Source organism: Hyla sarda, chromosome 2 (assembly GCF_029499605.1).
Source record: "Hyla sarda isolate aHylSar1 chromosome 2, aHylSar1.hap1, whole genome shotgun sequence".
Taxonomy (NCBI): Eukaryota; Metazoa; Chordata; class Amphibia; order Anura; family Hylidae; genus Hyla; species Hyla sarda.
The window spans coordinates 83,303,444-83,375,532 of NC_079190.1; the positions used below are offsets into that span (position 1 = coordinate 83,303,444).

Consider the following 72,089-nt stretch of genomic DNA (forward strand, 5'->3'; position numbering starts at 1 on the left):
ACCCTACCTTAAAGGTGCAGATAATTGTAAATCAGTCAGACTGAATGTTATTTGAGGTACAGTACTGGTTATACAAACACTACTTATTTCACTGACAGACACTGCAAGTTGCAGGATGAAAGACTCAAATGTAATTTCACATACAAAAAAAATCTTTCAAATGGCAATAAGATTACTGGCAGGGGGGTGATCCCGATTGTGTGTCAGTAATAACCAGAAACAAACACTGGAAGAATAGGTCTCTTATAAATGGCGGGAAATAATTATAGAATCTAGGGCTGTTCTAACAAACATAAAAATGATGCCTTAACACCACAGTTACATTTCCAAAGTAATTTATTATGGGGATGCATATCTGGTAAAGAATCAGGGAATAGGACTATCAATCATTTATCAATGCAAGGGCGTAAATTGAAATTGTAAATTGAATTGTGCGAACACAAAAAAAAATAATGAATGAAAAAAAAAAAAAAAAAAAACGAAAAAAAAAAACAGGCTTGTTGAAGACAGAGTAATTTTTCAGGATAATGATGCATCTTGCCAAAGACCAAAGCTTTTCTTCAGGAAAGACAAAAAATTCATACCTTAGATAAATTAAAAGTTTGTGGTAAAAGTTAAAAGCTGGTCTGTGACGAGGCTCCATCCTGCAAACCTGTTCTGTCATAACAATGATCACGTATCGGAAACATCATTTTTCCAACAACTTTTTATTAACCTTAGGGTGGTGGACATTGCTGTTGGGAACATATACGATTTGAAGCTACTGTGTTTTAAGAAGGTTAGAAACAGCTGAGAAAATAAGTTCACTATTAGGGAAATATATTGGGATTATTTTTGGTAATTATTCCATAATTTATCACCTAACTGATCTGGAAAAACATCTGGAAATCATGAAAACAATTTCCTTTCATGTTTTTGAGTAATGTTTTATGAAGCCAGACGTGTGTCATATCTGTGGGTATGGGTGACCATCGTCTAAGTGTGGTAAACTATTGGGCCATGTAATGCCTCCTCCCTGTGCTGAGCCCCTGCAGAGTGGAGCTCCCTTCTGCAGCAGGAGGCTTAGCACAGGGAAGGAGGCGTTACTATGAAGATTTTGGCCAGACGTAGCCATGCACGAGAGCTTGGGAAAGCCCCCTCCTGTGCACCAAGCAGGTTGTTTGCATGTACCAAAGAACCAGGCTTGTAGTAGAACAGAGGCACGATGCGGGGACTGGTAAGTAGCACTGCCATCCGCACTACAAGGCTGTACAACAGGTTAGTGTGGATGATACTGATGGCAGATTCCCTTTACAGGCTAATCTGTTAGAGCACATGTGACAGGGAGGTGAAGAAAAACGGTTTCAAAGAATAAACTTTTAATAAACACTAACTATATGAAAAGAGAAAGTGAAGTAAAATCAAAGAAAAAGGGGAAAAATATGTAAAATATTAGCACATTTTCTCAAATAGTTTTTTAGTAGAATAGTGAAATATTCTCTGGAAGTAGAATTCCACTTTAACTTTAAAGGGGTACTCCCGTGGAAAACTTTTTTTAAATCCAAAAAAGAAATGCATTTACTCTGATGTCATGACCACAGTGCTCTCTGCTGACCTCTGCTGTTCATTTTAGGAACTGTCCAGAGCAGCATATATTTGCTATGGGGATTTTCTTCTGCTCTGGACAGTTCCTAAAATGGACAGCAGAGGTCAGCAGAGAGCACTGTGGTCATGACATCAGAGGAAATGCATTTCTTTTTTGTAATTCTCTTTAGTATACAGCCCCTAAAAAGTACTGGAAGGTTTAAGATTTTTTAATAGAAGTGATTTACAAATCTGTTTAACTTTCTGGCACCAGTTGATTTAAAAAATAAATAAAATAAAATAAAGTTTTCCACGGGAGTACCCCTTTAAGCATACCTCACCATCCAGCTGCCTGTAGCCTCCTTTTTCTCTGCCAACAGGTTCTTTATCAACATTCTGGTACCTCCTCTGTCCCAAAATAATCTGCCAGCAAAAAGACTCTGGAGGCTCCGTAGCAGATTGCATTATATTTAATGGGAATACAGCAGCTTATAGTACTATTCTACCCATTAAAATGACAGGGACTGTGCAAAAGACCCACTATAGGTCAACTGGGTACGGTCTGTATACGATGCCTGATAAATCTGATATTTCTAGGGCAGTGAAGAGAAACAGAATTGACAAGGCAAATGTAAAGACTGAGGGCAAAGAAGTTGTAGGGGCCCCAGCTCCTCTTTGGAACTGCACGCTGTAAGAGGTGATGGTGGACAGAAGTGGCAAGACATACTATGGGATGTGTCCGCAGCATGAAACCAAAAACCACTGTACCAGAGAGTCCCCATTTACAAAGCAGGCAAGGAAAAGTAATACATATGTAGAAGCCATGCAAATTCGCAGGTAGGAAACATGTGATTTCTGGCAGTATTATACGCAATCCTAATGGCAATTGCCATAAACATTCTTCCCCATACAAATACTGGACATTTGGATTCAGAGCTCTGATGATATATTAAATCATAACTACAGAACAGAAGTAGAATACAAAATCAACTTACTTCCATTTACAGATCGATAAAAAGGATTATTCCAGAGGTGTTCTGTGTTGCTAGTTTTATTAAAAAGTTTAAAAACAACAGCCTTTGGTTTTAATTCTGGGACTAAACCCAATAAAAAGGAATAAATTGATCCTTGGGAGGGGATTTGTTGTTTGCACCATAGAGATCACTGCTGGAGAGTAGGAAACAGCATGTATCATCATAAAAGTATAAAACCCAAGATACAGGTTACAGATTACTAAAGACAAAACATGTTTAAAGAAAGCAATATGACAGACAATGGAAGGACACACTATACCAGTGGTCTTCAACCTGCGGACCTCCAGATGTAGCAAAACTACAGCTCCCAGCATGCCCGGACAGCCAACGGCTGTCCGGGCATGCTGGGAGTTGTAGTTTTGCAACATCTGGAGGTTCGCAGGTTGAAGACCACTGCACTATACAATGCGTTTAGAATCCTTTTCCTAGGCTGAACTGTGCCTGCCACATAAGCAGTACAGATCCTAGTGGAAACTACTACAGAAGATATTTCTTTAGAAGGGGAGAAAGGGTTAACAAAAAAAGATTTAAAAAAAAGTTTTACATTTCACTTTTTTACTTAAAGGGGCACTCCACCCCTAGACATCTTATCCCCTATCCAAAGGATAGGGGATAAGATGTCTGATCGCGGGGGTTCTGCCGCTGGGGACCCCCGCAATATAGAACGCAGCACGCGCAGAACGCGCTGGAGGTTCTGGCTCCCGACCACGGGAACGGAAGATCGTGACGTCACGCCTCCGCCCCCCTGTGACGTCACGCCCCGCCCCCTCAATGCAAGTCTATGGGATGGCTGTCACGCCCCCTCGAATAGACTTGAATTGAGGTGGCCGGGCGTGACGCCACAGGGGGGCGGAGGCGTGACGTCACGATCTTCCGTTCCCGTGGTCGGGAGCCAGAACCTCCAGTGCTGCCAGAAGCAGATACAGGTGGGTGCTGCATGCTATATTGCGGGGGTCCCCAGCGGCGGAACCCCCGCGATCAGACATCTTATCCCCTATGCTTTGGATAGGGGATAAGATGTCTAGGGGTGGAGTACCCCTTTAAGATTTAGAGTGGTCAATGTATAAAAACTTATGTCTGGTATGAAGGTCAAGTTTATCTGGGCACACTATAAAGCTATCAGGACACATACAAGGTGGCAAGATAAATAAAGTACCAACAAAAAAACTCTCACAAGTAAATGCAGTAGAAGAAAATCATACGATAGGAAGCGTCAGGGAAAAATGTAAAATAAGCAGGAAGTTCTTAAAATCTGTAGTGCAATTTTAATCTAAGGGCTTCACTTTTATTTCTTTTTCAGGCACCAGGCTTGATACTACTGCATTACACAAAAGAAAAATCACATATGTAAAATACATGTCAAGTAAAATCAGACATACACTTCAATACAAAAAGGAACATTAAACAGATATAAAATGAAGGGCAAAAAAACTTTAGAAATTAAAATGAATAAAATCTCCTCCACCATATACAGTACTGTCCCGTCTTGCTTTAGCGAGCTTCCTCATACAAAAAGGTAGCAACACTGTATAAAACTAACTGGCCAGTTCTCTAAATAGATTGCCAGAGTGCTGAAGGCACTTGTATCAGATTTTCACATAACTAAACTGACTGGTAACAGTAGGAGATTTAAAGCAGATACTGTTAAATACTAGAATTCTTGTCCTGCATTTCCACAATGTTTTTGCACGCCTGTTCATACCAGCTAACAAACACTTGTACAGCCAAGAAAGTACCCCAAGTCCACTATAAAAAAAAAAAAAAATAAGTTTTATCCCTGGAATACCCCTTTAACTCTGGCAAACTTTAATTTAGTAATTTACTCTTGGGGGGGGGGGGGGGGGGGGGGGGGGGGGAGTTCTGAGGTCCTGTGTACATAAATCCTAAAGATTTCATTAACTCATTATTCAAGACTGAGTCTATTCTTACAATAGGACATCAAAGTCAGAGCAGTGAGGGTCTGACTGTCACCCCCCCCATACCTTTCAGCTATTTAAAGGATTCGGAAAGCAGCACTCCATGTCTTCGTCACTGTGGACTTAGCAGTGTAGACCGCTACCACGTTCATTGTAGCGGTGCATGGTTTTACAGCTTCAACTCGTGCAAGTGTATTGGAAGAAGCTTTAGTCCCATGCATAGCCACAATAAATGACTGACCCAATGTACACGAAGAGACTGTACATTCCATAATGATAGGTCATCAATTAAAAATTAATTATAATAATACTTAGGCTGCACTGAGCTGCCGAGATACAGATCAACATGGAAGCTGTATATTTAGCAGCAAGAATGTGATCAGGTCAAACAAATCAGGGAAACTTCACCTCCTGGTTTTATTTGGGAAAGCTTTTCCTGCTTTATCCTGAACTGATCACCTTTTTGGCACTGAATATACAAGTCCCATATGAAACTGTAAAGCTGAAAACCGTGTTTTAGACAGATATGCCTTTAAAAATACAAAAATATTTTTGGGTCAGGATTTTTTATTTTTTTTAAAGGGGTACTCCGTTCCCTTGCTTTCGGAGCACCGCTCCACAGCGTCTGGAAGTTATTGTTCCGAACGATGTGTGTGCGGGCTTCCATGTTCAGGGCTGCCCCTCGTGACGTTACGCCCGCCCCCTCAACGAAAGTCTATGGGAAGGGGGCGTGACGGCCGTCGCTGGGGAGCGGAGCTCCGAAAGCAAGGGAACAGAGTACCCCTTTAAGGGCTTCTATTTATTTATTTATTATTTTTTTACTATTCGTGACTATTTTAATATATCCATTTAACATACATGTGAGTAAGAAGTGCAGGACACAAAAAAAAAGGAAAGGAAAGTGCATGACAATTACAGTTAGGCATATAAAAAATTACTAACAAACATGGTGGTCAAGAAAATAAACACAATAGGGGTCATATGAAACAGAGTTAAACCTTGCTCTGATAGACACAGTACTTCAGTCAGGCAGGAAAGGAACAAAATAAATACACCAGGGAACGTATACAGATAGATTAGCAATAAGAATAAGGTACAACTCAAATGGAAAAGATCTGATAACTTACACTTGATAGAATAATTTCTTTCCATCTGTTCAAAACCTTTTTTAAATAGCCAGTCAGTGCAAAGAATAGAAAAACAAAATCAAAATAAAAGAAGGTCATTCTGTAATGAGGTCTAGGGGCAAGTTCTACAGTTTTCAGTTACCAGTCTTAATAAGGTGCTACACTTGCCCACTGACATGAGAAGCATTGTGTCTACAAAGCCGTTCAGTTTACCAGGTTCTGAAATTAGAAGACCATAAAGTGATAAAAAGGTGACCTTTACTACAACTCTCAATACCTGTAACCGCTACCAAGAGTTTTAGATCACTCACAAATGGGGGACGCCAGGTTACAATATGCCACTAACTCCTATGTTGATCACTGGCAATGCTAAGTGTATCTCCCCAAAGGCAACAAGGCGCTTTAAGTACATTTGTCAAACAGTTCCTTGTGTTACCCAAACACTCCAGTAGTGCCTTTGTAACCATTCCTTCCCCTTACACACCTAATGCTTCACACAGTGACACATCCAGCATGATGTTTGCATTTGTAGGACAGATATTTTTTCATCACCTATAACAAATGACAGTAGTGCTAAATTAAATTATGAAATGAAGGGAAAAAAAGTACATTTAAAAAGTGCTTAAAATTTCCGTGTTCCACCCATTCTAATCACGGAAAAAGAAAAAAAAAAAAAAAAAAAAGACTTTGTAAAAGGAGTAGAATCTTGAAAAATCTGATGGTAAATATCCATCAGCCACATGGTCTGACTGCGTCTCTGAGCCATTTTTGGGGGAAAAAGGTGAGAGAGGGAGAGTTCAGTTCCCTCTACCCCTCTGTTAAACTTTGTGCTCTCCTCTCACAATATGGGATGAGAACTCGTACCGGTCCTGACTGTGGTAGCCACATATATTGCACTCGAAAGGGTCTCTGAAACCATGGCATCCCATGTGGATTGTGAACATTACATGGTCTAGGAAGAGTACACGGCAATGCTCACACTTGAATACCTTCACTTGCTCACCATCCTCTCCCAGTACCCGCAGGGTTTCCTTGGCAGTACCAGGCCCAGAACGGGAAGGGTTTACCACACCTGATTCAGGTTGCCTCTGGTCCTCTTTGGCATAAGCTGGACTCTGCCGGCTGCTGGTTGCTTGAGAGCCTCTCTCTTCATGGTTACTTTCAGTGTCTGTGGTTGAGTCCTGGCACCCATTAGTAGGAGAAGCTCCATGCTCAGTCCGTCCTCTGTAATGCATCTGTGTGCCATCTGGTAAGTCTTCATGGCCCTCTGCTGCTTCTCGGTTTCCTGGCATGTCTGGCCTTCCTGACATGGGCTGGAGCTGGGTGTACACGGAGCTAATCACTGGGGTTATCTCTGAGATGCAGTTTGTAGGTGGCAAACGCATTGGACCTCCAACAAAAGCTAGTGGATTTCCATATGAAGGGTCAAGAGGGTGATGAGGAACCATCTCGATGTCCTTCTCAAAACTAGAGTTCATGTCATATGGAAGATCAGCAAGGCTAAGTCGCATCTGTTTCTCCCCTGAAAAGACAAGAGAAAACAGTAGGATATGATCTCATTTCTACAACACACCAAGTTGAAAAGCCTTAAAATTAAAGACAAAAATTTAACTGCTGACTGACTTAAAGGGGTACTCCACCTCTAGACATCTTATCCCCTACACAAAGGTTAGGAGATAAGATGTCTGATCAAGGGGTCCCGCAGGTGGGACCCCCGCAATCTCTTTGCAGCACTCGGCGTTCATTTATAACACTGGATGCCAGCGGCGGGGGTCGTGACGTCATGGACACGCCCCTCTTGACGTCACACCACGCCCACTCAATGCAAGTCTATGGGAGGGGGTGTGACAGCTGCCACGCCCCCAACCATAGACTTGCATTGAGGGGGCATGGAATGACATCACAAGGGATGTGGCCATGACGTCACGACCCCAGCCGTTCACTCCAAGTATTCGGAACAAAATTTTCTGAATGCTGGGGCAGCAGAGTACCCCTTTAATAATTCAGAGACCCCCAACAAACGTCACACTTGAAGGGGTAATCTGATTTATTTAAAAACTAAACTGCTAGGACTGTGAAATAAATTACAGCATACTCACTTCACTTGAGGGAGGGGAGCGTGTTTTTAAGTAAAAAGTGGCACAGAGGGCAGAATGGAGCGCTGATGCTGGACTGGGTGGGTAAATATTGTAAACTGTTATTTTATGTCCCTAGCAGGAACTGCATTTGCTGCAGACCCATTGAAGTCAATAGGTAGCAACAAAATCTGCTGCAGATTTTCAGCAGCAGATTATGTACGTGGGAACACACCCTAACATTTCCTCATTGTATGTTATCACCAATAGAAAGAATATAAAATGCTAGTGCTCTAAACTGGCTAGTGACCCATTCAATTCAGCTCCCTGGGGTGTGTTTTGACATTCACATTCATTAATGCAGTTTTTTATGCTAAAGTCATGAATGGATTGAAAAAGAGGAGAAGTCTCAGTCTTTGGCTTCAATAAGTGCATCATGGGAGCTCCCCCTTATGCCACTGCATCTTATACTTCACGTTGCTATAATGACACATACAGTAAATCCAAAAACCTCTGAGTTTTCTATAGCATCTATTGGCTTAGCATCTGTTTCACAGTGCAGTTTTTGCCTTAATTTCAGAAAATCGGGGAAAAACTGCAATGGTGATCTAATGTAACCATAACATGTGAACACAATTTTTAAGCTGGGCCCACATGGCTCATCTTAAAGGGGTATATTAGTGTTAAAAACTTATCCCCTATACATAAAATATGGGAGAAGTGGCTGATTATGAGGTTGCAACCTCTGGGACCCCCACTCCCCAATCAGGAGAACAGGGTCCTCACTCCATGCTGAATTGAGTGACGGGTCACCATGTGCTCCATTCTCTCTCTGCTATCTATGGTGTCTCCATAAAGAATGAATGAAAACCACTGGGTGCGCATGCCAACCCTTATCTCAGTTCGAGGGGGAGTTGAGTCCCGGTTCTCACGATCTCGGGGATCTATGCGGTCAGACCCCTCTAGTAATCAGACACCTATCCTATGGATAGCTGATATGTTTTTATGGCTGGAATAGCCCTTTAAATTCCATTTTTAGCTGGACACAGGCACCTCTGTATATATGTTATCTAGTGACAAAAATACAAAAAACAAGTCTGAAATATTAGCTATGGTCAGTGATTAGGATTTGAGAAATACTGAACAAAAAGGAATTTATGGAGGAGCACGCAAGATAAAACTTCATACAGTGAATGGGAATGATCTGCTGCCTCAGGAGCTGAATAACTTGTCACTATTCAAGGAACCCCAAATTCTGCACTGTATCGGAAATTCCTATTGAGATGATGGATTATGGGTGCGTTTGGGAGATACAATTGAGAAGTTTTGGATTAGGTGGGTCAACATCTGGATCGGAAGTATTGTACAAAAAAAACATAAAAAACATATCGGCATGAATTTTACAAACTTAAAGATGTATTCCAGGCAAAAAATAAATATATATATATATATATATATATATATATATAAAAAATAATAATATAATATAATATTATACATATATATATATTATATATATCTCTCAACTGGCTCCAGAAAGTTAAACAGATTTGTAAATTACTTCTATTAAAAAATCTTAATCCTTTCAGTACTTATGAGCTTCTGAAGTTAAGGTTGTTCTTTTCTGTCTAAGTCCTTTCTGATGACACCTGTCTAGGGAAACGCCCAGTTTAGACGCAAATCCACATAGCAAACCTCTTCTTAACTGGGCGTTTCCCGACACAGTTGTCGTCAGAGAGCACAAATCTGTTTAACTTTCTGGAGCCAGTTGATATATATAAAAAAGTTTTTGCCTGGAATACCCCTTTAAATTTAATCAGAGATGTAGATGTCATGTATTATATATATATCATACTATAAAAGTGTTCAGCTGTATTTCCTGGTGCTGACATTATGAAGGAAAATACATTTTCAGATGGATCATGTAGAAAGAAGAAAAAACACATTGTAATGGGTTTACTCTTTTCCCTCTAGTCCTTTCCCTTAATGTCCTAGAGGGGCTCACTGGCTATGGTCCTCTTTTTAGGAGCTAGATCAAATAGTCACTCTATAAGATACATTATAGGGTACAAAACATACAAGTGACATTTACTACACAAAAGAAATCTTTGAGGATAGGTTATTATGTTCTTAATTTATGTCTGTTCTATGTTAAGGGTCTTCCTGAGATATACTGCAACTTGACTCATGGCTCACATTCGGTGATATGACCCATTTGTTTTCTTTGTAATATGTTCCAAAAAATTTCTTCAATAAAAAGGATTTAAAAAAATAAATAAATAAATAAAAGAGATCTTTGAAAATGTCGCAGCTCTCATAGAACTTAAACCACAATAGTATTCCGCTTCTCAGCGCATTTTATCGGTATCTAAATGACTTGCTACTAGATGGCAATACTGGGTGAGACACAGTCAGCATCACAAGCAGCGTCCTCTCCTGCACACATATACATGTGCTCTTACCCGGGAATTTCTGAGGTGTGGAGCGCTTACGCTTTGTTAGGTTGCTCGCCAGCCGATCCATAAAAGACGGCGGGTCAGAGGAGTGGTGCATCAGGGCATCTGGTCCCAGATCCAGGTCTCGTATCTCCTCACCTGAAGGGAAAGGAGAGAAGAGATTGGGCCAATTGTTTGTTCTATCTAGTTTGCTTTATCAATTGCCTCTGTACAGGCAATGATTTCAATAAGCCCTGGGACACCCGAGTGATAGAACATCAGTCCTCATAACACTATTAGATGCAAAGCACACTTGGCAAAACGACTAAACTAAAAGCTGTGGACTGTGCAGCTGAAAGACCCTTATTAGGGAACTTCACTAACAAACTTCTGCTACAAAAGTTAGGATTTCATTTGCTCCAATATGCAGAAAAAAAGGAAATGTCCAGCGCCAAACTCGTACAAAGAAATTTCTTTAAGAAACAAGGACTCAGGTGAAGTCACGCGTTTTGGCCCGCAGGGCCGAAACGCGTCACTTCACCTGAGTCCTTGTTGTTTCTTATGGCAACACAATAACGAAGTTCCTTTGTACGATTTTGGCGCTGGACATTTCCTTTTTTCTGCATGTTACACGGACTCTCCCCGGTCCAGTCCGAGCGCAGCAACAGAGAGTGAGCTGGATAACCATCTTTGCTTTGTTTCATTTGCTCCAATAGCATCTGAAATGTATACACGTTGTGCCTGCACGTTATGCCTGCAATATACAGTCTCTTTGTATGCTATTGGAATACCCGCCAGCAGCATATCCCAGTGCTCCTCATATTTCCTTGTATCTGAAACCTATAATCTGGGTTTTGTTCATAAAGTTCATTTTACGTCAAAGTATCTCCAACACATCAGCATAACTCTATATGGCATCTGCCTGCTTGTGTTGCAATGGTCTCAAAGAACATTCAGCCTCTGTATACAAAACATACAAGTGATTTCTGTGAAGCCTAGAATAGATAAACCTTGTCCGATCTTTTTCCATATCAGAAGTGTACCCCCAATTTAAAAAAAATATGCATAAAATCAACAGAATCTGTACAGCATCCAACAGATGACTTATCTTCACTGAGAGATCAGGTACCAATTGTTTATATAAAAGGTCTATGGAGAAACCCAGAAGGAGAAGAAAGTGCTGCAGGGACTAGAGATGAGCGAAGTTACAGTAAATTCGATTCGTCACAAACTTCTCGGCTCGGCAGTTGATGACTTCTCCTGCATAAATGAGTTCAGCTTTCAGGTGCTCCGGTGGGCTGGAGACTCTCCTAGGACTGTATCCATCTTTTCCAGCCACCGGAGCACCTGAAAGCTGAACTCATTTATGCAGGATAAGTCATCAACTGCCGAGCCGAGAAGTTTGTGACTAATCGAAACACTGTAACTTCGCTCATATCTAGCAGGGACACACACACATAAAAGATGCTGCTGAGAGCTGTAGTACGTGTTATACAGTCTCACCTCAGCTACACTGCTCATTGCTACTGTGAAACATCCTCCATGCTGGTGCTTGTTTGTGTGCGTGTGTCACCTTCTCTGTACCTGGTGTACCGAAGACATCAAGCAGCTAGTTTCCTACTTCTGCTTAATCCTCTGCTATCTATAGGCTTCTGTGGGAACTCTTAGTGCTCTTAAGAGAGACCGGTCATTTCCTTACGGAGCTTGAAGTTTAGATCCCCAGCAATAAGGTATATTACAGGGGTACACAGTTACCTTGCTGTCGGAGCTCCGCTTTCCAGCGTCCGGAAGTTATTGTTCCGAACGATGCGTGTTCGGTCTTCCGTGTTTAGGGCCTCCCCTTGTGACGTCACGCTCGCCCCCTCAACGAAAGTCTATGGGTAGGGGACGCGACGGCCGCTGCGCCCCGTTCCCATAGACTTTCGTTGAGGGGGCGGGCGTGACGTCATGAGGAGGCGGGCATGACGTCACGAGGAGCGGCCCTGAACACGGAAGCCCGCACACACATCGTTCGGAACAATACCTTCCGGACGCTGGAAAACGAAGCTCCGACAGCAAGGTAACGGAGTACCCCTTTAAGATGAAACTAACTATACCTTTGGTTTCTGTGATGGCAGTTTGTAAAACTTATATGGGGAGATTTATCAAAACCTGTGCAGAGGAAGAGGTGTCCAGTTGCCCATAGCAACCAGATTGCTTCTTTCATTTTTAGGAAGGCCTGTGATAAATGGAAGAAGCAATCTGATTGGTTGCTATGGGCAACTGGACAACTTTCCCCCTGCACAGGTTTTGATAAATCTCCCCCCATAAAGCCTGTGTTTTGTTTCCTTACTAAACAGTCAGAGAGGTGGGGCCAAGCTGCTGGAGCATGACTCCTTTCAGTCTGGGCTTGCATGCAGGCCGGGACAAATAGCTGCATTTCACAAGCTATACATACATCCAGTTGAGATCTTTAATGGTATTACTGATCAAGAATCACCTATAGGTAGTTACCATATAAGTCAATGACTAGCCTATAAAAAGGAGCTGTAAGACTTGACTAGTGATATCAGCCAAACCAGACACCCATCTGTAGACAGCTGCTTTAGGGTTCTTGCCCCATACCAATACACAGATTACGCAGTCTCTGTCTGTGGGCTTTCTTGCCCTTTTCTCTTACCTGTTCTGTTTTTCCACACTATCCCTGTCTGTCTCTCTTACTCCTTCTCCCCTTGTGTATTTCTGGGTATGTGAGTTTGAGGTTTCTTGTTTTCCTTAATATAGTTTTCTTTTTTCGCTGCATTTTTGCTACTTCGACTTAAGCATCTAGCGAATCTTTCTTACATACGCTCTCTTTACCTAGTGGTTCTCCGAGCTGGATCTAATTGCTCTATGTTTAGTATTTGATTATTATGTTCTGATTATTGTTTTGATGCACTTGCTTATCCATTGCATTTATACATTGATTTGATTCCCAGCCCCTTGTACTTTTGGCCTCCCAAGGCCGACGGGCTCGAATGCAGTTGATGTGTTTTCATGTTTATCCTTTATTCTTATGCTAATAAAACCCTTTTGAATTTGAAAAAAAACAAAAACAAATAATACGTAATTTAAAGAAGCTCCATGGCTTGTGAGCCACAACAGCTGGGATACATTTATTTCTGAAAGGATTTCAACAAATAGTAGGATATTTTTGTTTGCTATTCCCAATGGAATTTTTTTTTTTTAAATACTCTTATAGATCAGTGCTCATTTAAAGAGCATTTTACAAGGCTCTGCCACTATTCTGATTGCTGGCCCAATTGCTCAGAGCAATATTGGCCGATAATCTGTAATAGGACCTTAAATCACCGTGCACCCTTTAACCTGCAAGTATAAGCTCCATCAAACTGCAAGAAAATTGGGATCTCTATGGGTTCTAACTAGGTCAAGTCAAGGCTCATTTTCTTTTCTGAAGAAATGGCATTGTTAAGGTAAGGCATATCAGGCTTACTGGGAGCCCCCTAGTTACAGGTCCTATAGTCATGAACACAGTAGCAGCTACTAACCCTTCTTGCTAGACAAAATTTTCAAAACTGACCAAATTGGAAATGTGTGTATTTTGTGGCCACTTTAAAGCATAACATTGATGTTGCTTCAGTGCCAGGATACAAATTTAAATATTCCGGCATTTTCGCAGCCCGATACTAAAGTGATCGGGATACAGATTTGCCAGAAGCCCCATGGGACTTACGGCAAATCTGTATCCGGATTGCTTTAGCAGCAGGCAAGTTTTAGGCTACAAAGCTGCTGGGAGATTTAAACCGGTATCCTGCTGCCGAAGCAACATCTGAGTTACGCTTTGAAGATTTAGGATATTATTAAAATAAAATAACTAAAAAAAGACATCAAACCTGTACAGTTATACAGGTGGTCTCATTCACCTGAATGTGCAGAGAGGTGCTGGCCTTCATTGCCGAGGCTCTGTAAGTAGTTGTGGCAGCGCTCCTTGTGTTCCTCCAGTGTGTTCTGCTGCTTGTAGCTGCGGCCGCAGTAGTTGCACTTGTAGGGCTTGCCGACTGTGGGGGAGGAGACTGGAAAAAATGAAAAATAGAGCCTGCCCATAAAACAGAGATATGTGTCCTACAAGCTTGATAGAGAGTAAATCTGGGGAAATCTACTTTATGAAGAAGTTTATGACTGGTTGTGCATCCAGGTTTGGGTAAAATGTGTTGGTGGGAACTTTTTGATTGAGATCGTATCCTCAAGGTCATTAACGGCTGATTGGTGGGGGTCCACCACCCACCACCCCCACTATTCAGCTGTTTGCCAGAACTGCAGTATCTGCATACACTGAACAGAGCAAGAAGCTCTGTACACTGTAGTGGCTGTGCTGGGTTACTACTCACTGCAGTTCATCGAAGCGGAGATGCAGTATGGCCACTACACAATTTACAGAACTGTCTGCCTCTGTTCAATGTGTATGTGGGCACCACAGATCTGGCAAACAGCTGATTGGCATGGGGGCTCAGGGTCCTGGAACCTCTCCGGATATTAAAGACCTATCCTATCCTGAGGATAAGCCGTTAATCAAAAAAGACGCAGGCACATCCATTTAAAACATCTCTGACACCTTCTCCTCTGACACTAAACTATAGGCAAGAGCCCAGATAACATCTAGAATATTTCTTAAGATTACACTATTGAAAGAACTGTAGAGTCATGCAAGATCTTGAGGATCATTCAGTTGTGTCAAATCCTCAAGATCTTACGTGACTCTCTACAGTTCTATATATATATATATATAGATATATATATATATATCTCTCAACTGGCTCCAGAAAATTAAAACGATTTGTAAATTACTTCTATTAAAAAAAATCTTAATCCTTCCAATAATTATCAGCTTCTAAAGTGGAGTTCTTTTCTGTTTGGCAACAGTGCTCTCTGCTGACATCTCTGCCTGTCTCAGGAACTGCAAGAGGTTTACTATGGGGATTTGCTTCTACTCTGGACAGTTCCGGAGACAGGAGAGAGCACTTAGACAGAAAAGAACAACTCAACTTCAGCAGCTCATAAGTACTAAAAGGATTACGATTTTTTAAAAGTAGTAATTTACACATCTGTTTAAAACTTTCGGGAACCAGTTGAAAAAAAAAGTTTTATCCTGGATAGCCCCTTTAACATCCAACTCTCCCTTAATTTCTATAGAAGAAATTCCTGTGCAGTGTTATATTTCTATATTACATACAGTGAAAATAATTTAAAAAAAAATTAAATAAAAAAAAAGCCCTAAAAAAAATAAATAAAAATAAAAATAAAATAACAAACATTACAATGTGACAGATAATACATGCATCTGAATTCAGAAATCTACCAAACAAGGAAGCAGCAACAATTTCTAGTATACAGAGGTATCACAGTGCTGCAAGATAGATACAAATAAATGGACATAAAATCGTGCCATTACTTACGGGACAAAGGGAAGCTACACAAATGCATGTCTAATGTTCTGAAGCCATAAATATTAATACATTATAAAAATACATTTTAGTTACATAGTTATTTTCGATAGAACAAATTTAAAACCGTAAATAAACTGTTCTACACAAATGTAAAATTGTTCAGTGAAACCTGACAGCTTAAAAAGGGTACTACGTTGTTCGGAACGCTTGGAGCGGGCGGTTGTGACGTCACAGCCACGCCCCCTCGTGATGTCACATCACGCCCCCTTAATGCAAGCCTATGTGAGGGGGCGCTGCGGTCACGACCACCGTCGCCGGCACCGAGCGTTCTAAACGAGATGCTGCACAGAGATCGTGGGGATCCCAGCTGCGGGACCCCTGCGATCAGACATCTTATCCCCTATCCTTTGGCTAGGGGATAAGATGTCTAGGGGCGGAGTACCCCTTTAATACCTCCATAGGTATATAAGAATGCACTGTGAATACCCCTGGATACTAGAACTAATGTCATAGTGTAGGACAGTGTAGACAATAGGACAGTGTAGACAATACTTCAGGCACACTCACCAGCGTGTGTGCGCAGGTGACCTGTTAATGCATCCCGCCGACGGCAAGCGTAGTTACAGAAGGGGCACTTGAAAGGCTTCTCACCCGAGTGCAGTTTGATGTGACGCAAAAGGTTCCCCTTCTGGGTAAAGGAGGCACCACACTGGTTACAGTGAAATGGCCGCTCACCTGAAACAGCATCAAACATAAAGTCCCCGCTGAGTGCTGCAACACAACAGCAAGCTGGTTAGTAGCTTATTGACACATGGAGCTAAGGCCCATCAGTCCCTGCCTACTGCTCTAGAAGGCCTGCCTACATCTCAATGAAGAGCAACGAATTCTGCAAAGAAAGTAGAACAATGAAGTGCATAACACATGGCTCACGTGGATAGCTTGGTGAATTTATGTCTACGCTGTGTGTCACCATGGCAGGTTTTACCCTTAAAAATGTGCACTTTTGTATGCGAGCCTGCAAACTAATAGGTTTACACCATATATTCAGAGCAGATCACTGACCACTCTCTCAAGACAGGGTTTCTGCAATCATCTGTACATTGAGAAATTTAGAAAATAGATAAATGTGTATATTTTTTTCCTTTTTATATTTAGTAATTCATCTAGTGTCAACATAGCCAGGACTTGTGATTTCAATAAAGTGCTCATGAGCTACTGGCAGCTTCAGTGTTCCAGGTAATCAGGCTCACCCGTGTGGCTTCTTTTATGCACCATCAGAACATTAGGACCAATGCAGACCATCCCACAAATGTCACACTTCAGCTTGCCATTGGGTAGGCGGATGCCTCCTGGAGAATGAGGATCTTGTCCAGGGCCATCACAGTACCCAAGCGGCTCGACCAGCGAGTCATCAGCCATGGCCCCATCTTCCTTCTCACTTAACCGATCTTCATGGTTAAGAAGACGTCCAGATTCATCATCACTGTACATTTCCACCTTTATAGAATTTGCTGCGAAAAAAAAAAAAAAAAAAAATCATAAAATATACATATATAATAATTACAATTTCTATATTGTACAACAAATAATATAAATGTACGTCAGAGATTTAATCACTGTTTTACAACATGTGATGTCTAAATTCAGGTTTTCATTTTGGTACTGTTTATGAAATGTCAATTTTAACCCCTTCCTGCCCTAGGACGTGAGCATATGTCCAAGATGCTAGCTAGTTAGCACAACTGGATGTATGCATACGTCCTAGCGATCTCCTTCACAACGCGATGCGCTGCAGGAGATCCAGGGTCCCGCCGCAGCTGTCGAGACCGGGATCACGCCGGGCTCAGCAGCATTGACCCCACAGTTGCCGTGATCAGTCCTGATCACGGAAGCTATGGTGTTGACAAGGGGAGGGGGCTCCCCCTGTCCACCAACAGCAATCCCGCAATGCAATTGCGGAATTCTTTTGTTTGCCATGGCAGCAGTAGGCCAGCGGATGGCTTCCTGTCTGCCTAGTACAGCAGCCTGAGAGATCCAGCACAGGCTGTCAGTGTAGTACTGACTGTTATACTGTGCTGCAGTACAGATGTACTGAAGCTAAAACCCTATATTATTCCCCCCCCAAATAATAAATTAATACATGATGTTACTGGCGCTAGGATAGGGCCGAGGGAATATAAACTTTGTTTGTTCGCTAATGACTTGCTCCTCACCTTGACTAACCCGTTAGTGTCCCTTCCCAATCTGTTTCGTATTCTGACTTTTTGGCTGTGTCGGGTCTGAGAGAGTCAAGAATTCTAAATCTGAAACTCTTTTCTATGGTATCCCTTCTCGCACTCAAAAACTGATTAACCTCAACTTTGGTTTCCCTGACTAACTCTAAACTTTCCTATCTTGGTACATCTATCCTGGTTGTGAAGAGTCCATACTATAAAAATGCTGGTTTTAACCAGTCTCCTATACCTATTTCCTTCCCTCCCACTGACATGCGCGCTCTTCAACGAGATGTTTTCAACTTTATATGGCAACATGGAGCCCCCCGCATCCCTAGACGCATCATGTATTTTCATAAACGTCTAAGTGGCCTCTCGGTCCCTAACTTCTACGTATGACCAGGCGGCTAGGTTAGCCCAATTGATGTTATTTCACACCCCATCTGGTGCACCTCTGTGGGTCCAACTGGAATGTTCTTTGCTTCACCCTTACACCCCATCCGCCCTCTTTTTGGTCTCTCATCTGATTCCTTCCTCTGCTTACCCTCTATTCACTCTCGCTCTGGCAAATGGTTCGGTTCAAGTATTCTCTGCAATCTGGTGCTGCACCCCTCTTTCTCTTAACCCTTCTTTCCCTCTTGGTCTCCAGCCTTCTTCCTTTTCATGGTGGCTCTCCAATAACCTCTCACTAACAAGCGCCTTTTAACAGTGGAGACCTTTTAGTTATGCTCTTCCCCCCCCCCCCCCCCCCCGCTACTTCTGAAAACCTACGCATCTGTCAGGTCTTCTCTTTCCTCTCTACTCTGTCCCCCCCCCCACGCTAGAGAGGTCTCTAGGTCCTCTTTTGAGTCTATTGCTCTCTACTCTCCCTTTCGTCCTCGTTTGCTTTCTAATATCTATGCTAAATTCCCCCAAATTACCATTTACACTACAATGTGAAAATGATTTTTGAATCACCCTCTCCCCACACAAATGGAAAGAATGTTGTGAAACTGTCAGCAAAGGCAGCTGGCAGGTGTCCTTAACAGAGACCTCCTTGAAGGTGCTTCATAGGGCTTATTATGTACCCTCCCGCTTACATGCAATGTTTCCCTCTTCTCCTCTATATTTTCAGGGTTGCTCGCTACAGGGTACTATTTCTGGTGGGGCTGTCCCATTGTTAAACAATTTTGGGAGTCTGTCATGGCACTGCCGAGAGAGGTCTCCTCATTTCACTGTCCATATCAACCGACCTTTGCCTGTTGGGTGCCCGCCCCTCCAGGATGCCGAACAGGATTTTCCGTTTGGTGCAGTTTATCCTACTGGCCACTCGTATACACATTGCAGCTAGCTGGAAACAGCCTTATTTGTCTTTAGAGAGGGTAATTAACAGAGTCAAAGCGATTATGTTGTCTGAAAACGCTCAACGCTATGAGAGATGATGTTTTTGAGAGGTTCGAGAAAGTGTGGACCCCATGGTTGTCCTCTCCATATTGCCCCTATTCCTTTTTCATGTGCCTCCCCTTTGACCTCCTCATTTTGGCCTTATTCGTACATTTCTGTATGTATGCCAATGTTCTTATATTTTCTTTGTTACTTCCTACTTGACTCTGGGTTGCATTCCAGATTATTTGCATTGTTTGATGCCATCTGTGGTTTTAATAAACTTTGTTCTGTTTGAAAAAAAAAAAAAAAAAAAAAAAAAAACATTAATTTTGGTCCAAAATGTGGAATAAAAAAAAAGATCAAAAGTAGCATGAATTGCAAAAATCGTACCAATAAAAGTACAGCTTGTCCTGCAAAAAATAAGCCCTCACACAATGGTGTTGGACGAAAAATAAAAAAGTTATGGCTGTCAGAACGTGACAACACAAAAAAGGGGAAAAAATGATTTTGTTGACAAAAGGAAAAAAAAAAAGACAAAAAAAACTATATAAATTGGGTATTGCCAATTTTTACCTTGCAAACCCAGTGGATCAACTTACCCCGCCCCTCCTCACATGTAATCTATTTGTAATGTACTGTAAATCAATGCTTTTATAATTGAGGTGGGCCTCAGCATTAAGATGCCCCCTAGTTGTTGGTAAAGCACAGCTGGGAAGATGGTTGTTACAAATATCAGCTGCGCACTCTTTGGTTCAGCAATATTATTGACTCATTTTGTACCTATTTTTAAGGTTAATAGAGTTTATGAGACAAATGAAAGCTAGATTGGGCAATATGTTTTGTTTATGCATGGATTTCTAGGCATTCCTCTGGTCTGTTGGGCAAAGCCCCAGCATAGGGCCAGCCTGTCAAGTTCAATGAACTTTCATCAGCACAATGCAATGGCATAGCAGAGAGGAGTAGTTGCAGTCCTGTGGTTGGCCAGAGAAGTAAGGGAAAAGAAGTCTACGTGTAAGTACTGACAAACAAGCTGCACCCTGAAATGGAGAGAATAAATAGCTGTATATCATGGAGAGGAGACTCAGGAACCCAAATAAAACAGGAAAAGAAGCACTTTGTCAACACTCTTAAGGGTTAATCTAACAAAACCAATCAAAATATTTTCAAAGTACAGGTAAGTTTCAACTTCACCCCTGAATCTTTCTGGATCACAGAGACAGTATTTTGGCTAATAACATTTATTAAATGAATGTAAAAGAATCATGATATTATTGTAATAGTAATCAGCATGAACATACATAACTGTATCCACATGAATAATAAATGAAAAAAAAATGTCTAGAACCAAAAACAATAAAAATATGACACAATAACAGCCAGATACAATAGCAACTGATGAGTAGGTAATGGCAATAAGCTAGTGTTACTTTACTGACCTTATGGTCTACATGTCCTACAATATTTTCCCCAGAAAAGGAGTCCTTTGTTGGCTGCTAGAAGGGATGATACTGGGCACACAAATTCAGCATGTCTACAGGAGAGACTCACTAGCTGACCTCTATGGTGTCTCTGTTTTTCAGATTTACATGAAAAGCTACATTCCCATTCCATGGTGGTTATTTAATAAATAATAGCTCATAGGGGATCTAACTTTTTCCATGCCACTTACCATGGGAATGATTAATCCTCATCAATCCCTTCATCCTATGATGCATTATCCTCTTCTATTTGCTGAGGCTGTGTTTACACGCTGTGGTTTTACTACATTTTTGCTGCGATTTTTCCAAAATCACAAAAAAAATCTAAAAATAGTATTTAAAAATAAAATAAAATAAAAAGTAGTATTTACTAGTTTACACTTTTTGCTGTGCTTTCTGACAAATATAAAACACCGTAAAACCGCAATGTGTGAAGACAGCCTAACTAGACAATGGAATTAAAACTAGACTACAGAATAGAGGACTATTAAAGAGGAGCTCCCACCATACTTTATTTTTTTCTGTCCCTGCCTATTGCCCATCTATCCCTAACCCCCTCCCTGCCTTTAAAACTTTTTTTTTTTTACTATCTGAGAAATGCCTTCTTGTCTACCTGGTAGTGTGCTCACTTACCAGGCAGACTTCCCCAGCAGGTGCAACGTCAATGATGCCTGACAATGAAGGCTGACTTCTGCCCTGGCAGCCTGTGTTGAAAACAAAAACTTTATGGCCATGGCCGCGGCGCTACCCCGAACCCCGCTCTCAGTCCCCCCGAACCCAGATCCCAGTCCCCCCCAAACCCCGCTCTCATACTGACATGCAGGACAGCAGCAGCGGTGGTGTATATGCCGGGAGGTGGGGCCGGCGTGTGAGGCCAGGGAGCCAATGCACGCATCCTGTTCTCAGTGCTCGCTCTCACCTGTCTGATTGACAGGCAGGAAGCGAGCACAGGCTGATTGAATTAGGACCGATTGCCCGGCCGGCATTGGTCCTAATTCACTAGTGACGTCATGTCAGGCTGCAGCTGGCCACTTGGAGGGAGACCCCTAGTGGCCGTTTTTTAAAATGTAAATTAAACTATTTTAATGATAAAAAAAAATAATGAAAGTATATTAGAGATATGTTGTAGTACATAAGTTTGGTGACAGTGCCCATTTAAGAAGTTTTTCTATATGTTGCTATTCACTCTTAGGGTACGGCAGAATTTCCACTTTCGGAATTCCGCCTCAAATTAAAGCCCATAGACGTCTAGGAGAATCCTATTGATGTGATGAAACTGTAACTTATGGAATAACTTTTTCCCTATCCACTTACATTTTTAATGATTTTGTTTTAAAAAAGGGGTATTCCATCATCCAAGATTTTTTTTTTTTATAAATTGTTGGGGGTGCAGGGAAAAAAATTAGATGATACTCACTTACCCCTGCAACTCCCGTTCCAGCACCTTCCAGTCTTCCTTCACTGCTTGGTGCTGTATCTGAGATAAGTCTTCTCAGCAGGACCTGCCCTCTCAGCCAATCATTGAATGAGACAGGACGCCACTGGGGCCAGTGATTGGCTGAGCTGGCAGTATTTATTCAGGAAATGGACCAAACATTGTCACTTGCGGTCTATATGCCGTATCTATACATGGATGCTGACTGAATTATCAAAATAGTAAAATCAACAGTATAACCTTGTGAGAGACATTTCAGCCATGTACAATTAGAAGTAGTACAGAATGATCAAAAAATTACATTTCATTATATGTTACAGAAGCCAAATTATTCTCACCAGTGTCTGCAATGAGCACTAAACTTTTAGCTAAAAGACCAGATAGCTGCAAAAATATACTCACCACTAAGCGAGCGGCTTGGGGATGAGTGTCGGCTGTTTGGCGTGCTTACAGTGGGACCGATCAATGCTTCAGAGAAATCCTTTTCCAGGGATGAGTCTCCAGCTGCAGTGTCAAGGAGAACATTGGATTTAGACAGGTAATGGGAGGAGTGTGGCCTGGCACAGCACCCGCGACATCAAACAGACGCTGAGCACTAGAACGTCAGCCTTTACACAGGTTACCATGAGTTGCTCTACTTCAGAAACAGCACCACTCTTGTTCTCAGTTTGTGTGCGGTATTGTAGCTCAGTGGAGCAGATTTGTTATAACTAGAGATGAGCGAACTTACAGTAAATTAAATTTGTCATGAACTTCTCCGCTCGGCAGTTGATGACTTTCCCTGCATAAATTAGTTCAGCTTTCCGCTGCTCCGGTGGGCTGGAAAAGGTGGATACAGTCCTAGGAGACTCTTTCCTAGGACTGTATCCACCTTTTCCAGCCCACCGGAACACCTGAAGGCTGAACTGGTTTATGCAGGAAAAGTCATCAACTGCCGAGCGGAGAAGTTCGTGACGAATCGAATTTACTGTAAGTTCGCTCATCTCTAGTTATAACACACACAACCTGAAGACAGGTGTGGTGCTGTTTTTGTCAGTAAGCAGCTATGTCTTTGCAAATCTGGATCACCTCTTTGTAGACTTCGGAAATAGGCACAAGAAAATAACCTAGATATTTTATATACAGTGGTCCCTCAAGTTACAAGATTAATTGGTTCCAGGACGACCATTGCATGTTGAAACAATCATAAGTTGAAAGCATAACTCTATGGAAACCTGGTAATTGGTTCTGAAGCCACTAAAATGTCATCCAAAAATAGGAAAAAGTGAGGATAAAGCAAATCCTTACACATAAAAGTAAGAAAGATCTGCTGGGAGCTGTAAATCACTGTCTACTTCAGTGTTTCCCAACCAGGGTGCCTCCAGCTGTTGCAAAACTACAACACCCAACATGCCCGGACAGCCTTCGGCTGTCCGGGCATGCTGGGAGTTGTAGTTTTGCAACAGCTGGAGGCACCCTCTTTGGGAAACACTGGTTTATGTAGAGAAGCTTCTTCAGGGTCCTCTACAGAACACGCAATGTCCTTAAAAAAAAAAAAAAAAAAAAAAAAAAAGGAAAATGGAACCGCCCTCACCTGGTGTCCAAAGGAGCAGCTAACCCTGGCACAGGTAAAGAGTACAGAACATGTAATACCTCCCTGTACTGTAGGGAGGCGCTACCAGACTCCAGTCAGTGCATGCACTTTAGGAATACAGGGGTTTTACCAGTGAAATATCCATTCTGATTGGTCGGTTCTTCCAGCCATTGACATGTTTCACAGATTCCATAGCATTGTATGTTGAGTCTGGTTTCAAGTTACAATGGTCCAGAAAAGACCATTGTATGTTGAAACTATTGTATGTTGAGGCCACTGTAAGTTGAGGGATCACTGTATAATATATATATATATATATATATATATATATATATATATATATATATATATATATATATATATATATATATACACACACATACACATATACATACATACATACATACACACACACACACACACACGTCACATTCAGCAGTTTTGTGAAAATGGAAATCAGTTTCATTCATTAAACTGGGTGTTTTTTGCAGAACATGCATACATTTCTGCAGGCGAGGCGTCATGACTCTTCCTCATTCATATTCAGGGAAACAGGGATTGGTCAGTTAAATTTCTAGATGCCAAAACCTTTTGTTACTCACGGAGTACTCCAGAGGAAAACAAAACGTTTTCAAAATCAACTGGTGCCAGAAAATTATACAGATTTGTAAATTACTTCTATTTAAAAAAAAAAAAAAAAAAAAAAAAATAAAGAGACTACACAGCTTCCTCTGGAGCATACAGCAGCTGATGAGTACTGGAATACAATATAAATAATTAACAAAATCTGTAAAACTTTCTGGCACCAGTTGATTTAGTTTTTCCTCCGGAGTACCCCTTTAAGGCCAAAGAGGCACGTTATCTACCAATGTTTTAGTCCCTTATACTTACTAAGAGCACATGCATTCTTATCTGAGCTCTGCATTCAGTCTGTGTATGGGGGTGGAAAGTGGTTATGTAAGGCTGCGTTCACACGGCCGTCTAGACCCGTCCCGTTCTTCTCCCGTCAAAAATAAAAACGGACAATAACGCATGCAAACGGATGTTGTTATCTGTTTGTATCAGTTATTGTTCAGTTAATGAACCAAGCTAATTTTTTTGGTTATGAGCATCCTCAGAAGTAAAAACAGTTAAAAAAATAGATTGAAAAAAATAAAAATAAAAACGGATGCAAACGGATAACATAAAGGCTCATCCGTTTTCAATAGGCTTTAATGTTAAATTTACTGTATCCGTTTTTTCTTAGTTTTTTTTTTTTATGGGAGAAAAAATACTGCATGCACCGTCTTTTCTCCCGTAAAAAAACAAAAATGGAAATGAGCGCAGACTGGTGCATACGGATGTGAAAGGATTGTTAGAAAAAAAAAATATATATATATATCCCATTGACATCAATGGGATTGTTTTACAACCATTTGTAATCTGTTTACAAGCAGCAACAACTGAACCTAAACAGGGGGGGAAAAAAATGGGGACAGACGGCCGTGTGATCGCACCCTAAGGTGTATAGTCTCCTTCACTGTTACCTCTCCCCCTGCATAGCCTATAATGCCCACAAGGAGGGATATATCGACTTTTTGTTCATGATATCACTGATGTGTTCTCAGAATGTCCCATATAAAAAAATTAAAAAAATAAAAATAAACAAACAGCAAGGGCCTGTTTTTTCTTTTTCTTTCTATAGGAGTGAGAAGATGAATGGTTACACATCTAATCCCCCCCCTGCCCCTAAGTGACAAGTTTATTGACTCCATATTTCCTGGCATTCTGATCACTAAAAAATTTGGTATATATAGGCTGATACGACAAATGCTAAGAAGCTCATCAGGGATATGCCAAGAATTATATGAATAAAAGAAACTAAGACTTCTATTTCAAGTTCAGAATCAGTAGAAAAGTAACATTATAAATATTTTGTCGCTAATAGTTTAAGTTCTCATTAACAGAAAAAACTAAATACAGGAGAGGCACATAGGAAGAATATTGCAAAAGGAAAGGTCCGAGAAGGTTGTGTTTAGTCTACTGCAGTGGTCTCAAACTGTGGCCCTTGAGCTGTTGCAAAACTACCACAGTGCTCTTTGCTGACACCTCTGTTCATTTCAGGAACTGTCCAGAGCAGGATGAGAGGTTTGCTATGGGGATAAGCTCCTACTCTGGACAGTTCCTGACATGGACAGAGGTGTCAGCAGAGAGCACTGTGGTCAGACAGAAAGGAAATTCAAAAAGAATATAACTTTCTGTGGAGCATACAGCAGCTGATAAGTACTGGAAGGGCTAAAATTTTAAATAGAAGTAATTTACAAATCTGTTTACCTTTCTGGCACCAGTTGCTTAAAAATATAAAAATAAAATGTTTTCCAGTGGAGTATCCCTTTAAGGCTCACAGAAGAATGTCCACACAAAAAATGTATTTTGCAGACATTCCCCCGACAGCAGAGCGCCAGCAGGACATGGACTGCTCGGAAAATGCGCAGTCTCATAGACGGCAATGCATTTCTGTGTGTACTTCACAGAAAGAATAGGCATGTCTTCTTTCCACGGACTCTGGAATCAGGATTTCTGCAGCAGAAATTCCACCGTGTGCACAACGCAGCAGAATCCCATTGATAAATAGGACTCCTAATTCCACGCGGAAATTCCATCGTGTAAACATAGCCTAAGGGTTCAAGCACTGACTCGTAGGGATTCTCCCTCCAATAGGTGGCACCAGGGAGCAAGCTTTCTTAGTTCTAATTTGCTTATTTAACATCATCTTACACACAAATGTGCAACTATGATGAATTGATGGCAATTTTGTAGCCATAGTAAAAACTAAAAACGTATGGGTGTCTTAGCTTCTTTACCATATTTATGATTTTAAGGGATCAGTCTAGAGATGTACCTGTTCTTTAGGACGTAAGTACACATTGAACCCCATTGTATTGTTTAAAATTATTTGTTTTACATTTCTCTGTTAATAATACAAGTGAATGTTACTCAAAAACAGCAGAGAAGGATAATAAAGTTAGGTTGTTATTCAGTGTCCATCCCTATTAGCTCATATTTGTAGGTTATTCTTTTATCATTGTCTCTAAGCACTTAAATCCTCCATTAATGCTATTCACACAACATTCCAGGACAGATCTAGAAATTCTCTCTATACATACCGGACATATAAGAGCGGCCATTATAGTCTTCAATTTCCATTTTTGACTCGAATCTCTGAAAGAAAGAAAAAGGAAAAGTTGGTTGTGGATGATCTAAGGCAAGTAAGGATAAACGGATGAGCATTTGTATGACCAGTCATGGAATGACACCATATTCCAGGACCAGTGTAGAAGAATCGGCACAGGATAGTCAGCAGCGAGGTGCACGTTATCCACCCACTTGCCAAACACCGGGTTCAATCCATAATCCCCACTCCAGGATACAGCACCAGTCACAAGGCCCGGTTTAATTGCAGACTAAAATGTATTGCATCAGAGCATAAACAAATGCGATGTTTCGGCTAGTAAGCCTTTCTCAAGCATAGTACAAACATCAATGCAACACTCTTATATAAGTGGCAAATACACGTGATTAATGGTAACAAGTGCAAGTAACAAAAGTAGAAAATACTAGAAAATCAAGAAAAATACAAAATAAATGAATAAAAAAATAATGAAAAATAAAAAATGTAAAAAGGAAAAGGAAGAAAAAAGGGGGAGGAAAAAGAAAAAAATGAAACAAGTAAAGAGATCAGAAAACAGGTGAAACAAGAATAAAGTTACATGTACGAGGCTAAAATCCATATTCAATCCATGTATATGCAAAGTTTTTGTTTTATGACTTTTTCCCTATCGCCTCCCCTCCTAAGCGGAGGGACGTGATCAATCACCTGGAAACGTAGTTGACTGATATTGTGGCCCATCTCTATAAAATGTCTCGGGATGGGAAGATCTACCTTCCCCATCCTGATAGTTGATTTGTGCCTGACGGATTCGGCACTCATTTGTAGTTTCTCCTAGATAATATAACCCACAAGGGCATTGCAACAAATAAATGACAAATGATGACCTACAGGTGTACCTTTCCCTAAAGGTACATTTCTGGCCCGTTTGAGGATGGACAAATGAATCGCCTTTAATTATACTATTGCAGTGGCTGCACCCCAGGCATGGAAAAAAATTACTTTCTGGAGCCCAGCCATGTGCTCCTCTCTTTCTTGTTTTGTTTCAAACTCCCTATGTCGGATTTAAACCAGCAGATCTTTGAAGTTTTGTCCCCTACGGTATGCCATAACCGAAGGGCATGTCAAATCAGTTGTCTGTTATATTATGCTCCAATTCTGTCTGATGATGTTACCAATTTTATTACTGTAAGTGGTGTAAGTGGAAACGAAGGGAATTCTCTCAGTTTTGTCTCTTTGTCTAGTGTTTAATAGCTTATCCCTTGTCTTGTTATCCAAATTAGATCTATGTTGTTGCAACAGCCTTTGTGGGTATTGTGGGTAACCTTTTCCTAAATTTTCTCATCCAATCTGCCCTCCAAATCCTCTGAGGGTGAAACTATTCGCTTTACCCTCAGCATTTGGCTCCAGGGCAGGGATTTGATCATTGATTTGGGACGGAAACTGTCATAGAACAAATTGTTCCTATCGGTCACTTGGGTGTACAGATCTGTCGTTAATTTATTATTGAGCAAAAAGGCTGTTGTATCTAAAAAATTTAGGGACTCCGTTGAACTCACCATAGTTAACCGCAGTTCTGGATAGATATTCATTTCATCAAAAAAGCAATTCAATTCGTCCAGTATCCGTCCAGACCACAAACCTGTCATCGATATATCGAAGCCACAACTGCATGTGTCAAAACAGGGACGAGGGGTATATGTATGATGTTTCTACGTCCGTCATGTAAATATTTGCATAACTGGGTGCTGCGTTCGAGCCCATGGCCGTTCCCCTGTCCTGGACATAGAGATCAACCCCAAACAGAAAATAATTCTGTCTGAGGATGATCCCCAATAAGTCCAGAACAAGTGAACAGACACCGTCTGTCATGTCTGTGTCTCGAAGGCATTTTGCAACTGCCCTAATACCCCGTTCATGGTCGATCAAGGTATATAAATTTACAATGTCAAAAAGGACACCAGTATGGTGTTAGAAAGACAATCCAAATACATCATTTCATTTAAAAAACAAAAATCTGTAGTGTCTTGAACATAAGAAACTGCATTAATGGCAAAATTACGTAGGATTTTATTTACCGTACCTACAACGCAATAGGAGAAAATATGAAGTCCTGCCCGGAGACAATGGGCCTTCCGGGGGCACTCCGTAGATCCTTATGAATTTTCAGCAGTGTATAAAACACAGGTGTACATGGATGATCTTTAAGAATTAGTGTAAATCCTCATCTATTATGCCATTCTCCCTGGCTTGGGACAGAATATTCCCAATCATCTATTGGATCCTACCCAGGGAATCTGTGCTTACTTTTGTGTATACAGTATTATCCTCTAGTTAATCTCCGCAAGATATAGGGGGGTGTCCATCACAACAATGGTACCCCCCCTTATCCGCAGGCTTAATAGTGAATGAACCATCTTTTTCCAAGCCTTTTATGGCTGTAATCTCGGCCCTTGACACATTATGCCACCTTTCCTCATTTTTATGTGACAATTTCAATTCCTCAATTTGTGCGGAGACTGTCTGTCCGCTTCAAGATCAATGTGTAAAGAAAACCAAACATCATCAGTACTAGCGCAATACAAGAGACCCTTCTCTAAAGCCCTTATCTCTATATCGGATAATACAGTGGAGCTGATTTTTACCACCAACGTCCTCTCCTGTTCGCTCGTCCTCTCGAGGGTTTGTGGTCGATTCTCTGCCAAGTTTGAACGCCCCCTTGCGGTGTGGAGGGATTTTTCTTGTTCCTCCACTTTAAGGCACTTATTTTTTTTTTCCCATCTGCTGAGGTAAGGACCTATGGGGGTCCTGAAACGCGTCCAGCCTATGATATACTGATATCTGTGACCACCACCAGTACCCCATTGTGCCCTATTTGGCACTTAACTTTGTTACCTAAGGGATATTTACCTGTCAACCAAAGCAGCGGCAGGCGCACGTAACATACACAAGGATGCCGCCGAGCGTACCAGCTTCCTCTACTACTGTACCCAGCACTGCGATCATGCGAGACGGCCGAGTCTTCAGCAGCGCTCGCTCCTGCAAGGAGAGGCTGCACAGAGGATTAAAGGAGTACTCCAGAATAGGAAAATTGTACTCCATATTGCCAGCAGTAAAAAAATAAAGAGGTATATACACCTTCTTTCACTGCCCGGTGCCTCCAGTAACCCGCTCCGGTCTCTGCCGCGATCCTCTTCCTGGTTGCCAGTGGTCGGCGAGTCATACTGCGCTCAGCCAATCACCGGCCGCAGTGAAGTCCCGACTCGGCCGGCGATAGGCTGAGCGGCAGTGTGACGTTTTCCTCTCCGGCACCTGCTGCCGGGGCCGAAAACGTCACACTGCCGCTCAGCCTATCACCGGCCAAGTCGGGACTTCGCTGCGGCCGGTGATTGGCTGAGTGCAGTATGACTCACCGACCACCGGCAACCAGGAAGAGGATCGTGTCGGAGACCGAAGCGGGTTACCGGAGGAACGAAGGAAGGTATGTACATCTTTATTTTTTAATTTTTTTTACTGCTGGCAGTATGGAGTACAATTTTCCTATTCTGGAGTACTCCTTTAAAACCTGTGTTACAGGAAGATACATTTTCCTCACCTATATCCAACATCCTAGGATTGGTGAGCAACATTGCAATTCAACATACTGCATACATTGCATATAACCTCTGAGGATACTAACGGAGTACTGTAACAGAACAGAACAGTAACAGAACTTGCCATTTGGAATACTTTACTAGTTCTATTAGGTGTATGGTAACATGTTATATCAGTCTATTACCCAGACAGCTCACAAGGGCCCTGAAGTGGGACATTGCAGCAGCCAGAGATTAGCTGATCAGACATGTTGACCCCCGGCAACCAGGATGAACATGGTACTGGGAGGACTGGAGCACCATCGGAGTACTAAAATCACCTTGAGGGGGTTGCAGTAACAGCTTAGCATGTAGCTATGACATAATAGTAGGGGCTGGAAGCATGAAATACCCTGCATACATGTTTCTTCAATAGAGTTTTCTTGCCTAAGGCTTATGGGTGTCTGATCAACTTGAAGACAAACATATTGGTCCTGATATACTAAAAGTGGAGTTTTCTTTGTGGTTTTTTTCCCCACGGTATTTACTAAGGTTTCCCTACATTTATTTATTTATTTTTAAACACATGCTCTGATCTGTAGGGTTTTCCTCAGCTCAAATCCCCCACATTTTCTGTGGAAACTTTTGTAAATATGTTGGGTTTTTGTGAAAATGTTGGGGGACACGCCCCTGTTCGGTAGTCACTCCCCCTTTTTTCCGACGACAATGCTCCTTTTTGGGGTTCTCTCAGTAAAATGGAGAGTTGCAGAGTTCTGGCGCAAAACCCAACAAACCATGTCGGGTTTACAATAGTAAATCAGGGCCATTGTGCGGTAATTTCACCTACCTGAAGCGTCAACGAGTAACACACAAAAACCAGCATTGCTTCCAATTGTACATTGGCATTCAGTGAGTTTTTTGGCAGTGGGGTCTAGGGGGCTGCATATGCTGCCAGGGTACACAAATTAAAGAGACATGTACAAGTAGGTCATTATTACCGATCAGTGAACTGTTTAGCAGAAAAACAAAGATTTATTGTGTGAGAAATGCGGAGGAAGCAGGACACTGGTGGCCCACGGCAAACTGCAAAAAGTGAGGGGGCAGAGGACCACAAAGTCGAGCCACAATCTAATCACAACACTGACCGATACCTTTGGGAGGAACAATAGTCAAGCCAAGGGCACCATGTGGTATTTTATCTATTAAGTTCAGTGGGAGAAAAACAATGGTTCTGATTAGAGATGAGCGAAGTTACAGTGATTCGATTCATCACAAACTTCTCGGCCCGGTGGTTGCTGACTTTATCCTGCATAAATGAGTTCTGCTTTCAGGTGCTCCGGTGGGCGGAGAGTCTCCTAGGACTGTATCCACCTTTTCCAGCCCATCGGTCACCTGAAAGCTGAACTCATTTATGCAGGATAAAGTCAGCAACCGCCGAGCCGAGAAGTTCGTGACGAATCGAATCACTGTAACTTCGCTCATCTCTAGTTCTGATTTACTAAGAGTGTTGTGTCGTTTTCTTTGTGGGTTTTAATTCCCTACAATTTATTTTCCACAGTATTTACTAAGGTTTCCCTAAATTTTTAATTTAATTTATTTATAAATTTATTTATTTTTTTTTTTTTACACCTGCTCTGATCTGTAGGGATTTCCTCAGCTCAAATCCACCACATTTTCTGTGGAAACCTTAGTAAATATATTTTTGTGTGTGTAAAAATGTCGGGGACACGCCCCTTTTTCCAATGGCCACACCCCTTTTTGGGTTCTCTCAGTAAATTGGACAGTTGGTCAGGTTTTTTTTTTCAATTTTTGCACAAATTGTCGCAGACAGAATTACTGGCGCAATGCGCCAGAATCTGACTCGCTACCCCATAATACATGTCGGGTTTACAATAGTAAATCAGGGCCGATATGTCCTCCATATACCTATGTTTTTTTATTGGCATAGCAATAAAGTGATGGCCTTGCAAAAGCTGCAACTGCTGGGATCCACAACGACAAATCAGCAGCGATTCATTGTGTGGAAATGCACCCTAACAGAGTTTTGGATTTTATTCTTTTACAAAAATAAATAAAATCTTCGTAAAACATTGGGATGAATGTACTGGTTATGTGCACCCTAAAAATGCTGGGGTTGTGGTTTAAGTATTGTAGATTTCTGGATACATTTATTATATGTAAAACAGTCTTGACATTTTTGTGCAACTAAAAAGAAAGACGAGCGATATAGACAGAGCTGTAGATAGGAATCACAGGTTTTATCTATTACATTACAATCTTCTTTGGAGTGAATCATTTTTTTATTCTGTTAACATTTAATTACACCATGAACAGTATGGCCGAGCTGGACATCATCTGGTTGTCATGGCAACTCCAGGTCTTGCAGTCTGCCCTACAATAAATTGGCCAATCGGTCCTTCCACCCAAGTGAATGGGGCTGTATTATAATTGACAGTGCCCGGTTTGGTTTCTGCCACCAATGGAGGAGACACACAGCACCCCTACGTGCACCAATAATTTCAAGTAGAAGAGGTTACTGCAAGAGAGATATCAGGCTATATATAAATAAAGCGCGTTTCTGTATTTCTGGTGACTTTTCAGGAAAAACTCCTGTCTGTGTAAATGAGGAGCAGCACTATTTCTGGCCATCATATAACTTGTATATGGGATATTTAAAGGGGTATTCCAGGAATGTTTTTTATTTGACTATGCTACAGGGGCTGTAAAGTTAGTGTAGTTACTAATATAGTGTCTGTACCTGTATGTGATGGCTGGTCTCACAATTCTTATGTGATCTTTGCTCTGAATGTTCATTTTTAACAGTATACAAAATGACTCCAGTTATTCCCAGGATGCAGGAGACACTACCTTACTAGTCAGGTGATGATGCAACAGCTGGAGGCACCCTGATTAGAAAGCACTTGGCTTTTGCATGGAATACAGCTCGGGAATTATGGGATTTGCAGTAAAAGAGAAAACTCACAAAAAGATAGCCACAGCTTTATGGTAATCTCACAACATAGCCATTTAGCCCAAAGACAGGTGCAAATCATTCCTAAGCATGTCCATTACTGTCTGCCAGGTACGTACTAAAATCACCTTATGGTGGATAACCCCTTTAAGGCCAGGTTCACACCATGGAATTTCTGCACTAGGACTGCACAGACTGCATTGCCCTCCCCATAGACGGCAATGCATTTCTGAGCAGTTTCACCAAAAGAATGTCCATTTCTTAGGGGGCTCCACTGAGAAATGCATTGCCGTCTATACGACAGAAATGCAGTCTGCACAGTCCTAGTGCAGCACTCGGGATCTCCGGGCTGGAATTCTGTGGTGTGAACTTGGCCTAAAATTCCCCGGGAATTTCTATAGCCCAAGAGTAACATGTATAGGAGATGTACTGGAAGTCCCATAGACTTGAATGGGTCTTTAGACACGTTCAACTCTCTCCTTCGGCCTAAAGTACAGACCCCAATCACTGATCTCTGTGTTGAAGACCTGGCCAAATACTTCAAAACTAAAATCGATGACATTCGTGATTAAATCCTCTACCAGTCCCCTAAAAGTTCTGATCCAATTCCCAGCCATGTCTCCTCTTCATCACTCAGTTTATGAGCCTGTAACGGAGGATGAGGTTTCCAGGCTCCTCTCCTCCACCCGCCCCACTACCTGCTCTACTGACCCCATGCCTTCACACCTCATCCAGTCTCTCTCTCCTGCTATCAGCTGTCACCTAACTAAAATCTTTAACCTCTCCCTCTCTTCTGGGGTCTTCCCTCTTCTGTCAAACACTATCATAACCCCACTATTGAAAAAACCATCTCTGTACCCATCCTGTGCAGCCAACTATCGACCCGTGTCAAATCTCCCCTTTATCTCCAAACTCCTGGAACGCTTGGTCTACTCCCGCCTTATCCGCTATCTCTCCGAGAACTCTCTCCTTGACCCCTTACAGTCTGGTTTACGCTCCCTTCACTCCACAGAAACGGCCCTAAGCAAAGTCACTAACGATCTTCTGATGGCCAAATCAAATGGAAATTTCTCTTTACTGATTCTCTTGGACCTGTCTGTGGCTTTTGACACTGTGGATCACCAACTCCTCCTCAGTAGTCTCCGCTCCATCGGTCTCAACGATTTTGCTCTCGCCTGGTTTTCCTTCCATCTCTCTGGCCGCTCCTTTATAGTCTCGTTTTCTGGCTCTACTTCTTCTCCTCTTCCCCTTGCTGTCGGGGTTCCCCAGGGATCGGTCCTAGGTCCTCTACTCTTTTCACTCTACACATTCCCCATTGGAAAAACAATCAGTAGATTTGGTTTCCAGTTCCACCTCTACGCTGATGACACCCAACTCTATACCTCTTCCTCCAACATCACCCCTGCACTCCTACAGAATACCAGTGACTGTCTCTCTGCAGTCTCAGACATCATGTCCTCTTTATATCTGAAACTAAATCTTTCAAAAACAGAACTTTTCTCCATCAACTGATACTGTACCTAATCCTGACATTTCCATCTCGGTATGTGGTACTACCATAACGCCTGGGCAGCAGGCTCGCTGTCTTGGAGTTATACTTGACTCTGATCTGTCTTTCACTCTTTCACTCCCCATATTCAGTCCCTTTCACGTTCTTGTCACCTGCATCTCAAAAACATTTCCAGAATCCGCCCGTTTCTCACTACTGAAACTGCTAAAACTCTCATTATTGCTTTGATTCCCTCCCGCCTCAACTACTGTAACTCTTTACTAATAGGCCTTCCTTTCGCCATACTCTCTCCTCTTCAGTCCATCCTTAATGCCGCAGCCAGACTCATCTTCCTCTCCAGCCGCTACACCGACGCCTCCTCCCTGTGCCAGTCGCTACACTGGTTACCAATTCAGTCCAGAATACAGTCCAAAATCCTCAGTCTCACACACAAAGCTCTCCACAATGCTGCACCTCCCTACATCTCCTCTCTCATCTCTGTCTACCATCCTACACGTTCTCTCCGATCTGCTAATGACCTCACACTAACATCTTCTATAATCCGAACTTCTCACTCCCGTCTCCAAGACTTCACTCGTGCTGCATCGGTTCTCTGGAATGCTATCCCTCAATCCCTCAGACTCAACAACAACATCCATAGTTTCAAACTTGGCCTGAAAACACCTCTCTTCAGACAGGCCTATAACATTCATTAATTATCCTCACACCTCTTGTTTGAATAGTTATTGTGTAATATTATGTCTGATACTTGTCTTTGTTTGTATCCCGTAATTGTCAGCGCTGCGGAATCTGTAGGCGCTATATAAATAAAAAATAAAAAATAATAATTATTATTATTATTACTATTATTATTATTATTATTATAAACACACTTTTGCAAAAGAGGGTGTGTTGGGGTTAATTTAAAGGAGATCTGTAGTGTCCATTTTTTTTTTTTTTATAATCCCCTGTGTCCGGGCAGCAAAAAGTTATAAAACAAACTTTAACTCACCTTCCAACATTCCCCGTGGCGCCAATATTGGTGTCCTGGTGCCGGTCTTCTTCTTGCTTCCTGGGGACAATGGGGGACATTTCCTAATCTAGTCTATTCTGGGTATGCTTATAGACCAGCGTATGTGGTAGTCTCCTGTCTATTGTGCTACTAATTTATCAAAGGTCTCACGGCCCTTGATAAATTATGTGCTCAGACTTCAGGGTCTACAGCTTAAGCTGCATTTAGACCTGCTCCAACATGGTCTGACATTTCAGTGTATTTTGGGCAGATGCGACTTGTCGCACAAAAGTCGCACTTGATAAATTCAGCACCAATGCATTTTCCAATGTATTTCCGACTAAAATAGACTTGCATGCATCATGTTCTAAAAATCCTCTACAGCAAAAGTCGCAGAAAAGTCGCACATATTTAGACTGCGACTTTCTGTGCGACAAATTTAAACAGGAAAAACCAGTCTAAATCCTTTGATAAATCTCCCCCAATGAGTCCTACTGCACTCAGTTTATCGCCGGCCGCAGTGGAACCCAGGCTCCTTACATGACTGTGCGCTCAGCCTATTACCGGCTGAGGCAGGACACCGCTGCGCCCGGCACTACGCTGACCGCAGTGTGACTTATTGTCCCCAGGAAGCAAACTAGCACCGGGACACCGATATCGGCACAACAGGGGGAATGTCTGAATAGGAGATTGTTTTGTTACTTTTTGCAGCCTGGGCACAGGGGATTATAAAAAATTTACACTACAGATCTCCTTTATCTAGACTATATTTTTAGTTAACATATAAGTTACATGTGTACCAAGTAGGGCTGGGCGGTATGACCAAATGTGTGTATCACGGTATTTTTGTAACTTATGGCGGCTCCACGGTATATAACGGTATCTCCTCCCCCCCCCCCCCCCAAAATTAATTATCAGCCCAGCGCTGTCTTTCAGTTCCTGAAATGTCTTCTCTCCTAGATTTACCATCAGCTTTGAGTGATATTACTGAAAAGCAGAAGTGCTTAGATCCACAGGTAAATATACAGAGCAGGATTATCTAGTGCTGAGGCGTATCTATATATATTTATAAAACTCCGTGTGAAATCCCAGTACAGGACATGGACTACCCTTAGGCCCTGTCAGATTGAGTCCCTCAGTGACCTGGAGGCTCCCCTGCAGGGACTCCTCCTATTGGTTTTATAAAAGGTGTGTGTGTCACAGTATAGAGGACCTGTGGGAGGTTTCAAGGACTTGTGTGTAAGTCTGTCACATGTTAATTTATGCAGTCACATGGTTTGTTATCACATGTTCTCCCAGAGAGCACCAGCTTAACCTATGACCCGCAGCTTGACCAGAGCTGCGCTGTCCCCATCAGGGTACTACTCACGTCACCCGCAAGTGCTGCTCTCCTCGTCCTCCTGTTTGTTGCGGCCGCCGGCGCTGACACTATAGCTGTATCCCTATGCCCGGGCTGCAAAAGGTGAACAAAATTAAACTAACGCATGTTCCTACATCGGCCTTATGCTCTTCCTGGGGACGTGAATGTCGGAGAGCCGTCAGCCTATCACCGGCCGCAGCGATGTTCTGCCTCGGCCTGTGATAGGCTGAGCCCACTGTCATGTACGCTTCCTACATGACAGTGGGCTCAGCCTATCACCGGCCGAGGCGGAACATCGCTGCGGCCGGTGATAGGTTGACGGCTGTGCGACGTTCCATTCCCTAGGAAGTAGGTCCGGACCGATGCGATGAGGAAGGAGAGTTAAAGGGGTTCTCCCTTGTTTATACTGTTTTTTGTTATGTTATGTGTGTATAAGTATGTGTTTTTTTATGTGTGTTGTGATTATGTATATATGCATTTTCTTACCTTTTGTGAAGATCCGGAAGCTGGCCCCTTTTTCATCCAGTGGCTTGCTGTGTACCTCGGCCTCCGCCACGTTGTGTTTGGTAATTGGGATGTCGGGGGGTGTGTTCTTGCTTCTGTCCTTCCTATCTTCTGACGTCTGAGGCGAATCTTTTCTTCCTGTTTCTTCCATGGCTCAGCGACGAATCTGCAGCCTCTTTTGGTGCATGCGCAGTTAGTTTTTTTTTTTTTTTTTACCAATAAAGTTTTTTTGTCTAATTGTCAAACGGTCTGCGCATGCGCGAGTACGCAAGTGCTACGCTAACAGCGTAGGGTACATTAGGTCTACACTAATAGCGTAGCTTCACGCAAGCGCAGACAGTTTGTCAATTAGACAAAAAAACTTTATTGGTAAAAAATAAATAAAAAAAAAACTACCTACGCATGCGCCGGAAGAGGCCGCAGATTTGTCGCTGAGCCACGGAAGAAACAGGAAGAAAAGATTTGCCTCGGACGTCAGAAGATAGGAAGGACAGAAGCAGGAACACACCCCCCCGACATCCCACTTACCGAACACAACATGGCGGAGGCCGAGGTGCACAGCAAGCCCCTGGAAGAAAAAGGGGCCAGCTTCCGGATCTTCACAAAAGGTAAGAAAATACATAATCACAACACACACAAAAAAAACACATACTTATACACACATAACACACAAACATAATAACAACAGTATAAACAAGGGAGAATAGCCCGGGCATAGGAATACAGTATAGAGCAGTGGTCTTCAACCTGCAGACCTCCAGATGTTGCAAAACTACAACTCCCAGCATGCCCGGACAGCCCACGGCTGTCCGGGCATGCTGGGAGTTGTAGTTTTGCAACATCTGGAGATTGAAGACCACTGGTATAGAGTGTCAGCGCCGGCGGCCGCAAAAAACAGGAGGACGAGGAGGGCAGCGCTTGGGGGTGACATATGTGAGTAGTACCCTGATGGGAACAGCGCGGCGCTGGGCTAATAATTCATTGAGGGGGGGGGGCAGAACAGCGCTTGCGGGTCACATATGATTATTTCCCCGATGTGGGGACAGTGCAGTGCTGGGCTGACAATTCATTCATTAATTCATTCATTCATTCCCGAGGGGGAGGGGCAAAACCGGCCACCCGCACTAAATTGCACCCCCAGAATCCCCCCCCCCCTTCATACTCGCCCGCCGACCAGGAGCCCCACGGTTGCACGCAAACATGCCTGAACCAAAACTACAACTACCAGCATGTTGCACCGTAAGCTAAACTGTATAACTATAAAGTGTAACATGCTGGGAGTTGTAGTTTTGGTTTCAGTAGCCGGGGGCCGCTGCTCAGAGCCCCCCAGCCGGTGTGAGGGGATCTCAGGAGCGAGGGCAGAGCCAGAGCCATGCTGGTGGCGGGAAGGGTGGTTGTATATGTATGTAATGTATGATTAGGGGGGGGGGGGGGTGTATGTATGATGTGTGCATATGTATGGTGTATGTATGATGTGTGCATATGTATGGTGTATGTGTCATGTGTATATATGAAGTGCATGTGTGTATGGTGTATGTATAATTTGTGCATATGTATGGTGTATGTGTGCATGGTGTCTGTGTATGTAATGTATGATACAGGGGGCAGGTGTATGTATGATGTATGCATATGTATGGTGTGAGTGTATGTGTATATATGATGTATGTATGGTATATGTGTGATGTGTGTATGTAATGTTTGATGTGGGGGGGGGGGGCAGCGGCGGGTGTATGTATGATGTGTCTGTATGTATGTATGTAATGTATAATATAGGGGGCAGTGGCCAGTGTATGTATGATATGTGTATGCATGTATGTTTTGTACAGGGGCAGACTGACAAGTGCTGCTGCCAGTTGTGCTATATAATTTTATTTATTTTTAGTGGTTTCTGGCCCCCCGCACTAAATTGCACCCCCAGAATCCCACCCTTCATACTCACCCGCCGACCAGGAGCCCCACGGATGCACGCAAACACGCCTGAACCAAAACTACAACTCCCAGCATGTTTCACCGTAACCTAAATTGTAGAACTATAACGTGTAACATGCTGGGAGTTGTAGTTTTGGTTCGGGTCAGCTGCAGAGCCATAGGCTGTATCAGGGCATGCTGGGTGTTGTAGTTACTAACTGTAATTCCCAGTATTCCTTGACACATCCTATGGCTCTGCAGCTGACACGAACGAAAACTACAACTCCCAGCATGTTACACAATAACCTTAACTGTACTACTATACAGTGCATCATGCTGCAACACCCACACAACCATGGGCTGTATCAGGGCATGCTGGGAGTTGTAGTTATCTAGTAACTAAATGCAACTTCCAGCATTTTCTGACACATAAATTAGAGTAAATAAAAGGCACCATATAAACTGGAGAAGCAGAACACCACCCCCCCCCCAGTCCCCCAGTAACTCAGTGTTGTTCAGTGTTTTCCAAGCAAAAGACTCCATATATAAGTCCCTATGAAGACTGAAAAATAGTGATTCAAATATTTTAAGAAGTGTGTATATATGTGAATAAGCCCCTTTCCTAATAAAAGTTCCGATAAAAACTACAGATCATGTCACACAAGATTACCCTCATACATCCCTGTATATGGAAGAATTGTAATTATAGGGGTCAGATTGGGGGGGGGGGGGGGGGGGAGTTGCCTCGGGCGTAAAAGGAGCTAGCTACAGCTCTCCCGCCGCTAATAGCCTGGCATGCTGCGATCACCGTGGCCGTTATTAAACCATTAGATCACCTCTGTTAAAGTTGACAGCAGTGTCTAAAGGGATCTTATAACCATCCCTGGTGGTCTAGTGGGGTGGATCATACTACTTTGGTTGAAATTATTTTATCTACCAGAACAAGTGGATTTTCATGAGGGACAAGTAGATTGTGTTCCGCTTTAGTCCCTTGGACAAGTATTTTTTATTTCCACACCTCTGTAATTACACCTGTCTTCTACTCATTAAAGCCTCCGTTTGACCATAACTGGTTGTGGACTCTCATTTCACTACCAGCAATTGAGATAGTGGAGAATCCGGGCGTGTGGTGTTCCAGAACCCGAAAACCACACTGCCTCATGAACACTAGGGGTTAATACCATCCAGCCCCCAGGGTTAATACCATCTGATCCCACCAACCGCCACACGCGTGGTCCCGCCATTCACCCGGTGGTTCACCACATCAGCGCATATGTAAGTCTCTAGCATAACTTCCAAACGGCTGGAGATATTTTAATTAAAAAAAAAAAAAAAAAAAAAAAAAAAAAAAAAAACTTACAGATGTTACTTATGCATCAACTAAAAATAACTGGTGTTTGTTACCTTAAACTACAAATCCCATGATTTTGCGTTTGTGTGAGGTAATATTTCTCCCTCCGACACATCAGCCACCCAACCCATTGAAACACACCTGTTATCCCTTAAATGCAATAGACCAGTGTTTTCTGACCAGGGTGCCTCCAGCTGTTGCAAAAACAATGATCTTTCTCCTTCCCAGCGGGTCACTTCACCCATTAAAGCAAAGACAGGCTCCCTCTGATCACCTGACTAGTGATGTAATGTCTCGGACCGCATTGCAACCTGGGAAAACCTGAGACACCACTAATTTTGTATGATGTTAAAAATAAACCTTGGGGCAAAAAATAAAAATAAAAAAAAAAATCACAGAAGAATTGCGAGACCGGCAATTAACATAGGTACAGACACTAAGTTATGAACTACACTAACTTTACAGCTCCTGTAGCATAGTCAAAAAAAAAATAATTTTTAAATCTCAGAATACCCCTTTAACTGTCTAGCAGGCTGGTGCAGAAAATAGTTAGTGCTGGAGCAAGGAGAGAGGACGGGAGTTGTAGAGAGGATTTGTTGTGGGCTGAGAGAAAATTGAAGGGGGGAAGGAGAGAAGACATCGATGTGGGGGCAGGGAGAGGGCATGGCAGTGCTGCTGCAGTGATGAGTGCAGGGAGGTGTGCAGCCTATCACTGCTGAGGCTTCAGGAGAATGAGAAAGCTGGGTGGCAGGAATAGCTGGCAATGCTGGGTACTCAACTAGTAGTGCATATGCTCCAAAGCTCTTTTAGCTTTACAGTGTACTGTCCTTTTAATTAACTCTTGACCTGTCGCACAGACTATAATGGACCAAGCGCTTCACCCAGCTAAAACTAATGATAAGATTGGATCTCAGCAGAGAGATCCGGACCATCTTAACTTTGGCATTTCTGTGCGACATGTCATAAGTTTATTCAAATGACAGTAATGCTTTAAAATTGGCACAAATGGTGTTTCCCCTGACAGGAGCTTTATGGAAAGGGTTTCTATGGGAGGGCAGCTGCATGCAAACCTTACATTACCAAACATCAGAGTCACCAATGGGCTCTGGAGTGAGGAATCACACTTCTATCTGACCTCTGAGGTATGGGTCTGGGCAGGGGTTTAAAGGGGTACTCCGGTGAAAACCTTTTTTCTTTTAAATCAACTGGTGCCAGAAAGTTAAAACAGATTTGTAAATTACTTCTATTAAAAAATCTTAATCCTTCCTGTACTTATTAGCTGCTGAATACTACAGAGGAAATTCTTTTCTTTTTGGAATGCTCTCTGATGACATCACGAGCACAGTGCTCTTTGCTGACGTCATAATAATAATAACTCTTTATTTATTGTTGTCCTTAGTGGGATTTGAACCCAAGGCCCCTGCACTGCAAGGCAGCAGTGCTAACCACTGAGCCACCATGCTGCCCTTAGCATACATCTGCTATGCATCTGCTATGCATCTGCTATGCATCTGCTATGCATCTGCTATGCATCTGCTATGCATCTGCTATGCATCTGCTATGCATCTGCTGTGCATGGTTGCTAAAATGGACAGAGATGTCAGCAGAGAGCACTGTGTTCGTGATGTCATCAGTGTTCCAAAAAGAAAGGAATTTCCTCAGTAGCATTCAGCAGCTAATAAGGACTGGAAGGATTAAAAATTTTTAATAGAAGTAATTTACAAATGTGTTTAACTTTCTGGCACCAGTTGATTTAAAAGAAAAAAAGGTTTTTACCGAAGTACCCCTTTAACTCCTGGGGAAAAAAAGTGGGGGAACTCACCCAAGATTTCCACTCAAGGGCTGGTCCTGCAGGACTCCTGCTAATGGGAAAAGTGTTCCTGCTGTGAAAAAAGTGCAGGAACTCCTTTCCCATGCAATCCTGAAGGACTTGAGCCATGAGTCTGGGTATAACAAATGTCAGGAGAACAATACCTACCTGACTGCAGTGTGCCAGCTGTAACGTTTGGAGAAGGAATAATGCTATGGGGTTGTTTTCCCAAGCCCCTCATCTTCCTGTTCCAGCATGACTGCGCCCCCTAATGCACAAAGCAAGGACCATGACGGGGGATTGCAGTAAAGAAGAACTGGACTGATCACACAGAACCCTGACCTCAACCTCAGACACCATCTAGTTCATCCCGAACTAGAACAGATTGTGAGCCAGACCCTCTCCTACATCAGTGTCTGAGCTCACCAATGCTCCTCCAGATCAGTGCTTCCCAACCAGGGTGCCTCCAGCTGTTGCAAAACTACAACTCACAGCATGCCTGAGATCAGTGCTTCCCAACCAGGGTGCCTCCAGCTGTTGCAAAACTACAACTCACAGCATGCCCGGACAGCCGAAGGCTGTCCGGGCATGCTGGGAGTTGTAGTTTTGCAACAGCTGGAGGCACCCTGGTTGGGAAGCACTGATCTAGATGAAGGGACAAAAAGTCTCACAAAATCTTAGAGAAAATCTTACCAGGAGAGCTGTTATAAACTGCATAGGGTGCACAACTACATGTTAAAAGGGGGTACTCCAAATACTAGAATTTTTTTTAATATATGGGGCTGCAATAAAAAAAACAAAAAAAAAAAAAACATAAGCACATGCTCACTCCTCCGCCTCTGTCTCAGGAATAGCAACTAGAGTGCTCAGCAGGGGACCCGAAGACTAAGGGGTCCCGAGGAGCAAGATATAGGTCAGTATGCAGCTTTTTTTTTTTCTTTTCTTTTTTACATTGCGGCCCCAGCAAATCCTAAAAACATTTTAGTACCCTTTTATATGGCGGCGTTTCCCAGCTAGTGTGCTATTGCAGAACTACAACTCCCGAAGGCTGTTCAGGCATGTTGGGAGTTGAAGTTTTGCAACAGCTGGAGGCACACTGGTTGGGAAACACTGGTAAATGGATTTAGAATGGGATGTCCTAAAAAATATAAGCCCTGTAGGTGTAATGTGGAGGTGTCCCTATACTTTCGTCCATACAGTGTGCACCAGTATATGGGGGCACTCTGCCCTAAGCCCATCTATAGTAGCTCCACGTGTTCCCCAGTAAAGGAGGGGTGCAGGGTCACGTGAGGACAGGAGCACAGTATGTCACGTGAGCAGCCCCCCCCCATGTCACTAGTAGTCCTCACCGTGCCACAGGTTGCCCCCTTACCCCCCACCCAGTATACAGACAGACACATTTATACAGCCCGCAGGACTGACCCAACCCCGAAACCGATCACACATACCGTGCGCTGGGGCCCAAGCGACTCCCGCAGCGAAGGGGTTAATCAATACAGCTATCGATATGTCTCGTCTGCTCTCACCTCTCTGGGCTCCTCCTCCTCCGGGAGCTTCATTCACGCCCGGTGGCTCAGCTAGCGGTGGCCCGTGGAGTCTTCGTCCCGCCCGCTGCGGGGCCCGGCGGCGGCGACTTTACCGGAGCTGAACCGGCCCCGGCGACAACTTCCGGGGCAGCTGCCAGGCGACAGGGAAGAGAAGCGAGCGCGGAGCGGTCCGAGGAGAGCTAGTCAGACAGGAGCAGACGAGCGCCGAGCGGATCGATGTGTGTGTGCGCGCTAGGAGGTCATGTGGACATGGCTGAGGCTGCGCTGTATATGGGGGGAAACGGGAAGAAGGAAAACTTCCGCTGTATGGACGAGCTTCTGCACTTGGCTACTGCTTCTAGTCATAAGTGATAACTTATAACAGTATTTCCCAACCAGGGTGCCCCCAGCTGTTGCAAAACTACAACTCCCAGCATGCCCGGACAGCCGTTGGCTGTCCGGGCATGCCGGGAGTTGTAGTTTTGCAACAGCTGGAGGCGTCCTGTATGGAAAACTGTATATATAGACCTCCCATGCAAAAACGTATGCAACAAGATGCATCCGGTTGTGTACGGCTTTGTGCGTTTTTTTTTTTACCGTACACAAAACTGCAGTCTACTACGGTTTTGTGTCGTGTTTAAAAACCGTATACGTTTTGTTTTTTAACATTGAAGTCAATGAAAAACGGATGTGTCTACAGTGCCATACGGTTTTTGGGATACATTTTTTTCTTTTCTTGTACATGGCAAACCACACCTACGTTCCTTGGAATTTCAATAAAACAATTCGTACTTTATTCCACTAAAGTGTTAACCAAAAAAAAAGTATACGTTTTTTTTATTACATAAACTGATGAAATAGGACCTCTAAATTCAAACCGCATACGGTGTGTTCCCACCTGGCGTATACGCAGCGTATTTCATGTTGCACAAAACTTGTAGTGCGTTTTAAAGGCGAGGCCGTGTGCCTGCCTGACTGTGACATGCCGCTACGCCTCCAAAACTCACTGCACACATAGGGCTGCCGCCGGAAAGCCCTGTGTGTTTAGTGAGCGAGGAATACGCAGCGTATTTCCCGCTGCTGCCGCAAATTTTGTGCAGCTTGCAATACGCTGCGTATCCGCCAGGTGGGAATGCACCCTGAATCCGTATGCAGTTTCATTTCAGAGCACAGTGTCAGTTTTTAGGGCAGTGGTCTCCAACCTGTGGTCCTCCAGATGTTACAAAACTACAACTCCCAGCATGCCCGGACAGCCGATGGCTGTCCGGGCATGCTGGGAGTTGTAGTTTTGTAACATCTGGAGGTCCGCAGGTTGAAGACCACTGTTTTAGGGCATAGGTTCCACAAAAAAAAAAAAAAAACTAATCATGATGTGAATGCACCCTTACCATGCGTTCACACCACGGTTTGTGTAAACGGTTTAGGGATATTAAAATCGTATGTATACACGCGCTGGGTTCACACTACGATTTGAAGTACGGTTCCCGTATACGGCTGGGAGGAGGGGTGGGCGTGGCTTAATCGTGGCGCCCGCACTCAGCCGTATTCGGGAACCGTAGTTAATGTATGTCTATGAGCCGACCGGAGTGAACCGCAGCCTCCGGTTGGCTGCTTCTTCGGCCGTATGCGGCTCATAGACATACATTAACTACGGTTCCCGAATACGGCTGAGTGCGGGTGCCGCGATTAAGCCACGCCCACCCCTCCTCCCAGCCGTATACGGGAACCGTAGTTCAAATCGTAGTGTGAACCCAGCCTTATACGGTTCTCATGGACTACAATACTATTTTTAAAAAAAATGTATATGGTGAATAAACAGTTTTGAAACAGTAGACAAAATTGTGGTAGGACAGTTTTTTGTTTGTCCCAAAAAAAAGACAGAACCGTAACTGCGCCAAACGGAATAGAACCGGATTCAACTTTTTTAGTACAGTTTCTCAATGCCAGTGTATTAATGCGCTGACAAATAAGGTTTTTAAAATATAAACCCATACACAGTCACTGTCATAGGCGTGCGCACCCTAATCAAGCCCAGGCTCTCGTCACATTCGGGACATCCAGGGAGCGTAGGAACCGGGGGGACACATCCCACCCAGAAAATCATGCAGGGGGACAGATCATGGGGGAATCCCCCCCCAGTTCTGCCCGCAGACTTTGCTGTATTATATGCTCCCTGGGTCTATTTACCCCAGGGAGGCATTCATAGCTGGTCACTCACGGCCGGAGCTTCTGGACTGCGTGCGCACACAGGTCAGAGAAGGTCGTGACCTCTTCCCAGACGCAGGCGCCAATGATGTCAGTCATCAGCGCCTGCACTGTGGAGAAGAGAGAACGCGGCCCGGCTCTTCTGGAGATCGCTGCGTGGGACTAGCTGAGGTTTTTTTGTTATTTTCTTCCGTACTCTCTGGGATGGGGAATCGTGTGGGGTGGTGACCAAGGGGGGGAAGGAGGCAAGGGGGGGGGGGGGGGGGTTAGGGCAAGTGTGGCTTTTAGTCACAGTACACAGTGTTACTTCACACTTACTCTACTGGACCCTTTTCACATAGACACGCTATTATGCAGTTACTTCTGTGAATGTTTATTACTGCTCTTTATTTTGCAGTCCAATTATATGTGAGTTAATGTCCTTTGTATGTTTAGTTCACAAATAGAGCAACTGGTGGAGTGCACTTCATACAATCATAGATGCAGAGTCTCTAGTGCAGTGGTCTCCAACCTGCGGACCTCCAGATGTTGCAAAACTTCAACTCCCATCATGCCCGGACAGCCAACGGCTGTCCGGGCATGCTGGGAATTGCAGTTTTGCAACATCTGGAGGTCCGTAGGTTGAAGACCACTGCTCTAGTGTTATTCAAAGTGCATATATAATTAGGTGTTAATGTTTTTTTGTGTAAACTGCGCATTCATAAACATAAGCTGCATAGCTTTGCCTCGATGTCAGGACCCTTCTTGTATAATTGCACAAAGTCCTGTGTATTACATCGGGTCCCTATATTAGCGCCAGGTTATGTATTCACTGTTCACTTTATTGCAGATGTCCCAACACTGCGCTATTGCATTAGTGCCCGTCACTCCATTTCCTAATCCACATATATACACAGCTTCCTTTGTTATGCATTGGCTGCAGATCGTATAACACTATGGCATTGCACTTCGCTGTTTCCTAGATAGTGGTAGCTGGTTTCAAGTATTTGGGCTCCGTTCACATTGCCATAGGTGATCCTACGTGTTTCATTAATCAGGGATCACGTTGTAGTGTGTATTCTTCTAATATCGCTTCACGGGCCACCAGTGACGGGCACTGATGCAATAGCGCAGTGTTGGGACATTTGCAATAAAGTGAACAGTGAATACATAACCTGGTGCTAATATTGGGACCCGATGTAATACACAGGACTTTGTGCAATTATACAAGGGGGGTCCTGACATCAAGGCAAAGTTATGCATCTTATGTTTATGAATGCGCAGTTTACACAAAATGTGAAACAGTAACACCTAATTATATATGCACTTTGAATAACACTAGAGGCTATGCATCTATTATTGTATGAAGTGACTCTATCAATTGCTTTGTTTGTGAACTAAACATACAAAGGACATTTTTTTTTTTTTTATTATAAATTTAATACATACAAAATCCATTAATGCTTACATCATTATCACAAAAGAAAAGAAAAAAAACCCACCCCCTCCCCTTTCCCTCCCTCCCCTTAAGACAGCCTGCCCGAAATCCATTGACTTCCTTCCTTTCCCTACTCCTCTCTTACTCTTTACTCCTTTTCACTATCTGCTTTCTCCTTTCTCCCAGGGTAGCCATTTATTCTCGATTTTTTTATTTCTTTCACTGTCCTTGAACCACAACAACTCATAAGTTCTAACCTTATTTATCCCTCCTAACCATTCTTCCCTTGATGGAACCGCTGGGGCCAACCATTTCCTAAGAATCAAATTCTTTGCCACTCCTAATACTCCAAGTATAAGATCAGTATGCTTAGTTCCCATTGTTCCTAGTCCATAAATTGCAACCTTAGGTTCAAAGAGCAATACCACACCTATTCTAGCTTTAATAGTTTCAAACACTACACTCCAAAATTTTAGCAACTTCGTGCAATTCCATACCATATGTAACCAATTACTACCCTCAAATCCACCCTTGGGGCATTGTGCATTTTCCCTAACACTAATTTTATACAAAAATTGCGGTGAGTACTGTGCCCGATATACTAACATCAGAAAAGACACCCTATTATTTGCATTGATCGTTGTTCTTCTGATATTCTTTAACACCAGTTTCCACTCTTCTTCTGAAATTCCACCTATATCAAGTGCCTGTCCTAACCGTTTGACTACGTCCTCCCAACCCTTCTGACCTAACATTTTATATAAAGTACTCATTATTTTCTTTTTCCCGCCCTGTGCACTTTTAATATATTCTGTGATGTGATAACACCCTACCTTTAATTTCCCTTTCGGTTCTTCTTGTCCCAAGGCGTCTTTTAACTGTACATAACCAAAGTAATTAGTATTTTTTAGATTAAAGCGTTCACTCAAACACTCCCAATCTATTATTTCCCCATTTGTTCCATCCTGCTCTAACAACCTAATTCCTTTATCTTCCCAATTCACATATTCTGCAATTTTCTTTATTTCTGGGAAGTTCTCATTTTCCCATAAGGGGGTACACCACACACTACTTGTTATCCCTGTTGCTGACTTCATGCTATCCCATACTTGTACCAATAATTCTTTAGCTACGTTCTCCTCTTCTACACCCTTCTTCAAACTCCCACTCTCCAACCACTCCCATATGGACCCATATTTCTTACACCCCCTTTCCATATAATCCAACAGTGTTTGTTGCTCTTGAATAACCAATGTTAATTGGGATGCTATGAAGTATTGATGAAAATTGGGGAGACCCAGCCCTCCTTCCTCTAAGGGATGGTACAAATATTGACTCTTAATCCTGACTCTTTTTCCACCCCATATAAGATTGTTTAATATACTTTCCAATTTTTTAAACCAAGTCTTATTAATCCATATGGGAGAAGCTCTCAAATAATGTGTTATCATGGGGAGTAATACCATTCTCAGCAGTCCTATTCTATCTGCCATTCCCAATCTCATTTTCCTCCATGTATTTACCTTTCCCCTTACCTTCCCCAACAGAGGTACCAAATTTAATCTCTCAAAATCCAAGACAGCGCTAGAGATCTTAACACCCAGATATTCCAAACTATCATTAAGTCTTAGTACTTTTACAGGGCCAATAGGGACCTTAATTTTTACATCCAAAGGCATGAGACCGGACTTCTGCCAATTAATTTTCATTCCTGAGAAATATCCAAATTTTTCCACTAACCTAATCACTTCCTGTACTTTCTCTACCGGATTCCTAACAAACAAAAGCACATCATCGGCATATAATAACATTCTTTCTCTATCCCCTTGTACCCCAAACCCTTGAAAGACTTCTGTATTCCTAACCATAGCTGCTAGTGGCTCTATAAAGAGTGCAAATAATAAAGGCGATAACGGACATCCCTGTCTTGAACCTCTTTTTAAAAAAACGTATTCGTAAATTTCCCATTAATACAAATTTTTGCTATAGGAGCTGAATAAACCATTTTTATAGCTCTTAAGAATAAAGTGCCCAAACGAAATCTTTCCACCACCCCAAAGAGGAAACCCCACTCCTCCCTGTCGAACGCTTTGTTGGCGTCCAACGACAGGATGGAGCGGGGATCCCCTCCACGTGTTTGAATGTTAAGGAATGTCCTGTGTATATTAGAAAACATATTCCTACCTACCATAAAACCCCTTTGTTCTTGTCCTATCAACTCACCCAAAACTTTTTTTAATCTTCCTGCCCATAATTTAGCAAAAATTTTGTAATCCGTATTCAATAGTGATATAGGTCGGTAATTCTCCATCTTTTCCCTGTTTCCCCCCCTTCTTGGGGATCAATATTATCACTGCTTCAGACATTGAAGGGGTCATAGCCCCTCTTTCCAAGGATTCATTAATAATCTCCAACAAGCAGGGCAACAGAGAACCATGAAATCTTTTATAAAAATCAAATGAGAACCCATCAGATCCTGGGGCAGAATTCCCCGCACATGTTCTCAATGCTTCTTGGACTTCCCCCAGGCTAATCCCCTCATTCATTTTCTTCTTCCCCATCTCATTTAAACTTGGCAGATCTACATTTTGTAAGAATGTTTTAATCTCCGATTCTGATCTTACCCCTTCAGATTCATATAATGTTTGATAATACTCCAACGCTATCTTCCTTATCTCCTCTTGATCCGTTACTATTGTTCCCTGCTTATTTTCTAAATTAGTAATTTCCGTATTTTCCCTTTGATTTTTTATTATATCAGAGAGCCACTTATTGGATTTCCCCCCTTCCGCATAGCGTTTTTGTCCCCAGAAAAAAATCCTATGTTGTGCCTTCTCAAGCATTAACTCTTTATATTCTTTTTGCGCTTGTTCCAGTTTTTCCCAGTTCTCATCTCTGGCATCAGTTGCATAAACTTCCTCCAATTTTTTTAATCTGATCTACCAAGTTATCTTCTTTCCTCCTTACTTTCCTTCTAAACTGGGTTATATTTCGGGACAAAATCCCCCTCAAATATGCTTTCATAGCATCGCAAACCATAAATATATCGGCAGAACCTTTATTTGTAGCCCAAAACCATTTAATCTCCTCCTCTATACCCTTTGTCACGTCTTCCACCTCCAACCAATGCGGATTAATATTTCTATTCATGTTCTGGGGTGGGATCCGATCTTCACATCCGAAACTGCAGACCACCATGGAGTGATCAGACAGGCCCTTGGGCTCATAGACAATTTTTTTTAATACCCCTTGCTCCACTATCATTGGCCAGAATCATATCGATACGTGATGCAGTTTTATGGCTCAAATTGAAACAGGAAAAATTTTCTCGCAAAGGATTCAAGTTTCTCCATACATCTCTCCATCCTACTTCTTTACAAAAATCTGCCAGGACATTCCTCCCCTCCCTCATTACTCCTCCTCTCCGGTCCCTTTTGTTATCCATTACTGAGTTAAAATCCCCCATAATATATAAATCTTTGTAATTTTTATCACTTAAAAAGTTCACCAGGTCAACCAATACCTCTGTTTTGAAAGGGGGAGGAATATAAACAAAAGCAAGAATAACTTGTACCATAATCCACTCTACGTGGAGAAAAACAAATCTCCCTCTATCATCACAGCGAGCATTTTTAACCTGCATATTCATTTTACCGTGAATCAACACCGAGACCCCTGATGAGTAGTTTGTTCCAAACGAGTGGAATTCCTGAACAGCCCATTTCTTTTTCATTAGATGGACAGATTCTTTTGTTAAATGTGTTTCTAGCAAACATACCACTGCAGGTAGATAATTTTTAACCCTATCCATAATAGCTACTCTTTTCTTCCTCTCCTTGATACCTCTAATATTCCATACTAACATTTTACCTCCTTGGCTACCCTGGGTCCCCATACTCTTTTACTCCATCATCTCTACTTCTAACCGATTTCCAGGCTGTCTTCCCACCCCCTCCCACACCTGCACAGAAAAGAGGCAAAAAAAAAAGTCCATGGTGCTTTCTTACCTTCCCCCCCCCCCCCCCCCCCCCCTTGAGGCGTGAAGGTTTTTAAAAAGTAATAGACTTACAGTTCTGTTGTTCAACTCTGCAGGCTCTAAACTGTAAATCTTAATGCATACGTCCTGCAAAAAACCATACACCATTCAATAACAGAGAGTCACCAGCTCATCTTTCTTCAGTGGGTTATTTTCTAAATTCAGACAGAGCAATGTTTTTCAATATGCACCTCCTCCTCTCTACCGATGCCTTCAGTTAACACGTTTTTGTTTCACCTTGTGGGTAGCTGAAAATTTCCCCCACATAAGGTAATCAGCTTATATAGCCAGTCCTGCAGACTGCCGATCATATTCACATATACTCTTAACAACATTATCCATATAGAGGAGGGGTAGCTGGAGGATTATAAGGGATATAGAGATATAGGGGGGGGGATGTCACTTTTTAGTTCCAAAACTGTGATAGCTCCGATACAACTCTACCCCCCCTCCACCACTTTCAGTACAGTAGCTCATCCAGATTTCTCGATCTCACATGCTTATCCTGTCATCTGTAACCAGGGTGAGGAAGTGTACCCCACCAGTCTCTCATAGACTGCCATCACCAGCCTGCATTTCAGAAAAGCTTTCCTGCAATGGACTTCAGTTAAAAGGAATAGATTCAAGCTCACCGCTGCTTGGTCCCTTCCCACCAGTCTGGCGCTGATCCTGGCCTCTGTTACCCGAGCTGCTTACCGGGCTCCCGGAGCGGCCAGCGTGTTCCATCGCACGCCGAACCCGCTCACGTGGTCCCCCCAGCTGCTTTGCACCACTTGCGCTCCGTCTCCTCCTCTTCTTCCTGCCGGATCTCTTTTCTGCTGTCTGTGCGCCTCTCAGCCCGTTCACCACCACCACTGTCCACTGCAGCGAAGCCGCCACACCCCCTCCCCCACCGGACACCTCCATACCGCAGCGGGGAGCAGATCCGTCCGTCAGGCGGTTCCCTTTTTTTCTTTTTCCTCTCTTTCCTCTTTTCCTTTCTTATTTCGCCCTAGTTCGTCCCGGGGTCAGCATCATGCCTCCTGGGGGGGGGGGGGGAGGAGGGAGAGAGCCCTGGAGCGGATGGAGCTGACGAGATCACATCCTCTCGTCACGTGACGAAGGACATTAATTCACATATAATTGGACTGCAAAATAAAGAGCAGTAATAAACATTCACAGAAGTAACTGCATAATAGCGTGTCTATGTGAAAAGGGTCCAGTGAAGTGACACTGTGTATTGTGATCTGACTTTGCCTACATGCTATCTACCTAGCTATCAACTACCAATCCATCTAGCTACCAACTGACCTAGCTAGCTAAAAACCAACCTACATACCTTATAGACACTGATTTGAATAGGGACCTTCCATATGATAAGATATACCTTTTATTAAGTTCCATTTAAATATTGACTTACACTACAAAATAAACAGGCTGTCACCTATGGTTTAGCATTTATCATATTGCACTTGAGTATAAGTAGTCTCTCAGGATAAACTCCTTATAAAGTGAAAAAACTGTGTATAAAAACACACAAGATATATACACAAAGAATTCCAACGGGAGGTATGGTCCAGGTTTATCTTCTGTTCTGTTCTCACTATTGGTCAGAGCTGAGTTTTTTTTTTTTTGTTACATGACATAAATTCCTTTATGTATCAATGTTCTCATTTATGCCACTGTTCACATGTAACTCTGTTTATTTGCTGTATCTGACTACATTCATTCTGGGGATAAAGGAATTGATGTCATGTACAGAACAGAAGATAAACCTGGACCATACCTCCTGTTGGAATTCTTTGTGTATATATTTTGTGTGTTTTTATACACTGTTTTTGCACTTTATATGGAGTTTATCCTGAGAGACTACTTATACTCAAGTGCAATAAGATAAATGTGCGCTAATCCATAGGTGGCAGCCTGTATATTTTGTAGTGTAAGTCGATATTTTATTGGAACGTAATAAAAGGTATATTTTATTGTATGGAAGGTCCCTATTCAAATCAGTGTCTATATTATTAATGTACTGGGAGACCCATCATTTTAACCTGAAAAGTGTTAATTCCTACCTGCCAATCTAGCTAACAACCTACCTACCTGGTTTCCTACTTCCCTGGCTATCTAACTACCTGGCTACCTACATAGCAAGCTGGCTACCTGCCTACCTATCTGGCTATCTAGCAACCTGAATATCTACCTACCTATCAATCTACCTACCTACCTAGCTATCTACCTAGCAACCTAACTACATGGCTACCTAGCTAGCTAACAACCTACCTAGCTAATTGCCTACCTAGCTAGCTACCCACCTATGTTGCTAATAACCAACCTTGCTATCTACCTAGCAACCTAACTACCTACCTGTATGGCTATCTACTTAGCTAGCTAACAATCTACCTAGACACTTAACAAGCTATCTAGCTAACAACCAACCTAGCTATGAACATACCTAGCTACTGACATAGTTGCAACCTACCCATGTAGCTAGCTACCTACTTACCTGCCTACCTACCTATCTAGCTAGCTAACAACCTACCTACTTTCAGATGTATTTATCTAATGAGGGGGTCTATGGTGGGGGATAGGCCTACTTAATGGGGTACCTACTATTCCTTATTATGAGAGGGCATTGCACTGGAAAAATGCAAACATGTTTTTCCTGCAGATGCTAAAGAGACTTTTTTTTACCTGGAAGAAGTTGACATGTCAGTCTGATCCAGATGCACAAGAAAAGGAAAGAGGACATCGCTGATCAGAAATGATGTTACCTGTGAGTCCCTAGATGTAACTATAATCACCTATATGGTATACAGATCCTGTGTACAGCTGGTATCTACCTTTATATGATCCTGGATACAATTACTTATATGGTATACAGGTCCTGCAACAAAGTCCAAGACCACAGCACCAAAAATTATAAACTGATACGTGCAAAAGAGCTGTAGTTTATTGGTTCCCCAAAAGTTTTTTTTGAGGAACCAATAAATAATAGCTCTTTTTTCCAATTTTGGTGCTGTGGTCTTGGACTTTCTTGCATGTTTGGTATCCGGATTGGCTATCTGGATGACTACGGGGACAATGGATTTATCTAGTGCTGTCTTATCTGTTTATGCATGTGTGCATGCAAGCAAGAGTGTATTTGTGTGTTTGTATGTATGTATGTGTGTGTGTATGTATATGTATGTGTGTGTGTGTGTGTGTGTGTGTGTGTGTATATATATATATATATATATATATATATATATATATATATACATATATACACGCATGCATGCGGCGTGAGTTTGTTCTTTAGGGTGCACACCCTAATGCAATAGGCTGTGCACGCCTATGGTCACTGTATACATAAACAGTGGTGTAAATGCACTTACAGCTAGGTAGGTGGGAGTGCTGGGGTGCACGTAAAAACCCAAAGAGTCCATAATGCTTTAAGAAAAAATGGCCGCGGTGAGAGAGGATAGACTGGACCTGTTCTACAAAATATGGCAACCATGGCTGGACTCCCCCCATACTGCGGATGTATCATTCTATTTACGTTTGTAGTCTATACGACTTCCCCTATGCTGTTATGGGTCCCACTTACCCAGACGGATACTGTGGACAGTGATAACTTTAGATACTTGCCATGTGATAAGAGCTCTATTGTACTCTGGTTCCCTTCATACCCCTTTATATTGGTGTAACCATGCCCTTTCACCTTGTTTTTTATTCCTTGTTGGATTTTTCTGTACATCTTTTTATATATACTGTTATCACACGTGATGGTATCCTGTACAGGATTACACATTGAGAAGCTTGTACCTTGTTTCTTATGTCTCAATAAAATATTTTGTTGGATACTAAAAACCCAAAGAGGGGGGGGGGGCTACGCCTGGTGTAATGCTACATCCACCCATCTAATGTGGACCCCAACCAATCATGAAGGGGGCACATTCACTTTTTGGTAGAAAGGCAGCTTACGTGTTTTTCTTACATGCAATACCCAGAGGGGGAGATTTATCAAACCTGTCCAGGGGAAAAGTTGACCAGTTGTCCATAGCAACCAATCAGATCGCTTCTTTCATTTCTGAAAAATGAAAAAAGCGATCTGATTGGTTGCTATGGGCAACTGGTCAACTTTTCCTAAGGACATGTTTTGAATAATCTCCCCATAATCCCTATGTAAATACATTCTTATAAGGCTAGATTCAAACTGTAGAATTTCTGGGCAGAATTTCTGCCGGAGATCGAGCCGGCAGCACTAGGACCAAGCAGACTGCATTGCTGCCCCCATAGACTGCAATGCATTTCTGGGTGGATCTTTTTGGGAGATCTGCTCAGAAATGCATTGCTATCTATGGGGACGGCAATGTAGTCCGCGCGGTCCTAGTGCCGCCGGCTCGATCTCCGGCAGAAATTCTGCCCAGAATTTCCACAGTGTGAAGCTAGCCTTAGGGTGCGTTCACACGCTATTACTAGTAGCGGGTTTCACAGATTTGCGCACTGTCCGCGGACCCATTTAAATCAATGGTAGCATAACTCGCAGCGGGTTTCCTGCAGCGGGAAACTCGCTGCTAGCTACTAGTGTGTGAACTTCCAGTGCAGCCAATTGCTGTCAATAGGATTCTGCTGCACAGTGCACACTACAGAATATCAGTGGCAGAGCTTTCTATGGCTGCCGTAATTTGGTTCCTGGTTTTATTTATCTGGCCAGGTAGGTTAGTTGATAGCACCCACACCATTTGAGAAACCTTGGCGTGGTGTGCGGGCTCAAGTGTGTCCTTCATATAAGGATATACTGGCTAATGTCTCAATTTTACATCAGTTTTGAGGGTTAGCCAATGTCATTGTTTACATTAACCACAGTTGTGAAACCACATTGTGATCCATAGGTGCGGGTCCTCCACTCCAATGTAGGTGCACAACTGCACTTGGAGTTGAGCACCTTGTATCACCTTAGATCACATCACATCAATGTAAGTGTATGGCTGAAATTGCCCAGTTCTAGTGCCAACTAAGTTGGCACCAGCCACCCTCGGAATCTCTACCTGGAGTTTCTTTGGGCGGAAGTGTGAATGTAGCCTAAGGGTAGGGTCACATGTGCCATATTTCGCTGCATATTTGCTGCTGTTTATTTTTCTAGTCAGTGGGTAGCAAAATTATCTGCATAAAATACGCAGCAAAATACGGCACGTGTGACTCTACACATAAAACATTAGTGTACTTTTGAAATGTGACAAAAGTTGAAATCGCACATGGTCCCAGTCCTGCACGCTTCCATCCCCAGCCGGCCGCCAAATTCTTTCACTCCATAGACTAATGCAGTAAGTTGTATTTGATTGACAGCCAGAAAGGGACGCACGTGCTGCTTCGCACTTCACCTGGCAGGAATGGGTGCTGGCGCGATCTAAACTTTTTACAATTAAGGGCAAAATGTTAATAAATGAGTTACTTAGTGCAACCCCGATAGATGAGAAAGGTGGTACAGGGGTTTACAGGGATTGTGACAGGTTATATAAATGAAAGTTTTATGTTAAACATGTTTTTCACGAATTTTATGTGGTTGTTTTTTTTCAAATTTTTCCAATTGCTGTCTGTATTATAAATTAAAGGGGTACTCCGCTGCTCAAAGGGGTAAAGGGGTACTCCAGAGCCAGTGCCTGGAGCTCGTGATGTCATAGCCCTGCCCCCTCAATGCAAGTCTATGGGAGGGGGCATGACGGCCCATAGACTTGCATTGATGGGGGCGGGGTGTGACATCATGAGGGGGTGTGGCTATGAAGTCACGAGCTCCCGGCACCAGCTGCAGTGTTCGGAACAGTTTGTTCCAAACGCTGAGCAGCGGGGTACCCCTTTAATAATAAAATCAAAGCTTGATTAACAGCCGTGGCATGGCCCGTGTCATTGCTTTACTCTGTTAGCTTAGGGAGCAGAGCGGTATAACGGGCTGCCAGTCACCCTGAGGGGGCGTGATTAAAGTCAGAGCAGACGGGACTAGGTGAGTATAACCCCAACCCCCACCCTCCCTCCCGTCCAAGGGACACCTTTCAAACTTCATATCTTCGCCATCGCTGTCGGCAGGATTGTCTCCCAGTCATGTAAGAAGAAGAAGATTTTACCATATATATAATGCGTTGCCACATTTTATATATGGTGAAATGTCATGACAGGTTCCTTTTAAAGGGGTACTCCGGTGCTTAGACATCTTATCCCCTATCCAAAGGATAGGGGATAAGATGTCTGATTGCGGGAGTCCCGCCACTGGGGACCCCTGGGATCTTGCATGCGGCACCCCGTTTATAACAGTGACAGCTATCACGCCCCCTCCCGTAGGCTTGCATTGAGGGGCAGAGCATGACGTCACACGGGGGCGGAGGCGTGACGTCACACGCTGCCGGCCGTGTGGTCGCCGGTAATCAGACCCGGAGCGAACACTCTCTGGGGACTGGTTAAAAACGGGGTGCCGCGTGCAAGATCCCGGGGGTCCCCAGCGGCGGGACTCCCGCGATCAGGCATCTTATCCTCAATCCTTTGGATAGGGGATAAGATGTCTAAGCACCAGAGAACCCCTTTAAAGGGGTACTCTAGTGCATGCAAATAACTGACTAAAGAAAATAAATACTAAAGTTATATTCGGTAATTCCCTAAATTACTTTCCTTTACCTTTTCACTGACATGAAGCTCAGTAGTCCTTTCTTTGTTTCTTACTGTTGACCCCCATTATGCAGCATTCCTCTACCATTTTGGGCCCAATATGTAATACTCCCAAGAGCCTTTGCGCACTCTTCTTGTCTCCCAAGCCGCGAGTCGGCTACTCCCATCTATTGAATGTTTATTTTTTCAGTGTTTGCTCAGCCAGCATGAGCTCAGCTGCACAAGTGCCCCTTCACTCCCTCGGCCCTCCTTGAGAACGCAGCATGTGATGACCCTTGGCCAATAGGAAATATCTCATTTACACCAGTGTACCTAGTATGCTTATTCACAGCACACAATGGCTTGGAGCTTACTATAACAACGTACTTGCCTGTGCGCTCTCAATGCATAGTCACTACCTTGTATTAGCATCTTAGATTGCATCAAGAGTCTTTTATCTTTATAATGTTACCAAAACCTTTTGTTAGTAGTTAAGTATGTAAATGTAAAAGGGGCTTTCTAATAGTAATAAGAATTTCCCTTACATTTAAAAGTGTTGTACATAGAATAAACTTTTATTATAGTCTGTAATTTTTATTTATTTATAAAACTAGAAGCAGGGGGGCAGGTCCCTTTCTTCTCCTCAGATGATAACCACTCCCCCTCCCTCACTCTCCTCAGTCACTGGTCTTGGGGAGTGAGCTTCTGTAACCCTTTCCTTTCTGGTTTTATGCTATACACACACTGGCCCTCATTTACTAAGAGTGTTGTGTAGGTTTCTTTGTGGGTTTTAATTCCCTACAATTTATTTTCCAAGGTATTTACTAAGCTTTTTCTACATATTCCACTTTCCCTTTTCACTTTTATGATCTGTCGGGTTTTCCTCAGCTGAAATCCATCACATTTTCTGTGGAAACCTTAGTAAATATGTAGGGTTTTTGTGAAAATTTTTGGCGACCATGCCCCCTTTTCGGGTTTTCTTAGCAAAATGGAGAGTTAGTCAGGGTTTTTCAATTCTGATGCAAATTCTGGTGCAAAATCTGTCGCAGACAGAATTTCTGGCGCAATGCGACAGAATCTGGCGCACAACCCGACAAAACATGTTGGGTTTGCAATAGTAAATGAGGGCTACTGTGTGCTTACAGCTTTTGCAAAACTACAGCTCCCAGCATGCCCACGCATCCTTTGAGTTGTAGTTTTGTAACAGCTGGAGGAATATGATTGGTTAAACTCAGATTTACAGCTGTGTTGCTGCAGGCTGTGTTCCTCCTACTGTTGCAAAACTACAACTCCCAGAATGCCCGCACATCATTAGGCAGTGCAGGCATGTTGGGAGTTGTAGTTTTGCAACAGCTGGAAGCATATGATTGTAGTCCCCCTGTATTAGATACACACACACACACACACACACATACACATTGACTTCATTTATTCATACACATGCACATTACCTAGACAACACAGATTTACACACATACATATATATCCACACACACATATATACATGCAGGGACACTTACTTTTTAAACAAAAAATCCTCCATTCAGCCCCCATCTTCAGTCACCAACTTCTTTCATCATCTGCTCACAGGCAGCAGTGTACTCCCGCCCCTCCCCCTTCTCCTCACACAGGAGACTGTGAAGTAAACACAGACAGTGAGGGAGCCAATCACAGCAGCTGTAGATCTGCAGACCTGTCAATCATGAAGTGGGTCCATGACGTAGGTGATGACGAGTGGACACAGCCAGGCTGGTATGTATTCCAGGAGGCAGTTTTTTGACTGGCTTCTTCAGTATGAAATACTGAAGATTTTTTAATGAAAGCAATTGCAAAACCTATTGGTTTTGCATGCTTTACCACATATGAAAAGTTTTCATATTTGACAGTGCCCATTTAACTTTATATTTAACCCCTTAAGGACCCAGGACGTACAGGGACGTCTCCGCACCCTGGGCTTTAAGGAACCAGGACGTCCCTGTCTGTCCTGGCGTTTTCCGGTCCCTGCCGCATGCCGGGCAGAGATCGGAAGCGGATGCCTGCTGAAATGCTTCAGCAGGCATCCAGGGCCAATGCCGAGGGGGGCCATGTCAGCCCCCCATGTCGGCGATCGTCGCAAATCGCGAGGGAAATCGCCCCTGCGATCTGTGGCGTTACCGGGCTGATCGGGTCTCTGGGACCCGACCGCCCAGTAATTTTGCATGATCCCGGTTGTCACAGACAGCCAGGACCATGCTGAAGTATAAGAGCGAGGTGGCAAGCCTGCCACCTCCTCCTATCCCCTGCGATTCCTCGGTTAGCTAACCGATCAATCGCAGGGGGGGGGGCGGTTACCGGAGGGCGCGGCAGGGGACGGGGGAGTGCTGGGGCCCGGCCCTGGTACTTACCTCGTCCCTGAAGACCTGGATCCCGGCAGCGGAGACGGCGGCGATGGCGACAGGTGAGTGGATCTTCAGCGGTTTTGCGCGACCTTTGCAGCAGTCTAGACCGCCGTAAAGCGATCTGGACTGCTCCATCTGGTCCCCTTACACTACAACTACTACAACACTACACTACAAGCAGTTTTGCAACATCTGGAGGTCCACAGTTTGGAGACCACTGTGCCCTCCCAGATGTTGCAAAACAACACATCCTCAGCATGCCCTTACTGTCCAGGCATGCTGGGAGTTGTAGTTCTGTAACATCTGGCCCTTCAGATGTTGCAGAACTACAACTCCCAGCATGCCTGGACAGTTTTGGCATACTGGTTGGGAACCACTGATTGGGAACCACTGTATTAGTGGTCTGCAAACTGTAGTCCTCCAGATGTTGCAAAACTACAACTCCAAGCATGCTGGGAGTTGTAGTTTTGCAACATCTGGCTCTAAAGATGTTGCCGAACTACTACTTCCAGCATGCCTGAGAATGTTTAGGAGTTGTGGTTTTGCAACAACTGGATGCACACTGGTTGGGAAACATTGTTTCCTAACTCAGTGTTTCCCAACCTGTGCATGCTGGGAGTTGTAGTTTTGCAACAGCTGGAGGTCCCCCCCCCCCCCACCCTGTGAATGTACAGGGTACATTCACATGGGCAAGGGGCTTACAGTGAGTATCAGGCTGCAAGTTTGCGATGCAGCAAATTTTGCGCGGCAGCTCAAACTCGCAGCGGGAAACTCGCTGTAATCCCCCGCCCGTGTGACTGTACCCTAAAAACACTACACTACACTACACTAACACAAAATAAAATAAAAAGTAAAAAACACTACATATACACATACCCCTACACAGCTCCCCTCCCCAATAAAAATGAAAAACGTCTGGTACGCCACTGTTTCCAAAATGGAGCCTCCAGCTGTTGCAAAACAACAACTCCCAGTATTGCCAGACAGCCGTTGACTGTCCAAGCATGCTGGGAGTTTTGCAACAGCTGGAGGCACCCTGTTTAGGAATCACTGGCGTAGAATACCCCTATATTCACCCCTATGCAAATCCCTAATTCAGGCCTCAAATGCACATGGCGCTCTCTCACTTCGGAGCCCTGTCGTATTTCAAGGCAACAGTTTAGGGCCACATATGGGGTACTCGGGAGAAATTGCCTAACAAATTTTGGGGGGCTTTTTCTCCTTTCACCCCTTATGAAAAGGTGAAGTTGGGGTCTACACCAGCATGTTAGTGTAAAAAAATAAATTTTTTACACTAACATGCTGGTGGTGCCCTATACTTTTCATTTTGACAAGAGCTAAAAGGGAAAAAAGCCCCCCAAAATTTGTAATGCAATTTCTCCCGACTACGGAGATACCCCATATGTGGGCGCAAAGTGCTCTGGGGGCGCACAACAAGGCCCAGAAGGGAGAGTGCACCATGTACATTTGAGGTGATTTGCACAGGGGTGGCTGATTGTTACAGCGGTTTTGACAAACGCAAAAAAAAAACACACATGTGACCCCATTTCGGAAACTACACCCCTCATGGAAAGTAATGAGGGGTGCAGTGAGAATTTACACCCCACTGGTGTCTGACAGATGTTTGGAACAGTGGACTGTGCAAATTAAAATTTTTGTACAGCCTACTGTTCCAAAGATCTGACAGACACCAGTGGGGGGTAAATGCTCACTGTACCCCTTGTTACGTTCCTCAAGGGGTCTAGTTTCCAAAATGGTATGCCATGTGGGGGTTATTTTGCTGTTCTGGCACCATAGGGGCTTCTTAAATGCGACATTTTAGTGAAAAAAAATATTTTTTTTACGTATGCAAAAGTCGTGAAACCCCTGTGGGGTATTAAGGCTCACTTTATTCCTTGTTACATTCCTCAAGGGGTCTAGTTTCCAAAATGGTATGCCATGTGTTTTTTTTTTTTTTGCTGTCCTGGCACCATAGGGGCTTCCTAAATGCGACATGCCCCCGAGCAAAATTTGCTTTCAAAAAGCCAAATATGACTCCTTCTCTTCTGAGCATTGTAGTTCGCCCGTAGTGCACTTCAGGTCAACTTATGGGGTACCTCCATACTCAGAAGAGATGGGGTTACAAATTTTGGGGGGTATTTCCTGCTTATAACCGTAAATGTGAAATTTGGGGGGAAACACACATTTGAGTGAAATTGTTATTTATTTTTTTTTTTTTTACATATGCAAAAGTCGTAAAACACCTGTGGGGTATTAAGGCTCACTTAATTCCTTGTTATGTTCCTCAAGGGGTCTAGTTTCCAAAATGGTATGCCATGTGGGTTTTTTTTATTTTTTATTTGCTGTTCTGGCACCATAGGGGCTTCTGAAATGCAACATGCCCCCCAAAAACCATTTCAGAAAAATGTACTCTCCAAAATCTCCTTGTCGCTCCTTCGCTTCTGAGCCCTCTACTGCGCCCGCCAAACACTTTACATAGACATACGAGGTATGTGCTTACTCAGAGAAATTGGGCTACAAATATAAGTATACATTTTCTCCTTTTACCCCTTGTAAAAATTCAAAAATTGGGTCTACAAGAACTTGCGAGTGTAAAAAATGAAGATTGTGAATTTTCTCCTTCACTTTGCTGCTATTCCTGTGAAACACCTAAAGGGTTGAAACACTGACTGAATGTTATTTTAAATACTTTGGGGGTGCAGTTTTTATAATGGGTCATTTGTGAGGTATTTCTAAGATGAAGACCCTTCAAATCCACTTCAAACCTGAAGTGGTCCCTGAAAAATAGTGAGTTTGGAAATTTTGTGAAAAATTGGGAAATTGCTGCTGAACTTTGAAGCCCTCTGGTGTCTTCCAAAAGTAAAAACACATCAATTTTATGATGCAAACATAAAGTAGACATATTGCATATGTGAATAAATTTTTTTTATTTTTTTTGGAATATCCATTTTCCTTACAAGCAGAGAGCTTCAAAGTTAGAAAAATGTAAAATTTTCAAATTTTTCATAAAATTTTGGGATTTTTCACCATGAAAGGATGCAAGTTACCACATAATTTTACCACTATGTTAAAGTAGAATATGTCACGAAAAAACTATCTCGGAATCAGAATGATAACTAAAACCATTCCAGAGTTATTAATGTTTAAAGTGACAGTGGTCAGATGTGCAAAAAATGGCCGGGTCCTAAGGTGTAAAATGGCTGGGTCCTTAAGGGGTTAAAGGTGGCATTGTTCAGTATAATAATTAAGAAGACTATGAACATTTTTCCCCTTTTTTATGTTTTTTGTTTATTTAGTAATTTTTTTTCCTGTGCGTAATTTTTTTTTTGCTGTGCTTTGGGTTTGCTTCAAAACCTTTGTTCACCAGGAGACTGTTTTAAATTTCCACACCAATATGTATTTATCAGACAGTAGAGATCTAACTAATTTAGTCGGCTCCATAAAACGATACCCCTCCCCCACTGATGTTTTGTGTCACGTAACTTTATCTTTAGTAAAATCTCCCTTTTGTTTTTTTGTCTTTTGTGTACGGTTATTTGTACTTCATAGTGATGTGTTGTAGTAGTAAAACCAATACAAATGGCTATCTTTCTGTGCATCAAAATACATAATTTATTCTTATACTTTGATGACCACAAAGTATATTCGTTTATTGTCAAATCCCACCCTCATCTCACATCCTGGTATCCCATCCTTCTCAATATATTCCTCATATCCCTCAGGAATAGAAATCTGAGGATCTGATATGAGGATGAGAGATGAGGACGGGTAATGGGGATGGTATATGAAGAATAAAAATAGAAGAATAGACATACGAATATAGGATATGAGGATGCTATTTGAGGAATATCAATATGAGTATGGGATATAAGGATAAGATATGAAGATTTGAGACCATAAATAGAAATCCCATCATCATATTTCCCATCATCATATCCTATATTCATATTTCTATCTTCATATATATGTATGTATATATATAATACACACACACAAAATTGCAAGGGAAAAAAAAAAAATATATATATATATATATTTTGTAAGGATTCCTCCCTGGGGATAGCTCTGGGATCGTCCTTGACACTGCCACGGAACACGTTTCCTGAGAATAAACCGGCAAACAACTACTTTATGCAAGTCTTGCTCCTCGCCAGCTTTATTAGACAAATTGCAGAATAAATAAAACATAAAACAGGAAAAAACAAAACTCTAGACCGTCTAGTCACTAACTAAACAATCCAGCATGCCCTGACTAACAATTGGTGGACTTTTCCTGTCCAGTAAAACTTATGCCTCCTGCAACCTTCTACTCACTGTTCACACACAGCGTTTGCAACCTCTTGCTGTGTGTCTCGTCCACACCACTCTTTGGGGCCACTCACAGCTCAGGCTGTGTGTTTCTCAGCAGGACCCCTCCTTTCCCCTACAGCCAGCTTGCTGTCCTCCAGGGAGAGCCACAACTATTGTGTCTGTGTTCTTTTTAAGAAAACTTCCCCTTTCTGCTTCCTCATTAATTAGGCAACAGGTGGAGGTTTCTCCAGTGTGAGCTAGGGAAATACACCATTTCCTTGCCACAGTGTCACAATATATATTATAAAAATTGTCAGCAGGTATGATGTAGCTATCTAAACACAGTATGTGAGTACGTTGTGATGCTGAACAGTTCCTTGGAGCAGAGCATTGAGGAGGAGAGAGATGTAGCTGATATGGGTGGTTTATGCATAGGGGCAGGATCTAATTACCAGAGTGAGCATGAGCAGGAAGGATGGCTTGGGCTTGCAGGAACTACGACCAGGACATCATGAGAGGTGTAGTTTCTGACATCACGCTTAGAGTTGTGCGAACTTACAGTAAATTGGCTCGTAGCGAACCTCGTGGCTCGGCTGTCGATTACTTTAGTCTGCGTAAACTAGCTCAGCTTTTCAAGGGCTCTGGTTGCCTGGAAAAGTCCGGGATGACAGTCTTAGGTCTCCTAGGACTGTATCCACCTTTTCCAGGCAACTGGAGCCCTTGGAAAGCTGAACTAATTTATGCAGACTAAAGTAATCAACAGCCAAGCTGCGAGGTTCGCTACGAGCCAATTTACTGTAAATTTGCTCAACTCTAATCACGCTCCTTACTTCCTGCACCTGGAAGTAATGACAAGGCTATAGCGGGAGAACGACACCTTTCTGGAATGGTTAGGCTAGGTTCACACACCATAATTTACGTGCAGAATTCTGCTTTAGAATTCCGCACTGAGATTCCACAGCAGCAGAGTCCCATTGATTTCAGTGGGATTCTGCTGCGCTGTGCACATAGCAGAATTTCCACGCCGGAAACATCTGACGGCAAATTCCAATCCCAGTGTCCGCAGAAAGAATGAACATGTTCATTCTTTCTGGGGACTCCACATAGAATGCATTGCTGTCTAGGAGACGGTGCATTCCCGAGCGCTCCCAGCCTCATGTGTGCTGAATGTCCACACAGAGATTTTATGCTGCAGACTTCAATGTAAACTAAAATGACTGAACACAGCTTCAAATACTTGTGGTATTAGTGGAACTGAGCTGCAATACCACATCCAAACTGAGGACAAGAGTGGTGCTGTTTCTTGAGGAAAGAAGCTATGTTTTTCTAATCCTGGATAATCCCTTTCATATGAAAATTATACAACAATGACATTAAGGCCCGACTGTGCATATTCCACCTGCAGCAGCTTCCTATTAATCTTCAAGAGATTATGCTGCATAGTTAACACGTCAGAAGTTCTGTAGTGCAACTTCTGATAGAGAAGTTCATTTTTCAACTTAATTTTAAAGGAGAACTGTAGTGCAATATAACTTATCCCCTATCCTTCGGATAGGGGATAAATTATATTTCACTACAGTTCTCCTTTAAGGGTATGGAGCATATATCCGCAGCATACTACCATGGCTATAAGCACTGAATGGCGCGGATCCACTGTGGACATTCAGCAAGGAGATTCCTAGCTGAATTTCCATAGTGTAAACTAAGCCTATGTTCACATGGCGGAATGTCGCCGGAATATTCTGCACGGACATTTCACTCCAGCTAATATTGATGGGATTCTTCTACACTGTGCACACGAAAATCGCGATTCTGGCATCCGCAGAAAGAATAGGCTCGTCTATTCTTTCTGCGGATTCCACACGGAAATGCATTGTTGTTTATGAGACGCCACATTTCCGAGTGGTCCTAGCGCCCGCCGGATTATTAAAATGTGCTGAATGTCTGCCTGTGTTTTCCAGACAGAAAGTACGCATATTTTCAGCCATGTGAACGCGGCCTAAGTGGGAGGAGAATTTTAAGGGAACCCAAACTTTGGCATCAATCTAATATAATGCAATACATTTCATGGTATACCTTACATTCTTTTGCAAGCAGGAATAATTTGGGTAATGGAGAAAAATGCCCCCGTATTTTTCCCGTTAACAGAAACAGTTCTGTCAATATTTTGGCAATTGGGGGGGGAAATGGTACATGGGCTGGCGCACATAAGTTTGTAGCATTTTATAACTCTTACCAGTTACCTATTGTAAAGTCTGCAAAACAAGGACTTTGTATGTCGACCGTAACCTTCATTGTCATCAGTTTTCTAGTCTGTCTACATAGTTGACCGTGCAGGATCAGGAATGTAATCATTTAATATTTTGGAAAATTGTGCACGCGATAATGCCAAATTTGTTTATTTTATTTCATTTTATTTACAGTGTTTTATTTAGGAAATGGGAAAAGGGGGGGGGTTAGATATTTATTATGCGGGGAGGATTTATTTATTTTTTCATACTTTTTGGGCCTATTATAAGCCATCAGTCAATAGCTTAAATAGATTAATGTAATGCACCAGGTATGAAGCGTTTGTGAACCAAATGTAACAGAATGCACACCTTACAAAAAATTCAACATTTATCTTGTCAGTCCATAGAATATTTTCCCAAAAGTCAAGGGGGAATTTATCATTGTTGTCTGTGGTAGACGTGTTTCACAGTCAATTTTCTGCTGTGAAATTGCTGACCAGCGTCAAATTTATGAAATGGCTGAAATGGCTGTGATAAGTGCTGCGTGTTGCTGTATTGCATTGCTGACCCTTATAACTTTCTTACTTTTCCGTATATGGGGCTGTATGAGGGCTAATTTTTCTCGCTGTTGTGATATCCTGGGGGGTGTAGGGTAGGGTATGGGGAGTTTAGCTGTGCGGTTAGCAAAGGGTGCGTGTTAACCCTTGCTATACGTGATGCCAGGGTGAGGGCTCCTCTATAAAGCTTTTCCTACTGCCGCCCTTATCAGGAACGATAAGGAGGTAGATGATAATGGGTTTGAGGTAGATAATAATAATGGATTGTCCACAACCGGTGAGCTTCTGTAAACAGCGTTAACTTTTACTGAAGATTTTCTGTACACTTCATTAACATAACAGTCTCTTAGCATAACAACCTCTTCTTTTGGAGATTGACAATGGTTGGGACTTTAGCATTAAGAGTCTTTTAAGATATTGCGCTGTTCCACTGGATTTAGGGGAATTAGTTGCGGTCCAGTAGTCAGGCTAGCATTAGCAGGAATTAGAGTAAAACTCACGATTTTTGGTTCTGCTGAGGCCGTAGGTTTTGAGGCCTAGCGTGTCTTTGAAAGTTGCGTAGCACACCGTCCTGTCAGTCCGGCATCCACGAGAGCAGCAACCCAAGAGAGCGATAATTGGACGCAGCTCCCTTATATGGGCGGGGGCTGGACTAACGCTAATTGGTCCATACGGATGTCAATCACCATTATAGAGAATGCTGGGTAACACGTGACCCAAGGACCTCCTATAGACATTACTAGCTTGGTCACATGACTGAAGGTCCTGCGACGCTGAACAAGGTAAGTACTATACATTCCTATATAATATAGATAGAATCAATAATATATACATTTATTAATATACAAGCTAAACTTAAGGAGAGGCGACTAGGGGCTGTCCCACCTGAGCAACCCTACCTGAACGTAGTTACTCTGACTTTGGGGACCTCTACACTAGGTACTGGATGCAATACGGTACCGGGACACCACACTGTGGTCTGTAGTTTTTAACAGTGCCACTTTTGCTTACATGTGATGTTTTGGTCACTTTTTTGTGTTTTTTGAGATGTAATGTAACCAAAAATCAGCAATTTTGGACATTGGTATTTATTTTTTTACTTTTACGCCCTCAGCATTTCCGCATTTGTTTTCATTTTTTTTTTAAATGGGAAAAGAGGGTAATTTATTTGGGGGGCAGGGACTTATTCACATTCATTAAAACCCAGGGTGTAGCCCCAACCTATGATTCTTCAGCTGTTGCAAAACTACAACTCCCAGCATGCCCTCACTGTCATTTTCTACTTTGTAATCTCTTTGTAATTTTTCTACTCTGAGACTTTTTGTGCGACTTTTTAGCCCGTTGCGCCAAAATGTGCCACTTTTTAAACATGCTGTTCAAAGGCTGTATTGTAAGCCAGGTCTGGGCTGGTGTAGATTCGCAGTGTCTTGAAGGGGTTTGTGACTTTTTTATGCGACAGCACTAGAAAAGATCTGTAGAATTTGGGCTTTGTGAGAATGCAAATCATAAAATGTTGCAGTATCTTGTAATACCTTTTTTATTGGACTAACAGAATTTTGTAGAGACAAGCTTTCGGGATTCCTCCCTTTATCAAGTCCAAAGCAAATCTAAGTTCACAAGCAGAAGACACAGGTTACAACTCACAAATATGCAGGGGTTAAGACAATAGATGTGGAGAATTCACATCTTAGTGAGATGTAACCTGTGTCTTCTGCTTGTGAACTTAGATTTGCTTTGGACTTGATAAAGGGAGGAATCCCGAAAGCTTCTCTACAAAATTCTGTTAGTCCAATAAAAAAGGTATTACAAGATACTGCAACATTTTATGATTTGCATCTGCATCACTGGACTAATACGGCTACTCAAATTTACGACTTTGTGAGAAGAAAGGTAAGAAATAAGTTGTCATTTGTATTTATACATTTCTTTACCCTGACAATGATTACCATTAGAAGTGCGCTTACCTATTAAGTACATTTATAGTGTATATACTGTACACAGTGTCTGCACATAAGAAGAATTAAATGTGTGTCCTCTCTGTAGTTATTGTTTTGTGTAAATATCTTATTACAAGGAACAGAAGAAATACGATAAGAAAGATTTATCAAAACTAGTACAAGGGAAAAGTGAAGAAAATAATAATAAGACCAAATAATCAGATTTCCAACTCTCATTTTTCTGCGGCCTTTGGAATATAAGGGTATGACCAGACATAGTGGGAAAACAGGTGACAAGATCAAAAACTGTGCGGAAATACTGTTTAGTTTGTTGTCTGACTGGTAATGTCGACCCAGTTGTGTGACTGTAACTGTTTATCTGCATTTACCGTGCCCATTAATAAATAGACACACTATGAATGCACTATTATGCAGTTCAACATTTTGCAAAACAATACAAATATTAAATAGAAAAGCACTCTCAACAACATGTACGCACAGTTTTCAACTGTGTCTTAGCCATGTGGTTTCCATTAGGTGAAACTGTATCCAAAGTACCAACCTCTTCAATTGTTATTAGGGATGTCCCGATACCATTTTCTTAAGAACGAGTACGAGTACTGATACTTTAATTCTAGTACTCGCCAATACCAATTAGGAGTACTTTTATTTTAAAGGGAATCTGACACCAGGATGACCTGGTATCTGGCACTGCTTACGGTGATGATATGTGGGTTCTTTGTTGTATGCAATGGAGGCGGCTGCTGTAGTATGAGCCAAGATTTCTCTCTTCTCCATTGGGCAGAACAAAAAATTTGCATTGACGGTGAGACCAATGACCACATGGTGAGCAGCGGCAGAAATGGGGTCACCTGCACTATCTACCTATAAATTCAAGTTAGTGCAGGTGACTCTGCTGTAAGATTGCTTTTAATATTAGGTAGTATCCCCTTGCAGACATTAGCGTCAGCCCCCTGTTGACATTAGTAGCAGCCCCCTTATAGTATGCAGCCCCCCCCCCTTGTAGACAGCAGCCCTCCCCTTGTGGACAGTGCCCCCTCCCTTGTAAACAGCAGGCCCCCCCTTGTAGATGGCAGACCCCCCCGCCATTTAGACATTAGTAGCAGGCCCCCTGTAGACCGCAGCCCCCACCCTTGTAGACAGCTCACCTGCGGCTGTCCTCTGACGGGTTCTCCCATCCACATCATGGCATTCTATGGAGGAGCATGTGACATACACGTCACTCTGCTTCCTCTATAGCATTACGCTGGGCACAGTGGAGGAGGTGGAGTGACGTGTGTGTCACATGCTCCTCCTTGGAACACCATGATGCGGACAGGAGAATGGGGCAGCGGAACGGCAGCAGGTATCGGATTTGGTATCGGGGACATTGAATGAGTCCCCGATACCATGGAAATGGCCAGTATCGACCCTGATACCGATACTAGTATCGGTATCGGGACATCCCTAATTGTTATGTATAAATCCTTTACTTTTCTGTTACCAAAAAAAAGTGAAAAGATAGAATTGGGCAGGTGTATTTGAAAGGTCTCATCCACTTGTATGAAGGTAATGTATGTATGAAGGGGTCTCACGTGGTAAATAAAGTCCGGGGAACAGGGAGTTTCAGGATATCAGTCTGAGAACTTTACTGGTACAGATACTTGATGGTTATGAGTTCTGTATACACAGAGGTACAGTATTATGAACAACCGCACTGCAGTGCCTGATGGTTTCCCGCAACAGATTTCCCTAGCTGACCAGGGCTGAATAATTAACTTGTGTAGTTGGATTCAGATTACACAGCAATTCTTATCTTTATTAGGCTCACCCTCTGAGCACTGCTTTTGTCTCTGTATGTACTCAGAGACAGTGGGCCTCCAAACCCAACACTTTCAAGGATGAGGAGTTCTGGTGCACACACTGGACAAGCTGTCCATGAACCCTCACACACTTGACATTGCTAGGACCTTTAATAACTCACAGATACACAGCAACTAAGTAAAGAAACCACGGATGGTCCGCTATAACATAACACTACCAACAAAATAGAACCAGATCATGTAAAATTACTTTTATTAACACATATGCAAAAAATACATACAATAAAAATAATAAAAAGAGGATAAAATAAGGCACTACAATAGCAGTCACAG

The 72,089-nt window shown here is 42.8% G+C and overlaps 1 protein-coding gene across 12 annotated transcripts; it reads right to left on the bottom strand.

Annotated features, from left to right (window-relative positions):
• Positions 1-4,457: 4,457 nt before the first annotated feature.
• IKZF4 (IKAROS family zinc finger 4) lies at positions 4,458-44,695 on the bottom strand. 12 transcript variants are annotated; one of them, XM_056562329.1, is made up of 10 exons: positions 44,289-44,695; positions 35,830-35,889; positions 35,546-35,636; positions 26,784-26,838; positions 22,467-22,568; positions 16,824-17,084; positions 16,141-16,344; positions 14,053-14,202; positions 10,178-10,309; positions 4,458-7,162 (listed from the first exon to the last, which is right to left on the bottom strand). In XM_056562329.1, the coding sequence occupies exons 4-10, from the start codon at positions 26,821-26,823 to the stop codon at positions 6,459-6,461; spliced, it is 1,593 nt and encodes a 530-aa protein (XP_056418304.1). In that variant the 5' UTR covers positions 26,824-26,838; positions 35,546-35,636; positions 35,830-35,889; positions 44,289-44,695; the 3' UTR covers positions 4,458-6,458. The 12 variants fall into 12 exon arrangements, with proteins under 12 accessions (XP_056418304.1, XP_056418303.1, XP_056418300.1 ...); XM_056562328.1 differs by lacking the exon at positions 35,830-35,889; XM_056562325.1 differs by lacking the exon at positions 35,546-35,636 and having other exon boundaries at positions 14,053-14,187; positions 16,141-16,308.
• Between the last annotated feature and the right edge of the window lie 27,394 nt (positions 44,696-72,089).

Bases quoted from the DNA above. Each gene is read 5' to 3' on its own strand.
- IKZF4 (XM_056562322.1), bottom strand. From the start codon at position 44,321: ATGAAGCTCCCGGAGGAGGAGGAGCCCAGAGAG. The intron at 22,569-26,783 runs GTATGTATAGAG...TTGACACTGCAG, and splicing joins TGGCCGCTCTTATATGTCCG to CTGGAGACTCATCCCTGGAA. The intron at 17,085-22,466 runs GTGAGTATATTT...TTTTTTTCGCAG, and splicing joins CCCAAGCCGCTCGCTTAGTG to CAAATTCTATAAAGGTGGAA.